This window comes from Poromitra crassiceps (assembly GCF_964638095.1).
Source record: "Poromitra crassiceps genome assembly, chromosome: 12".
In the NCBI taxonomy this organism is placed as follows: Eukaryota; Metazoa; Chordata; class Actinopteri; order Beryciformes; family Melamphaidae; genus Poromitra; species Poromitra crassiceps.
In genome coordinates, this window is record NC_139632.1 from 30986588 (window position 1) to 31058676 (window position 72089).

The following is a 72089-nucleotide window of genomic DNA, read 5'->3' on the forward strand; positions in this document are numbered from 1 at the left end:
GAGAAGATAGGTTGTTTTGAGCAAATACAGGCGTTTCAAATTAGAAGCTGAGTTATTCCGCCTTTTGTGAAATGAAGCATTTCAAGCACATTCACTGAGTCTGAAGCTAATATTTTCTGATGTAGTGACGTGGTGTAGTTGTGTGGTGCCCTGCGTGCCCCACCCCCCTCTCCCCCCCTCAGCTGCAAACTCCTCCCCACACTAACACACAGCCTAACACGCACCCAGTCTATTTTCGGAGTGCTCTGTTTTTGTGCGCCGGCTCCCAGCGCGACACGGAAAAGCCAAACCGGACTGCTGAGAATGGTTTGGCCCTTCGGCGTCGGGTGCTGCTTTTCTGGCGGCTAATCGTGTGGAGAAACTATGCAGACAGACAGACAGAGGCAGAGGGGCTCAGTTGTGGGCGCGGATTGACTGCTGTTCGCAGCCAACGTCAGCTCCAGACAGAGCAATCTATATGGCTCTGGCTGCAGCATGAGCGGTTTCTCTTTCATCACGGGCTTTTTCCTGCTGTTTTCCGGACCTTTCTCTAATCTGGAGAGCACTGTCGCCACCTAATGAGTCCGTAAAATAGGTTATACACCTTCAATAGCTACAATATTTGTACAGGAGATGCCTGAGGCTTTGATCCACGTCCCACCGTCAAAAAACGCAATTGACGAACATACTCGTCCTTGGCACTCTATGTTAGTATCTGAATTGACGAACATACTCGTCCTTGGCACTCAAAATTAGAAGTAATTTTAAGACATTTTAAAGTAAAATATTTTTTAAGCAGTGCAGCCCGCTTCTATTACATTGTGTGTGTATTCGTCCGTTTCCACCGAGAGTTGAGCAGCACATCGAGAGGTGAGCAGCACATCGAGAGGTGAGCACATTTAACCTAGGCCCCTCCCCCCCACCTAGGCCCCTCCCCCCGCCTCTATGAGGAACCACAGTGGAGACAGAAAGTGCCACAGCTCAGGGAAACACTCACGACGTACACACATACGCGTGCGCGAGCACACATTGTGCCGGTGAGAGGGGCAAGCCTGCACCACTTACTTCAACACCTGGGTGTGATGTTTTTAAAGGACAGAATCATTTAGGTTTTTCAAATGTTGCTTGAATTTCAGATGGATTTGTCCAAAATGGATATGCTGTATATAATGTTGGAATCAAACCCCTATCATTCTTGCTTGGTTGACAGAGTAACAAACTGGAGAAAATCCCAGCAGGGGCATTTGACAACTTGTCAAACCTCAGAGAGCTGTATCTCCAGAACAACCTTCTCAGCAACGAGGGCATGGACAACGAGACCTTCAGGTGGACAGAAACCTTCATGCACAAAAACACTCAGCTGATGGACACATCTGTATCTGGCAATGTGGGATGTAAAATAAATAAATGCTTACCTGTATCATTATTAAATTATAAGTTCACCCAAAAATGAAAATTCAGTAGTGATCTACTCACCCCCATGTCGATGGAAGGATGGGTGACGTTTTTTAGTCCACAAAACATGTGGAGTTTTCCCGGGAAACAGTTAGAGCATTCCCCTGAAGTGAATGGTGACCAACTTTCAAATGTGAGGAGAAGCCCCGAGATGCCAAGTTTTTTTTTTTTTTTTTTTTTTTTTTCATATTTTAAATTTTTATAGAACACAAACAAGACAAAACAGACAAACAGGCTCAGACACAGAGGAAAGAAAGAAAAAACAAAACAAAACAATATAATCAACATTACAAAGTGGTGCCGCCAGCTACCTAAGGTGCTTATGTTCTTGTAAACGGTATACTCGGGATTCCACCCAAGGGGTCCATGGGAAGCCAGCCGGGCGAGTCACCCGTCACCCCTAGCCTCGTTAAGGTAGACCAAAAACGGGTCCCAGATAGTCACAAACTTTCTAATTGTATTGGTTCTCAGGAACCTAAGTCTCTCCATGCGTATAACAGAGGTAATGTCCGTCAACCACAATTGGAAAGAGGGTGGAGACGGAGATTTCCATTCCTTCAGAATTTGTTTTTTGGCAACAGTTGTCCCCAGTGTCAGAGATTGTTGCACAGCTGTAGGAAAATTCAGAGAGGACTCTGAGCAGCCGAAGATGGCGAGTTCTGCCTCCGGCTGAAGGGCCACCCCGTAGGCCTTAGAGCAGAGGTTCTCAAATGTTTTTCAGCCAAGGACCCCTTACAAGATAGAAAATATACCGGGGACCCCCTCATTCTGATTTGTGATTTTGGGCTAAGCTTAATTGTTTCCACGGTAACGTGCTTGACTTTTAATTTGATAGGTTTGTTATTAGAATGTAATCCATGAACCATTTTAGATTTAAAGCATAAACTATTTTCGTTGAACTATGAAGATTTTGCAAAAAAAAATATATACCGTATATTTTTTTTTATTACTTTACATTTACATTACGCATTTAGCAGACGCTTTTGTTTTGTCCAAAGCGACTTACAATATCACAATTTGTCAACAGTCCAGAAAACCACTATGCAACACAATCAGTGACAGCCAAGATATTTTGATAGACTAGCACCATGTAGGAAGTAGTTTGAGAAGGAATAAGTAACATGTAGCATTTTCTTTTTAATTAAAAAAAAAAAAAAAAAAAAAAGTTTTTTTTTTTTTTTTTTTTTTTTTACTTGAAAACTTTTCGCGGACCCCCTGGCAAAGTGCCACGGACCCCTGGGGGTCCGCGGACCCCCATTTGAGAACCACTGCCTTAGAGTACCAGTCAAATATTCTGGCCCAGAATCCCGTCAGTGAAGGGCAGAACCAGAAGGCATGAGACAGTGTGCCCTCCGACACTTGACACCTTTCACACAGTGGTGAGATAGTAGGATAAATCTTGTGTAATTTCTGCTTAGAGTAGTGGAGACGGTGAGCAACTTTAAATTGAATCAGCTGATGTCTGCTATTAACTGAGCAGAGTTGTACAACCGACAGGCTCTTTTCCCATATAATGGCAGATAATTCAGTACCAAGTTCTTCCTGCCATGCCTCTCTAATCCTCTCATTAGAGGCCATGGTACAATCATCAAATAGACACACAAATCTAGAGATGAGGTGCTTGGAGTGAGGAGGGCTCAGCAAAACATCAAAAAGAGCATGTTCATTTGGGAGCGCTTCAAAGGCCTGAATCTTGGATCGAACATAGTTTCTGATTTGTAGGAATCTGAGCCAGTCCGTGCCTGGCAACTCAAACGCGAGATGCCAAGTTGACTTGAAAAGTATGTAAATGTAATTTTCACAGAAATTGTTCTTCTTGTTCTTCCTTCTTTCTTCATACGGCTAAGGTGAAGATTTCAGCTAAAAACAGGGTGTAAATGACATATTTTCAAGTCAACTTGGCATCTCGGGGCTTTTGAAGACTTGGATTATGCCAGTCGAGCAGTATGGGCCCTTTTTCCCCCTTCTATTGTTGTTTTTTTCTGTTTGAAAGTTGGCCACTATCCAATTCGATTATTTAGGAGAATGCTGCAAAAGTGTTTTGCTGTGAAACTCCACAAATGTTGTGTGGACTAAAACACTTGGATGGGGGTGAGCAGATAATGACTGAATTTTCATGGATGTTTGTTTTTAAGTGCACACCAAGAAGAGCATCTACTGACAAAAGACTGTTTGACAAGGCTAGACTATTCATTTTGAGGCAGTAACGTAGAGAGTACAGCGCACGCGCAGTAAAAGGACGGTCAGCTGATTGATTGACTTATGCTTTCTCCTGGCAGCCAACTGAGCAGTCTGGAGTGTCTGGACCTGTCAAACAACAACCTGAGCGTTGTCCCCACGGGTCTGCCTCGCAGTCTCGTGCTCCTGCACCTGGAGAAGAACTCCATTCGCAGCATCCCCGGAGACGCCCTCATTTCCGTCCGAAACCTGGAGTACCTGCTCCTCCACAACAACAAGCTCCGCTCACGTTCCATCCACCCCACTGCCTTCCAGGTACGTAACGCTCCTTCAGCCTTTTCACATCATCCCAGCTCTCCCTCGGAAAAGAGATTGTGAATTTCAATGGGACTACAAAAGGCAACAACCAAAAGGGAGATATATACGTATATATATACTAGGCATCTCACGTGCTACGTACGCTCGATTCCTGGAACTAACACTTGGGAGTTGGACTTGTACAGTACTTCTTCCCCTGCATCTGATGCATTTTGAAGTTTTCATAATCTATTGCGCACAGTAAAAATAGTCTTTTACACTCATAAATCGGCATTTCCAATTCCACTAGGGCTTGAAGAAGCTGCACACGCTCCACATGTACAACAACCTGCTGGAGCGTGTTCCCAGGGGCCTGCCTCGCCGTGCCAAGACCCTTATGCTGCTCCACAACACCATCACCGACATCGGCCGCAACGACCTGGTGACGCTGTACACCCTGACGGAGCTCAACCTCAGCTACAACCGCCTGACCAGCCCCAAGCTGCACCGCGAGGCCTTCAGGAAGCTGCGCCTGCTGGAAACCCTGGACCTGTCGGGGAACGCTCTGCACTCGCTGCCGCTGGGACTTCCCCGCAGCCTGCAGGTGCTCCGGATCAAGGACAACCAGCTGAGCTCCATACCGGACGGCTCGCTGACGGGCATGCTGAAGCTGCGTGAGGTCTACCTGAGCAACAACCAGCTGAAGCTCAACTCCATCTACCAGGGAGCCTGGCTGGAGCTTGGTGCGCTAACAGTGAGTGGCTGAAACTGATTCCCACTTTTCTGCCAGATAATCACATGATCATAACCAGATAAAACAGCGGGAAAGAGACGCCTGTTTTTCAGGAAGTATCTTGTTTCTTTTAGACACTAGACCTGTCTGGCAACCAGCTGTCGCACATACCGTCTGACCTGCCCGAGTCTCTGGAGTATCTTTACCTGCAAAGTAACCGCATCACTAGTGTCCCCGTGTCGGCATTTGACGGCACACCAAACATCAGAGGCATCTTCCTCCGGTAAGTAAGAGCCGCCGACACTCTTAACACTCTCTGTGTGTGTTGCAATACTGAGCCAATGATCATTTTCACAAGTAGCACAAAAACCCACTGGAATTAAAGTAGCAATCTCAGCTCAAGAGCAATTCTGCATGCCCTTTCACTCACACACACACACACACACACACACACACACACACACACACACACACACACACACACACACACTCTCTCTCTCTCTCTCTCTCTCTCTCTCTCTCTCTCTCTCTCTCTGTGTCTCCCTCTCCCCACTGTGCAATTATTGTTGGCTCTGTAAGATTCCAAATGAGGAGTTAATGGCTTTTTTTTACTCCCACCGACACTCCATTCATCCTCCATGACAGTTTTCACGGTAGCTGCATGACAACGTGCACAATAGGGGATATGTCCTCGCCTCACACTGAGTGTTCCCCGTCCTCGGGGGGCTTTCATGGAAATTTGATGTGTGGTTCCTTTACATAAATGTCCTTTCCATTTGGACTGATGTTGGCCAGGAGATAATTATACAAGTGCCACAGAGGAATGACTGTCTGTGAGGAAATTGGTGGTTTTGTTTAGACTGCTCTGCAAGTCTGCAAGAGACATGCTGCAGTCTGCTCTGTAAGTCTGCAAGAGACATGCTGCAGTCTGCTCTGCAAGTCTGCAAGAGACATGCTGCAGTCTGCTCTGTAAGTCTGCAAGAGACATGCTGCAGTCTGCTCTGTAAGTCTGCACGAGACATGCTGCAGTCTGCTCTGCAAGTCTGCACGAGACATGCTGCAGTCTGCTCTGGAGGTCTGCACGAGACATGCTGCAGTCTGCTCTGTAAGTCTGCAAGAGACATGCTGCAGTCTGCTCTGCAAGTCTGCAAGGGGCAGCTGCAGTCTGCTCTGTAAGTCTGCAAGAGGCAGCTGCAGTCTGCTCTGTAAGTCTGCAAGAGACATGCTGCAGTCTGCTCTGTAAGTCTGCACGAGACATGCTGCAGTCTGCTCTGCAAGTCTGCACGAGACATGCTGCAGTCTGCTCTGGAGGTCTGCACGAGACATGCTGCAGTCTGCTCTGTAAGTCTGCAAGAGACATGCTGCAGTCTGCTCTGCAAGTCTGCAAGGGGCAGCTGCAGTCTGCTCTGTAAGTCTGCAAGAGGCAGCTGCAGTCTGCTCTGTAAGTCTGCAAGAGGCAGCTGCAGTCGGGTTGTCGCACACCCGTCTTCTCTCCCTTTTCAAAATATATATTTTATAATTAAAAAATGCAGATCATTTTGGGACAAGTGCTTTTTTTTTGGACAAGTGGTTTTGTGTCTGTTTGGTTTTCAGGCTAAACCCGTTGTGTTTATGGGCCCTGACCCCATCCAGGCTGCTGTGCTCCTCATGCTCCTCAGAGCAGCTGCTGCCACATGAGTTTGAAAATGTTTTTCCACCAAATCCCCCCACAGCTGGAGAGCCTGTGGCCCGCGCCAATTCAGAGCTTCTGGAATGCCTGCATCAGTGGGGGTAGGGGAAGGGGGATTTGTGTGTGTGTGTGTGTAGGGGAAGGGGGATATGCGTGTGTGTGTGTGTGTGTGTGTGTCTGTGTGTGTGCGTGCGTGCGTGCATGCCGCGTTTGTTTGTTGCTAATTCCGTTAGTGTTCATGTGTATTATATGTCAGTCGTTCGAGTTCATGGGCAGCATATGCAAGCATTTTCACTGATTAACGAAAACAAAATGGAGTAGATGCAGTTTACGCAAAGCGTTTTGGAAAAACCCAAAGAAGGGCTTTGATGTGAAGTGAATGCCTCCTGATAATAACAGTGGAGTGGCTGCAGCTCAGCGCGACACACAAGTGATGCTCAACAGATGGGCCCTGAAGGCAGCACTGATCCCTGCCTATCAAATGATCCCAGTGACAGATGTGATTTGTAAATGCCACCTGTTGTCTATGGATCCTCTTCACTGCAAGTTGGGATTTTTGGATCCAGCCTGTGAAATCTCTATCATCAAAACACACAATATTTTTGCTGAATGTCTCCCGTTTTCCCCACCAGGTCGAACCGCCTGTCTGTGGACTCGGTGGCCGAGAGCTCGTTCGCCCATCTGGCCCACTTGCAAACTCTGGATCTCGGCTCAGGCAGCGCAGACCTCTCCTTTAATAGAGAGGAGATGGTGGAAGACGACTAGATGAAGCAGGAGAGAGGAGATGGTGGAAGACAACTAGATGAAGCAGGAGCAGCAGAAGACATCAATGAACGATGCTCGTCGTAATTGTCATGGGACTGCATTGTTGTGCATGGCTGTGGCACTCATTTCCCTGGTGCGTTATTGTCTTGAATGGCAGATTCACGTTTTTCTGGTGCAGGATACCGGATGAAGTTTCCTTTGTTTTTATTTTATTTTGTTTGTTTTTATTTTTGCTGGTTAGAAAATTGCCTCTGCATGTCTTTATATCTGAGCTTTTGTTCTTGACAGTTGTTCCGTAACATCTCATCATCTAAGGAGTATTTGTGTGCTTTTCTCTCCAATACGTTAACATAATCAATGTGAAATGTTTCAGAATCAAGACCCAAAATTCAAACATTTGAACAGAGTGAAAACAGGAAAGACTTATGTTGATCACACTGTGTGTGTGTGTGTGTGTGTGTGTGTGTGTGTGTGTGTGTGTGTGTGTGTGTGTGTGTGTGTGTGTGTGTGTGTGTGTGTGTGTGTGTGTGTGTGTGTGTGTGTGTGCGCGTGCGCGTGCGTGTGCTTCTGTGCTTTGCTCTGTCACCTTGTTAATGCCTTCTCACCCCGTGTGTGTGTGTGCTTCTGTGCTTTGCTCTGTCACCTTGTTAATGCCTTCTCACCCCGTCTTAAAAATAGATTTAGACAGGAAATATTGTGAAACAATTTGTTTTTAAGCTATTCTAACAACTGAGGTGGCAAAGTAACTATCTGTCTGTCACCAGTAGGGTTGCAAGATTCTGGGAATATTCAAAGTTGGGAACTTTCCATGGCAATTAATGGGAATAAACTAGAAATGTTATTTTAAATGTATACTAACTGGATTTACCTGTAATCAAATGTATTTGTGAGTAGAACTTGAATGGATTCTTTCATTGAACAACAACAACAGAACAGGTCCATTTCCTGCCTCACATGATGCACAGATCATTCCCAGCATCCTGCACACTACTAGCTGGCTATTTAGGTCCCGCCCTCTGCATGCACTGAGCATAGAGAAGTATTCAGAGGAAAAACACAAACCAGAGGCTTGAGAAGCTTGACTATATGCTTCCATTTTACATTTAGAATGGAGAGGAGGGGAGCGTCATAGGGAATACATTTATTTGAATCAAAATTCATGTTTTTTATTATTCACTGAAAGTAGCCATTAAAGTTCTACTCACAAATAAAGTAAAATGTCATTTTTGCATAATAATAATAATGCATGCCTGCTTATGACGAAACAAAATGTTTCTATTTATGTCTGCATATGATGAGGTAAATACAGTTAGTATAAATTATGCAAAAAAAATCCACTTTATTCCCGTTAATTCCAACATATTCCCATTCATTTCCATGGAAAGTTTCCAACTTTGAATATTGGGAACACGCAAAAAAAGAATTGTCAACATTCTCAAACTTCCCATAATATCCAGAAAGTTTCCGGAAATGTACAGAAGATGTTCCGCCCCTTTGCAATCCACTCATCAACAAAGGCACAGTAACTCTCAACATGTTGAATGTAACATCTGTGTAAGAAATACAGTACGATCTTCAATCAAAGGTCATTTACCCAAGGTTGCAAATGTGTCAGTGAATATGAATGAAGGGTCCCAGTGGGTGGCAGTCATCTTGGAATAGCAATGATTTGTCTATGTGGAGGATTGTGGATATTGTTATGATAATCCTTTATCATGTGCTTGTAATATTACAAGCATCAACGCAATTTCAACCTACATGTATCTGGAGCTCTGATCCATGCTGCTAGTGTCCCTTTTTCAAATAAAGATATCGACTATTTTTGTATGACATCTGAAATCTCGTGCTATCACACTCACTATATTGCTATGAATGTAGAGCATTATTGTACCGTCACATTTACAGTCATCAAGCACAGCAATAAATTATTTTAAAATATGAAAGAAAACCGTGTGTGTTTCCTGACATTCGCTGGAACATCCGATGCTTTAGTACACCACAGAAAATGGAAGCAAGTCTCACTGAGCAACCACAACATTGACCAGAAAACTCATTTGAAATAGTTTAACTTGTGGAAAACCTATGCTGTGAGCATGCTGTGGAAAATCAATTCAACTCTGTCAGGCCATGAACAATCAATTCACAACAACTTTCACTGAATATTTTTTCCCCATTGAATCCAGTTACTTGTTTAAAAGTGTCACATCTATGCCATAAATATACTGCTATTCCTCTTCCTATCTTACATGAAAACTGTTGTGTACAGAACTCAAGTCTCTCTCTGTCTGGCTCTCTCTTTGTCGGCCCACAGGGCAATATACTTATGTTCGTTGAATATACTATATTAACATGAAGTCCATAATAATTAGGCATGACAGAGATCAGCAAATGTGCTGCACCTCATTATGTACTTGCTAGACTCTCCATTAAGTCAGACATGTTCCATGCCTCAATATGTCAGTAGGTTCCTTCACATGGGGCAACATCATTGCTCAAGTGAGGTTATGTATCTCTCATATAAAGATATATGCAGTTTGTCCAGATATTCTGTCTCATATGAAAAACCAGGACGGGTTATCTTAGAAAGACCAGCACAACTCAGATGACCTGCTATAGTCCCTTTTCACGGGGGGCATTTTGTGTCGACACAAAATGGCCCCCGTGAAAAGGGTCAATCGCCTTGCCACGAGAAAGATGTTTGTGCAGTTGACAAAAACAGGCGATGAGATTATATGAAAAATATAGTATATTTGACAGAGCAATTTGGACTTGCACTCAAATGTAAAATGTGACATTGTACTGACAGACCTTATCTGCAAATCTTCAGAATGTTCTCGATGCAGACCTTGGACGGATATTATATATGGATTGCATATCAACTGATAGCAATTCACAAGCTCCAAAATAAGTTGATGTAGATACAGGGCCGATTTTACACTTCATGGGCCCTGGGGCTATTCATCTCTGCAGGGCCCCCCCCCTCAAGCGGAAGGGAGTGTTGGCGGCACCCAACGGCCGCCGCCGAAAAAAATTTGAGTGTTTTTTTTTAACCTTTTTTAGCCGTATTTAAAGGAATATCTCATTTTAAATCAACATTAGGATTATACTGTTGTGATGTCATTATTCAGTATCTTCTCCTTTTCTCACTAACTTTCATGTCACCACCTGCTCTCCTGTCAGCATTCTAACTTACAAACACAAACTGTAGGTTTAGCCATCATGTTCTTTCATAAACAGCCTGATTGGAAAGAAAACATTGCCACTGAGATGTCACAACAAGCACTTTTATTATTATTATTTAGTATTTATTATTGCTGTTATGCTGTAAAAAAAAAAAAAAAAAATGGCCCCTTGATGTCCCGGGCCCCGGGGCTTCAGCCCCGGTAAGCCCGTTGGTAAAATCGGCCCTGTGTAGATATAGAGATAGTCATATTTGGGGAAAATGGTTGCTGAATATCTTCCAAATGCAAACAAACAAACAAACAATCATCAAACAAGGACCACTTGGTTCATGTGAAATCACAAGTCGTGTTTGCACAGGAAAGTTTAATTAAATCAATGCTCTTGAGGTTGTTCAAATATTTGAAGCCATTTAAATATATTTGTGCTCCGATATGAATGGTGTAAAATGGCCATGAGGGAAGGATGTTTCTGACCAATCTTTTTCAGTACCCTCTGTCATTGGCTGCGTTTCCCAAAAGCTTCTTAAGGAGTTAAGAAGCTTCTTAACTCCTTAAGAAGGGTCAAAGAAGCTCCCGATTGCTTCTTAGCCTAAGTTGATCTTTCGTTAAGAAGGCATGCGTTTCCCAAAAGCTTCTTAAGAAGCTAAGAAGCTTCTTTGACCCTTCTTAAGGCTCCCGTAAGAAGCCAACGAAGCCAACGCATTTCCCGATTGCTTCTTAGCCTAAGATGATCTTTCGTTAAGAAGGTTTTGTAAGAAGGGTCTGGAGCATTCTTAACACCTTCTTAACGACGAAACACTCGCAGATTCAGCCGTTGTGTTTTTCCCTTTTTCCTTTCTTTCATGCACCTTTTAGTGTTTAAACTTGGGGAACACTTGAAAATCTCTCCTCTATGTAATATGGTTACTTGTGTCTTAAATGTTTTACCGTAGGCTATATTCCTCTAATCAGAATGGATTCCTTTTATAATAAGAATGTTGTGGATTTATATAGCACCTTTCACAGAACCCTTCTTACCAGCCTCTAAGAAGGCTGTTAAGAAGGCGTTTGGGAAACACTTCTTTGGACTTCTTAACTCCTTAAGAAGCTTCTTTGTTGGGAAACTCAGCCATTGTCATCTGCCTACTAGCACCACCAGCATATTTTTAAGGCAAAATTAAAATTAAAACACTTACTTTTCCCCCCTCAGGATACTCGCCTCCCCATGCTCCCCAATCCACCTTATTTTTGAATGCCTATGAATAAAAAAGAAAATTGTGGGTACAAGGTCCGGTTTAACGTGACTTATTGTTGCAGCTTGCCATTTCCTTTGTTATACTCGGCTGCAGACCTGAATTATAAACCGGAAACTGGAGGACGTTATAAAAGTTATAAATATAATCACGTTATAAACAACTAACCAACGCTGGGGGTCCGTATGGAAACAGTGTTACTCGAAATGGTTAAAAGTTAAATCAATTTGGTCATTCAGTGGCGTTTTACTGCCATATAAAGTAACTATTACGGTACCCGCTAGCATTAGCCACAGTAGCCGACTACCCACAATGCATTACGTTATCCCAGCGCCCAAACTGATATTTCTTTTCGGATGATGGCGAAGGCTGGAGGCACCCTCTCTGCCTGTGATTGGCCTAGCGTCAAACGTTCATCCAATCACATTCGCTTGGCTATCCTGCATCTCTTTCTACAGTCTGTGGTCAGACAGACCATGCGCGTAGCCACGGGTGCGCTAGGGTGTGCAAATGCCACCCAGACAGGCCACTGGCGCACCCAAAAAAATGGGGTAAAAAAAGTGTTTTGTTTTGTCTGCAAAACACATGTCAACGCTGTCATGCACTGTGTCCAACTGTCCGCTGCCCTATGTGCCCCGGAGCATCATGGGAAACTAGTTAAGCTGTCGTCCACGTAAAGTAAACAAATGCACGCACAGCAGCAGCAGCAGCAGCGCCAAATCAGGAAGACATGAAACAAAGCTCGCTTTTAAGCTTTTTCGGCAAAGGCAAGAAACGACGAGGAAGAAGATGACTCGTCGTCACCCTCCCCCTCAACAAGTGCGGATTGTAAGTGCACCCGTTCCCGCACCTGTATTGGTGGTGTACAGTGGAGAACAGACAGGCGATGATGAAGAAGATGATGCAGCCGAAACAATGACGTTAACAGCGGGGAACGCAGCCAACAACACACCGGAGGTTTGTGGCCAGAGGACACTGACGCTACAGATCTCTCTGCAGTAGACGAACATGCCAACCAAATTTGCGTTCTTTCCCGACTAGAACACTCATTGGAAAAAGTAGGTGAGACTTTTTTGAGATACTAAACAAAGTGGTTTTACATGTTGCCAAAAAATACAATTTAATTGACTGCTTCTACCTGCTAATAATGAGTGCGAAAAGGAGCAAACAACACACAAATATTCCTCTAAATCTGGTTTGAAAAGACCCCAAAAAAATTTGCCGGCGGCCTCGCGGCCGCCACCACATGGTCCGCCCCCTGGCACACCCTGGCTTTCTGTGGCACACCCAATGAGCCGAGTCTGGCTACGCTACTGAGACAGACGGCAGTAAACTATGAGGAAAAATGTTAGTCGACTACCTATTTTCACTGGTGAAAACTAGACTAAAAATGTTAGGGAGGGACGAATTGGGAAAGATCCAATCAGAAGACAAGAAGAAGTTAAACATCTGTGTCTGTATTGCACATTCCAGAATAACAGATTAATATATCTTTACAATAAGTTTGGAAATTCTAATGAATAGTTACGGTTTTCTTTGACTAAGATGAGATGAAAATACTTAGACACTTAGTCGAGGAAAACTTGACTAAATAAAATCAGGATGAGGTTGACTAATGATAAGAGCTTAAGAGAAAGTTGATTATAGCTCACTCAGATAAACATGTGAATGTTGTGTGATATGCAAAGGTTGTTGGTTCAATCCCAGCCTCAGGCAATTTCTTAAAAGTACTCACATTATAAGCTGCAGCAGTGATCCTTCTTTATCATCACCAGTAGTTTGAACACTGATAGAAATTAGCTCTGTGTTATTGTCTGTGAATACAGTGTGTATAAATCAGAAGCTTAACTCCCAACAACTCATAGCTCAGTTGGCTGAGCGGCTGTGTCACAGTCTCTGTCTGACAGGTAGACTGTTGGTTCAATTCCCTATGGAGGAGACATATTACAGCACTGCCCTGTCTTTAACATCACCAGCGTAGCGCCTCCTACAGGCAGATACACAGAGCGACACAGCGCCTCCTACAGATCCACAGAAATGGACACTGTGGACAGACTGCAAAGAGATCCAGACATGTCATATACCGAGTCTAGAGCAGTTTTTCAAAAAGTTGTTTTTACGCCAAGCGGCAGCTAAGGGACACATCCAAAACGTACTATCGTACCGATGTCAGTAAAATTTCAGCTCTCTGTGGTTTTCTGTCTCATAACCCTCAGCTCATGTCTCTGCAGAGGTCAGGGGGGGGAGAAAAAACTGACTGAGGCTCGAACCCACGACCGCAAAAGTGGCTGAGGTCTCAATATTGCCGGGCAGCAAGCCTACTCTCTGTGCCACCAAGTCAGACTGATTGAATTAGGTTTTCTCAGGGCTTTAAATGACTCTTTCCTCTGGCTGTCGACATTCAAAACTGACTGAGGATCGAACCCACAACCTCAGAAGTCACTGAGGCTCAAACCCACAAGCGCCAAACTGCTAGACAGCAATCCAACTCTCTGAGCTAGTGGGTCATAGTGATTGAGATTAGAAGATTAAAGTATAGTCTTTATGCATCTTAAAATATGTTTTGAAGGGACCTTTTAAGTTGAATAGTATTTGAATTATATTAATGAGTGAGAGAGACGTGAGTTTCTATTCGCCTTGCACAGAAAATCTTTTACTTTTATACTTGAGTACATTTCAGAGCCTGTACTTTTTTCCTTTTACTTGAGTAATTAAGTTGAATCAGTACTTCTGCTTTACCAGTCTTTTTTTTACACAAATAACTGTACTTCTACTTAATCAGAGCAACAATGTGATTAAATTTGGAATGACAAGAAAAAATTACATGTCTGTGCAATAGGCTAAGTAGGCCGAAATAACTCAGATATAGGGTTTGCAATACACTACTTGCACAACTCCACTACTTCCTGAAATGAGTAGGGCATAGTGGTTTCCTGTCCTACACTATTGGATGAACTGATTAATGTCAGGTGTGCCTGACTGCTGCAGTCACAACAACAGTGATCAGGCACACCTGACATTAATCAGTTCATCCAATAGTGTAGGACAGGAAACCAAGATGCCCTACTCATTTCAGGAAGTAGTGGAGTTGTGCAAGTAGTCTATTGTAACGTTCCATATAATGAAGTATCTCATGCTTGTTGATTTAATGATTGTTTTGCACCTGCTGCTCGAGTACAGTCAGCCAATCAGAGGCAGAGAGGGGCGGGTCATGCCTTCGCCATCATGGGAAAAAAGATATCGCGCACCCGAACGACACGGCTGTAGAGCAGAATGGCTCTCCTGTAAAATCCTCATAGACGTTTTTTTTGTCAAGTTAAAACAGTCTATTACACCGGAAGCAGAAGAAGCACCCATCAGGCATCATGGCAGCTAGAAATAAGGTGGATAGGCCCTTTTCACAGCAACCATTTTGAGGTGGTGAAGCAGGATGTAAATCAGGTATAACCAATAAGATTAATGAGGACCCTGGCACTGGGACATCGAAATGGAATGGAACCATCACTAATGGCGTTGGTTACATCTGCTTTACTTCCTGCTTTACCTGCTCAAAACGGTTGCTGTCAAATGGTAATGGCTATTGTACTTGGCCAATTCCCTGCCAAGGGTGTCCTGGTCGTGGCTCCACCCCCTCTGCCGATCTGGGGGAGAGTTGTAGACTAGCACCATGCTTCCTCCGATACATGTGCTAGTCATCAGCCGCTTCTTTTCACCTGACAGTGAGGAGTTTCACCGGCAGGAGGTAGCGCGTGGGAGGATGGCGCAATTTCCCCCAGTTCCCCTCCCCCCCAAACAGGCGCCCCGACCAACCAGAGGAGGCACTAGTGCAGCGACCACGACACATACCTTTAATCTGGCTACTCATCCACAGATACGGCAAATTGTGCCTGTATGGACCCCCGACCAAGCCAGAGGTAACATGGGGACTCGAACCTGCGACCCTTATTGTTGGTAGGCAGGGAATCTACCACTGTAGCCTACTACCCGGACACCCCGACACTTGCTATTCTAAGTGGCTGCTTGCAGTATAGTAAAAAAACAACACTTGCCTTATTAACCCATTGATACCTGATGCAGCATTTGTGTGTGTATCCCTTTAAGAGATGTCTTAAAGGGATACGCACACAAATGAGGGATATACACGCAAATGCTGCATCAGGTATCAATGGGTTAACAAGTAGCATGTTACACACTGAGACAAATAAAAGATGCAATTAAGAAATCATATAAAAGGTAGGTATCAAATAGAAATCAAATGCAATTCAAATGTTCACACCTATAATGTACATAATTTGATATTACTGAACATGTACTTTCCCTCACACCCATAACAGAATAATGGCTGCCTCTCAGTGTAGGTCCCTGTAGGTCCAGACCCAGTGTGTTTTTACAGACCAAACACACAGGTACAGATCCTTTTTCGTCTCAGAAAAATCCATTGTCATCGCATTTTTTGTCCCGTCTCACAACGGGTTGATATCAAGTATCCTGTCACTGACACTGAGCAAACCACTGCTACCATGAAGATCCACCATAGAGCTTCTCACTTATGATTTCTTCTTAGTTCATTATTTACGCTCACAAAGGAGGACATCTTGTCACTGACTTTATATTTCCCCCCAAATAAGCTGACACATACAGGTGAGCTTGGTACTCGAGGGTGATAGTGGTTTTTCACTCATATCCCATCCCACAACCACAAAAATACTCCTGTCCCAATCCATCACAAAAAAGAAAAGAAAAAATACGTCCAAATCCGTGCAAATCCATCCAAATCCAAAATCGTGGAATGACTCCTGTCCCATCACGCTCCCCCCCCCCTTTTTTTTTTCTTTACACACGTCATGCATGCACGGTCAGGTGTCTGCCTGCAACCAACCAGCCACCAGAGCAGCCTGGGAAGATTAACATAAATAATAGCGTTTCTTCATATTGGAACTGCATGTGCATAGTTACAATAAAAACTGGTCTATTGTTCTCATCATTCCCACTCCTGCCCGCTCCCGTTGACTTTTCTCCTGTCCTGTCCCAATCACGTGATGAATAGTGAAAACGACTCCCATCCTGCAGGAATCTCACAGGAATCCCGTGACCCACGGGACTCCCGGAAAAATGTCAGCCTCTAACTTGGTACGTTGTCCTTTCATCTCTAATGGGGTCCTTTGCTCCGAGGGTTCTCATCAATGCAGGCGTTCGAGGCTACACGTTGGTCTCAATGCCATTCATGTCAATGGTAAAGTGTTCTTTGTCCTTCTTCAGGTGCCTCGGGGGGATGGGAGGCTTTTTCCTCCTGGGCGGTCGTGGTGGCCGGATGCCCTCCTCCAGCTGCATGAGCCGGGCCACATCAGGAGGGATGAGCTCAGGCTTGACACCCAGGGATGGGTGCTGGTAGTTGACCCCCAGGGAAGGGTGCTGGTAGTTGACCCCCAGGGATGGGTGCTGGTAGTTGACCCCCAGGGAAGGGTGCTGGTAGTTGACCCCCAGGGAAGGGTGCTGGTAGTTGGCGTGGTTGTTCCAGCAGTTCATCAGCGGCGGGGTGTTCATGATGGGTTTGGTCTCACAGATCAAAGGCACCTGGGGACCAGCAGGGTCACAGGAAGGAGAAACAGGCAGGTGTAACGGGACAGGTGAGAGTTCAAATGGAGAGGAAGAAAAGGAAAACAGAGAGGCATAACGCCACTTTTAAAGAGATGCAATAACAGTTGAAGAGAGATGGACAGAGATTTTGAGAAAATACCAACCGCCAGAAGTTGACCACCAACCCCTCTTGCCCAATTAAGGGTGAGTGTACAATCGATTTTATATCATTCGAACTAAATGACTAGAAATAATAACCGCCACGCAGTTGTATGTCTCCGCTAACAAGTCAAGTTACAGTTGACATCAATGTCTGTCTATGTATAGTGAAGACTTTGAAGGAATTTAATCAAAGATATTAAGTGTATTTTTGGTGAAATGGAAGTTATCACTATATTGACATGATTCCAGTGAATCATTTCCATAGAGAAACATGCTGTCTTCACTCAGAGACTATTCTTTGCTTTGTAAGTCGCTCTGTCGGGTCGGTCAGTTCACAAAAAGTTCACCACCCTTTAGCGGGCACAGTTCTCGCCCTAGGAGGCAGGACTTTGGCATGGAGGTCAAGTGTGTGTGTGAGTGTGTGTGTGTGTGTGTGTGTGTGTGTGTGTGTGTGTGTGTGTGTGTGTGTGTGTGTGTGTGTGTGTGTGTGTGTGTGTGCGGGTGTGCGTGCGTGTGCGCTGTCATCCAGGAAGAGAAGAGGGTGGACTCATACAAGTATCTTGGGGTCCAAATCAATATAATTAATGTGATTATTGTTGTGTCAACTTCAAGGATTTTGAAGTTGGATTTAGAACTTCAAATAATGAAGTACAATTCTTGAGTTATAGTCAAAAACATCTTTTGTGAGGTCAAAGTGACCCTGACCTTTGACAACCAAATTGTTCATCCTTGAGTCGTTTGTGCCAAATTTGAAGAAATTCCCTCAAGGCGTTCCGGAGATATCGGATTCACGAGAATGGGAAGGACGTGAGCTCCCGGCAGAATCTGAATCAGTTCATCGGTTAATCAAAATGGACGTTTGTGCCTAATTTGAGGAAATTCCCTCAAGGCGTTATGGCGTTAAGGAGAATGGGATGGGGCGGATGGACGGACAACCTGAAAACATAATCCCTTCAGCAATGGCTGTCGCCAGCGGAGGCATAAAAAGACAAACACTTGCAAGGCTGCTATTTATAAATGCTGAGAGCAATTAGCTTAGCTTTGACATTTGCAGAAACTGGGTTTTTCTCTTGACTCTTTCTATAAGGAAGCTGCATTGAGAGGAATTTAGCACACCGGGGGCCCGGTAATAAAATTACAATGAAAAATTATTTGTATGTCATAATTTGTATGTCATAATTTTAACTTACTTAGTTTTGCTAAGACAGAATTTTAACTTACTTAATTTTGCTATGTAAGTTGCTGATGCTGTTATAGCACAGAAAAGGTGAATTTTAATACAGTCGTTTGAACAGACTTGAACTGCTCATGCCACAGACTCACCCCATCTCCCTCTTTGATGAAGTCTTTCCTACAGATGTGTGCCATGATGCCCGTGGCCAAGGCATCGCCCATGACGTTCACCATGGTGCGGAATCTGTCTCTGTGGAGGAAGAACACATCGCTGTAAAGGGGGAATTCCTATGAGCTGAATTTAAATCTGAAGCATTTCCTTTTTAGAACATTGTGTGGACCTTCTAGGCCAGGACCAATGAGACCACAGCTCCAGATGTTTTTGCTCTGGGGTTGATTAGATTTGTTCAGAGAAATCAATATGTCATGCAAGCCTAAGCATTATACAAAAGTGATGGGAGTGAACCCACCACACAGCACTTACAAGGCCCAGTCGACTGCAATGATGAGCGAGATGTCGTCGGTTGGCAACCCGACTGATGTTAGCACTATCACCATGGTGACCAGTCCGGCTTGTGGGATCCCTGCCGCACCAATACTGGCTGCAGTGGCTGTGATGCTGGAGGAGATATGGCAGGTCAGCATTATTCAAACAAACTGGCATAAGCCAGCAGCGAGCACACTCACCGGTGTTTTTAAAGTTTCGGTGCACGGCACAGGAGATACTTAATAGGAGAAAGAGAGCCAGCACAGCATTATTACCATGGGGTATTCTGTTGATTTTCAAAATGCCTAGTGGTGCTGAGTTAGTGTATAGTGCTGATTTACTGCTTATTTGTCCAAAGATGCAGATATATTTTGTTTTAACCATACATTTGTCTGATACATATAATGCCACTAATGCTTACTACAACAACAACAACAACAACAATAACTACAATAATAATAATAATAATAATAATAATAATAATAATAATTTATTTAATCTCTAGAGCACTTTACATGGAACACACAGACAGCAATTGGATAAAAAGAATAAAATATTAAATATGTAAATCAAAATGGACAAAGTCATGATAATAAATAAATTACCATAATACAAATAAATGATGGTTTGAAGAGGTGGGTTTTGAGTTCATCTATAAATCCATAATTAACCATAAAATGCATTGTCCGTATCCCTCTCTCTGCTTGCAGACCTTTCACATCGTTTGCACTATCATTCTGTGCAGAATCATTTTTGCAATGTACCGTAACATGACAATCTACAACCACCAAATGCATGCGTCCATGACTCCCAGCTGTGTAGGAAATTACTGGTGTTTCACAGATGTGGGGAAAAAACTGTTATCAATTAATGTCAGCCATGACATTAAAGCTTGGAGGAGCAAAGGAAACTGCTTTCAGAATCATCCATCATTTCATAATAGTGTCTCTGATGTCTACTGGCGACTGTTGGGAAGTTGATGACCACTAACATCCATTTTTCATACTCAATAAATTTGCACTGCAGACACTTGAATGTCAGTGACAAAGGTAAGTGTACAGTACAGTATAGCTAAAATAGACACAGCTTATCTAAGGATAAAGTTTGTAACCACAACAATTAATGTAGGAATAACATACTATTGCAATGAATATTAATTGGTCAAGAATTATAGGTATATACAGTATGAAGGATTCTATTTCAAAATTCTATATTGTATCTTTTATTTTGAAGGGAGGGGGGATACTAGTTCCTACATTTCATTAGTCAATATTTAAAAAAATAACAGATTCATCTATCCTCAAAAATACGTAAGTAAAGGATTTTTGACTTTAATACTGTAGTCGCCCATAACGGACTTAACTACCGTTAAGTAGATATGTTTTCAAATGGTGGATATATATATATATATATTTTTATAATGAAACTCTTTATGTATCTCTCCATATCAACGGACAAATCAATGTTGAATCCATCAGGCCTGAGGGCATAACCATTAGGATTGTGTGGAGCGTGAACTTGTGTGCCATGCGGTGTATCTGGTGGAGATGGAGAGCCAGAGGCTGAGACCACACCGCTGGATCATGATGGTGAGAGAGTGTGGGGGGTTGGGCTCAGAAGCCCAGCAGTGGCATGACTGGGAGATGGTGGTTTATCGAGGTCACACATGGCTCTTTGAAGAGAGAGATTAGCGGGCAGTTTCAATCGACAGTTGCTTTATTATGGAATTATATAGAAAACCTACAGCAGCAAGTAGGCCTACTGTATAGCTTGACAGCTGTTGAACGAAACACACTCTATTTTCCTTTATTTTGGGGCAAAATGTTGGTGTCGATGATAAACTTCAGTGGAGCTGATGATGATGATGATAACATCAAGAGAAATTCGTAGATTACACAACTTTAACATGGAAGAACCTCAGATGCTCTGTCCACTTTTCAAAAACACAAAACTGTCATTTGGAGCAGTGACTTTAGAGTGGAACAGTCCCTCCTCACTCACTCTGATTATGAGTGAAGAAATCAGAAGAAGAAAGAAGAAAGAAGAAGAAGAAGAAGAAGAAGAAGAAGAAGAAGAGAAGAAGAAGAAGAAGAAGAAGAAGAAGTTGTTTTAACACTCAAAACATCACTCAATCACTGAGTAACACCCCAAACACCTGAGCTGTCTGTAGAATTTTCAAGACGGGAGACACCAGATATGTGACAAGCTACCACCAATATTTTTGTGACAGTTAACCCCACACCCGCGCACAGAACCCACAATTACAGCTCTGTCTTTCTATTCAATATAAAGGTTTTATTGTAGTTTACATCACTGCCATAATGGAAGAAAAAAAACATTTGAAATAAATAAATAAATAAATAAATAAATAAATAAATAAATAAATAAATAAATAAATAAATAAATAAATTAAATCAAATAAATAAAATACTTTCAGTGGAGAAAATGCATAAAAGGCAGAATGCCAAGGTATTTTGTTCATCCAAGCATCTGAAACACTGCTCATCAGTATTATGCAGTGAGGTTTGACTGCCCCATGTGGAAGTGAAAAGCATAAAGCTTCATCATATCTTTAGCATGTTAATAAGCTTAGAAGCACAGATGGCCTGGTGGTGCGGTCGCACGGCCCAGTCATCTGCTTACTACTAACCTGATGGTGATGATCTGGCCAAAGTCCAGTTCGTAATTATTGACCTGGGCGATGAATATGGCCGCCACGGCCTCGTAGAGGGCGGTGCCGTCCATATTGATGGTGGCGCCCACGGGAAGCACGAAACGGATGATGCGGCGGTCAATGTGGTTGTTCTCTAACAGGCACTTGAAGGTGATAGGCAGCGTGGCAGAGCTGAGGGAAACAGAGGACAACACAGAGCACTTCAAACAGTCAAAGGTCAGAGGTCAACTCTGGTGAAAACAACTGTATGGGGAGAGGAAATGACTGACAATTTCACAGTAGCGGTATGTTATGCACAAGTAAGGGCAATTATGCAGTAATTATGCAGTAATCTCTCACATTCAGCATACAGTAGCTGCCATCTAAATACAGAGGGACGCGGAGAGGAGAGGCGTTCTCACTGACTGTACTGAAAGTAGGCTTGAATGCCAATAACACACCCATACACACATGCATGTATGCTGCTCATATGGTCACTGGCAGGCAGTCAGAGTCTGGCCTTGGCTCAAACTGCAAACTCTCCGCACAACACCAGCACAAGTTGAATAAGCGCTGCCTTATTCAGTCTGACAAATGAGCCAATACTAATGGAAAAATATGAGTATTTAAGCTCACGAATCAGTTTACATTAAGGGGCCATATTACACAGAATCAACCAATCCACACATGCATGATCATGCATGTGAACACACGCACGCGCGCACGCACGCGCGCACGCACGCACGCACGCACGCGCGCACGCACGCACGCACGCACGCACGCACGCACACACACACACACACACACACACACACACACACACGCACACGCACACGCACACGCACACACACACACACACACACACACACACACACGGATAGGGGCCAGCTCAAATGCATGGTATTTTCCTCTATGTTCCCAGCACTTCCCACACACACACCAGATGTTTTCTGATCTCCTCACCTCCTTTGAGTCTTTACAGCAATGTTCCAGTGCAAGGGGAATAAGGTGTTCCAGTGCAAGGAGAAGAAGGTGTTCCAGTGCAAGTGGAAGAAGGTGTTACTACAGAAATGTTCCAGTGCAAGGGGAAGAAGGTCTTACTACAGCAATGTTCCAGTGCAAGGGGAAGAAGGTGTTACTACAGCAATGTTCCAGTGCAAGGGGAAGAAGGTCTTACTACAGCAATGTTCCAGTGCAAGGGGAAGAAGGTGTTACTACAGCAATGTTCCAGTGCAAGGGGAAGAAGGTCTTACTACAGCAATGTTCCAGTGCAAGGGGAAGAAGGTGTTACTACATCAATGTTCCAGTGCAAGGGGAAGAAGGTGTTACTACATCAATGTTCCAGTGCAAGGGGAAGAAGGTGTTACTACAGCAATGTTCCAGTGCAAGGGGAAGAAGGTGTTACTACAGCAATGTTCCAGTGCAAGGGGAAGGTGTTACTACAGCAATGTTCCAGTGCAAGGGGAAGAAGGTGTTACTACAGCAATGTTCCAGTGCAAGGGGAAGAAGGTGTTCCAGTGCAAGGGGAAGGTGTGTAGCATTATAACTCTGGTGTATTCTATGATGTATTCTTTTCAAACCAGAATCTTCTCAAATTGGTATTCATGAGGAAATAAAAAGGCATGTTTTAGTCAAAGGAGCACTTGTCATTACATAATCCAATAAACTATGCTGCGCCTTTTTAAAAATGAATATTTCCCTCTTTCTCCTCGTGCCTCAACATGCTGGTTTTCTTACTGGCACTTGCTCTTCCATGTCATTCGTAAGGCACTATACAAATGAAAGCTAATTGAGTGCATCAATTAACTGTGTTTGTTTGTCATTGTCGTGTACCTGGAGGAGGTTGCCAGGGCGATGAGCAGGGCCTGCAGGATTCCTCGTATGTAAACGATGGGGCTCTTCTTGGTGATGAAGAAGTACATGGCCGGGAGGATGAAGAGGCCGTGCAACACCAGACCAAACACCACAGTGACCGCATAGAAGCCCAGCTTCTTCCCCATGTCTGACGGATCGCTCATCTCCAGGATCTTACCAGCCACCAGGAACACGATGCCAAACGGGAAGTACCTAGCAGGACAAGCACAGCAGGTCAAAGGTCACCGTTAAAGGTGGGTGTGAAGTTTTATGAATGAAATTCCTTTCAGCTAATAGGTCAACAAATGCAAACATCCAAAATGAAGCAGTATAGGATGTGTAAAATCAATCTTTACCAGATAACGATGGCGACAATTTTAAGGACCGCCTCGTTCAAGCTCTGGCAGAAGTTCACCAAGGCACTGCCATTCGGTCCCATCCGTCCCAGCATGATGCCTGCAGGAAACACAAAGCACGTCTGTAATGAAGGATGGAGGTTTCATCTGCCATGATGCCACCTTCTGAAACCAACAGCAGAAGATAGACACGGTGATGGTCTGGTGACGAACAAGAGAAGAACAGAGGGGCCCTTTACCCATGGTGGCTGAGAAGATGACAATTCCAAGGACGTTCATCCCATCGCTTGTTCCCGGCCGCGTGCTGATGAGCACCTCCGGCGGCGGTGTCAGGTCCAGGGCAAAGTTCTGGATGTCGGTTCCGTTCTCGTCCTGGATGCCGTAGATGAGCGCTCGCCGCGTGGCCGACTCTGATTGGCTCTGACCCACAGTAGGCTTGGGCTTCAGTTTGCACTCACTACTTGTTCGATACTGTTGCCAGGGAATAGAACAGAACAGTGAACATGTTGCACTGAGTTTTGAGAACGATCATCACACATCACAAGTGTTATTATGCCAGATAAATCATGTCAAAGCACTGGGATGTAATTAAAGGCCTCACCTGTTGAAATGTGGCCTGAACCAGATTGGATGGAAACATGTTGCTGTAAAGCAGAGGAAAAGACAAATTAATTTATACTTTTATTGTGAAGTCATCTAGGAAGTGCAGTGCAATAAGCATTAAAGCAATGACCCGCGGCGCTTCTCACCAAAGATTGCCAAAATCATTAAAAACAGATGATAATTCTTTTCAGAAAATCTCTCCATTTTGTTGGTAGATGTAATGATGACTATAATAACATTGAACGTTCATGTCAAATTGGCAAACATTTCACAGAACCCTTCCCATCCATTTCTATTGGGATACTGGCTTGTAGGAAGGTATGTTGACTTTCATCAATTCTGCTATACATACTGTATTCAATCACCGTCAGAAGCTTCGGATATTCGCCCTCGATTACTGCTGAATATCCGGAGCCCAAGAAATAGCATTTGGTAACAGCCCTAAATATATGATCCCACTTCTTCTCAGATCCTGGAACTCAGAAGTCCTAGAGGACCTAGCTGCTTGCTTGTAAATGAAATGGCTGCGAGTCATCGTCAGCAGGATCCAAGGATAACATCCAAGCGGAGCTCTTCCCAAGACCAAAAAACCACCCAGTCAGACTCTCACTCTGTGACTTCTTTGGAGGAGTACTTGTGGTGGACATGCTCCTTCATATTTATATAGAAAACATCATGAGAAAACAATGATGATCCAATGACATTCCCCACTGTCTTCACAAATCATATTGAAATATAACACAAACTTGCTTGACCTGGAGTTGCTGGAGTTGTGTACCTGTACCTGGACGCTGACCAGTACAACCACCAGTTAAAAACTGAGAGCAACAGCATAGTTATATTCTGTGCTCTGCAGCAGTCTCTCATGTGGGTCACGTCTTACAAGTTTGGTTGAGGATGGTTTCTGTGCATGAACATAATGTATACAGTAGTATACTGTATGTATGACTAGGGCTGGGTATTGGTTCAAATTTCAAGAATTGATTCAATTCCGATTCACAAGGTTCTGAATCGATTAATCCCGATTCGATTCGATTCGATTCGATTCCGATTCGATTAATTTCAATATCGATTTGGTTTGTGATACTAAAACATGTTTTTTGAGCTGTAACCTGAATTACATGACTGTCCAGTTATGTAACACAGGGGTTCCCAACCTTTTTTTGCGCCTTTTCATCTGTCAATAAAGACACTTTCACAATTATGCACAGTGATTTGATTTCAGCCTATATCATTTCTAAAAGTAGATATTAATGATCAAACATTTCCATTTATGTAGCCTACAGTATTTATGTTTTTGTTTCAACTACAAACATAAATAAACGTCAACTTGAAACCATGTTTCAACTACCACACACAGCCTATAATATTATAGCCTACCGGTATGTTTATAAAAAAATAAAATAATAATAATAATCTCTGGACATATGAATCGATATCAAAGGATTCAAATAAAAATCGATTCAAAATCGGAGAATCTATTTTTTTAACCCAGCCCTATGTATGACTATATGTCTATACAGTATGTAACACAATGTATAACTTCTAACAAGCCTTAACATGTTGGATACCCATGTGGAAGACAGGATCTAATGATGGACTCTAGAGGATCTCTCTCCTCACAGCTCATCCTCTCTCCTGCTGTCCTTCATTCTCCTCAGTACTCAGCTCTCATACATGACCTCCCCCCCCCCCCCCCCCCGATTTTTTATCCCATTTTTTATCCCCCATTAGTGCTAACTTAATTTATTTATCCTGGTTGCTACTCCACCCTCTGCCGATCTGGGGAGAGCCGAAACTGGCTCCATGCTTCCTCCGAGACATGGGCAGTTAGCCAGCCGCTTCTTTTCACCTGACAGATGAAGCTTCACCGGTAGGACATAGCACGTGGGAGGTTCACGCTATTCCAACCAGTTCCCCTCCCTCTGAACAGATCATACATGACCTTTCAACCCTGAAACTACGATTCCTCTATGAACACAACCTGCTCCAGATCATGTGAAGCTTGACGGGTGCCATTTTCTCTAAGGACATCCTCTCAAGTTTAATTTGTTCTCTGCTAACGATCTACTCCCTGATGTGAGGAAGGAGAACAGCACTTCTCTTGAAGGCATCGACTGATATCATTAAAACACTTGTCATATTCTGATACTGGATGTGGTTGTGAATAAATACTATTCAAGACTTGACTTGGACGAGATACCAATTGCTACCAAAGGAAAGGAGAATGTTCATAAATATTAGAATTATTTATCAGACAGACAGACAGACAGACAGACAGACAGACAGACAGATAGATAGATAGATAGATAGATAGATAGATAGATAGATAGATAGATAGATAGATAGATGGATGGATGGTCTTACCGGATGAGGTCTAGCAGAGCATCAGCAGAACTCATGATGGGCTTGCCGCTGTCCTCAGAGTCCTCCTTCTGGGCTGCTCCGCCCGGGTGGATGATGGAGACCATGATGATGCCGACCACCACAGCCACGAAGGTGGTCCACAGGTAATACGACACTGTGATCAGACCCAGCCGACTGGAGCACTTGGCATCTAGGGCAGCCAGTCCTGACATCAAACTGGAAGAGAGATGTCCATGTTATAGACAAACTGTTGTCCGCGGACCCGCCTGGTGGTCCGCCAGAGCTTTTTTGTTTATATAGACAGCAGTTTTTACATACACATTCATCTCTCCAGACAGACTTTCTTTTTAAGGATATGAGCTGCTGCGCACGTCAGAAAATAAGCTAATTTACAGGACGTAAATACACGCAGTACACATGCCCCATATTCCTTGTTTCCATTCCCGTTTCCACCCGTCAATGGAACCTTATTGTGTTTTCTATTGTGTATGTAACGGCCACTCTTTAATCCCCCACTGTTCTCATTCAGGAAGAGAGTGGCAACACACACACACACACACGCACACACACACACACACACACACACACGCATGCATGTGCACACACACACGCATGCACACATGCATGCAAGCACACACGCAGTCACGCACGCAGTTAAGCACGCACAAACATGCATGTATGTACAGTATATGCACAAATGAAACAGGAACAGAATAGGTGGGGTTGAGAGAGAGAGAGAGAGAGAGAGAGAGGAACAGATACTGAAACCAGATGTTCTCTTCATTCAAAAGCTTATAGTCTGAGCGGCCTGACTGGACATTGGCTTATATGAATGATTTTGTGTGTGTGCAGTCAGTCAATAGCATTCTATATTCTACAACTATTCTGCTTCTTCAGAATAGTGACAAAGATATGCTGCGAATGAATGGTCAAATGAGACAAATGTGTCATCCATCTGAGACAAATTTCAAATTGATGTAGCCTAGCATGGGTTGCTAGGCTCTAGCCTGAACCTATTTAATATTAACACACACACACGCACTTGAAGCCACTTTGACTTTACTGGTCAATACTGGGTCATTTTGATCTGCGCCATGTCTGCGATTTGGAGCCAGAAGTGATTAGCGAGGGGTGGGTGTGACGGGTCTGACTCACTGGACCTGACCTGACCGCTGCCTCTGCTTCCAGCCTGCTAACCAAGTTAGCCTCCATAATTCAAGATAAACCTTATAGCTGTAGTGTAAAGTCATCTTAGTAGCTAGATAGTCCCGGCCAGTCTGCTCACCGACCCATGTTGTTTTCCTTCATTACATTACATTACATTACATTATATTACGTCATTTGGCAGACGCTTTTATCCAAAGCGACTTACAATAACACATTTTTGTCAGCAATAGAGCAATCAACTATGCAACACAGTCTGTGACAACTACAACTTCTGAAGGAACAAGTTTAGTTCAGGTTAGTATTTTTTTATTTTTTTTTAAGAGAGAAAGAAGTTAGTTCAACACAGTCGCCACACAGTCACGACATGTGGTCAAATAATATTCGAATGACGAGGTTTATATTCATAATATTGTTTTTGGAATTGTATGTAACGTTACCGTTACTGATCCACTGGCCTGCATGGTCAGTATGAAAGACAAGACAGACAGGGACACCAAGGGGTCGGCTTAGGCTCCACTGTAAAGATTTCAGGACTTAGTGGGTAGAAACATGAACATGAAATCAGCTGTTAGGCGGAGGTTTATTTGACCTGCAGCATTCTAGCTTGAGACTGAAAATCAAGTGTGATGAAATAGGTGGTTAGCCAACAGGTGAAAGGGCACAAGCTGTTCATATAGTGGATGAGACTGGTGGTGACTGGTACCTGGAAACAACGAGGGGCAGAATCAGCATCTTCAACATCCTCATCAGCAGCTCTCCGGGGAACTGGAAATACTTCACTTCCTGTAATAGGGAGGAAAAGAAATGACTGATGATCACTCTTTTTTTAACACGTTCACTGCCAATGACGTATTAATACGTCAAAAATAATCCAACGGTTGACTGCCAATGACGTATTAATACGTCAAAAAAAAGAAAAAGAAAATTTTGACCGTGGGATGTGCATCTAACCCTTTTACATCTCTTATATAATTATTGGAGCCACCGAACGTTTACAACCCATTCCACCGAGCCACTAAGTGGCGACAGTGCTCTCCTGACTAGAGGAAGGCAAGCAAAAAGCAGCCATTCTCATGAAAATGGATGGGGGAAAACACTTTCGTTTTCGCGCTGATTGCTGGCGATGCGGGATTGCAAATTTGCATAATAGATTACAGGTGGAACACACTTTGAAACACGCAGCATAAATATGACCAGAATCGCAAAAGCTTCTCTCAACCAAAACTCCAAGAAGCGAGCGAGTCCATCCAGACTTCCTCAAACAGCGGCCGCGCAGACAGGCAGCAGCAGCAGCAAAGCAGTGAGACTGGTGACAAGCTTGTGACGACCGCTGCAGCCAAGAAGAACGCCCACGGAGGGAGGAGTTGGAAGCAGAGGGGGGTTTCCTGCTGTTATGGAGGAAATTACTGTTCAAAACTATTGTTTAGATGTCTGACGTCTTACTGATGCCAAAAATGAATGGTTAAAGTGACTGTTCTATCGAATTTCACAAAAAGCCGTTTATCTCTGAATAATTTTTCTGACGCTGAAACCATGCTGTATTCAACTGCTAATGCTTACATAACTACTAACTCTACAAATTAACTCTTTTAGACAGAGAAAGCACACATTCTATTAGTTCTTTTGAGATATTGTGTGTTCACAAAATCTTAGCAGAAAAGAATCCTCGGGTCTTGAAAGATGAGCCAGAATCCTCAAAAAACCCCTCTGGCAGAAGCTAACTACAGTAAAAAAAAAACGTCTGGCAGTGAATGTGTTAATATACGTAGGCTGATGAATATCCTTTACAATCCCACTCCATCCGATACTCCTGAGATACTTTTATCGCTCGATGCCGAGAAAGCGTTTGATCGGGTGGAGTGGGATTATCTGTTCTATACTAGGGGTGTCACGATACACTCAGTTCACGATACGATACGTATCACGATACTGGGTTCACGATAACGATACGATACGATACGATTTTAACAATATTTTTTTAAACTTGAATAATGACAATATATGACTGGAAAAGTAGTATTTTATTTGAAATGCACAACTACAAAACATGCTGTTGTGGGAAATTGTTATTACAATAACAACTAGAAAAAACATGAGATTGGAGATAAGGCTTATCTTGAAATAGAATGAGTTACACCGTCACTTAGATTTACTTTGAACTAAAAGGTTTCTCAGCAGTATAAATTCTCATTATGCATCTTCAGTTTTTCTTCAAACTCAAACAACAAGACTTTTCTTAGTCTATTTTTTATGCTTCAGTTTTTCCTGTCAAGTAAACAGTTTTGCCAGAAACTCAATTGAATGGTTTCTCTCCTGTATAACTTCTCATGTGTCTCTTCAGAGACTTGTTCAACTGAACTACTTTCCACACATTGAACTTCAACAAACAAAGACGTTTCTTAGTCTATTTTTGAAAAAAAAAAAAAAAAAAATTTTTTTTTTTTTTTTTTGCGATATGAGATTTCATCTCAACGATACATATCGTGACGTTTTACTATCGCGAAATTTCGTGGGACGATATATTGTGACACCCCTATTCTATACCCTAAAAAAATTTGGATTTGGTGAAAAATTTACATCATGGATTCAGGTCCTCTACTCCCTCCCGGTGGCAGCAGTTCGCACGAACACAAAACTGTCCTCCTTCTTCTCATTGGGTCGTGGGACCAGACAAGGATGTCCCTTGTCTCCTCTTCTATTTGCGTTGGCTATTGAGCCATTAGCAATTGCGCTACGTGGTGACATTTTAATTCCAGGCATAAGGAGGAAAAACTCTGAACATAAGGTCTCCCTCTACGCGGATGATATGCTCTTGTACTTGTCCGAACCGTTAAACAGCCTGCCACAAACACTCAAACTACTAACTACATTTGGGAAGATATCGGGCTATAAAATTAACACACAAAAAAGTGAACTTATGCCTATTAACCCTGCAGCTAAGCAGATTGTATTTAGTTCATTGCCCTTTAGAATAAGTACAAATAAATTTAAATATCTTGGAATATGGATTACTCACAATTTTAAACATCTTTATAAAGCTAACTTCCCCCCACTTATAGACACTCTCAAAAAAGATCTGGAACGTTGGAATCTATTGTCATTTTCATTAGGAGGTAGAATCAACACCATTAAAATGAACGTATTGCCTAGGTTTTTATACCTGTTTCAATGTATACCAATCTTTTTGACAAAATCTTTTTTTCTGATTTTAGATAAGTTGATTTCTTTATTTATTTGGAATAAGAAGAATCCACGAATACGTAAGAGCATTTTACAGCGACATCGTGTAGATGGAGGATTATCGTTACCCAACTTTCAATATTACTATTGGGCAGCCAATATACGCGCTATGGCTTATTGGCTTAAACCATCACAGGTGAGCAGTCCCAAATGGTTGCAGCTGGAAAACATGTCATGTGGGCCCGCCTCTTTACATGCTTTACTTTGTTCCAAATTCCCATTGCCTGAACCTATATCCAGTTACTCTATGAACCCAGTAGTCAAACACTCTATGAAAGTCTGGGCACAGTTTAGACGAGCTTTTTCACTTAATAATTTATCAATAAATGCCCCTATAACAAGAAATAATATGTTTAAGCCATCTATTATAGATGGGTCCTTCAATACCTGGGCCAAGAACGGACTAGCCAAATTAAAAGATTTATATATTAATGATAATTTCGCATCATTCGAACAGTTGAGTTTAAAATTCAAAATCCCCAACTTTCAGTTCTATAAATATTTACAGCTTCGTAGTTTTGTATCTTCATGTTCGGTTCATTACCCATCATTACCGCCCAGCTCTCTCCTTGAATCTGTTTTGGAGCTTAGCTCTTACCCCAAAGGGAGTATTGGAAGGATCTATACCTCACTCAACTCTCACAATCTAGAACCCTTGATACATTTAAAAAATCAATGGGAGGAAGAATTAGATACAGATCTTTCTGAGGATGTATGGGAGTCCATATTAGAAAAAATATTCTCCTCTTCAATTTGTTTAAAACATAAAGTCATACAATTCAAGATTGTACATAGACTGCATTGGTCCAGGGCGAGATTGGCCAAATTTACACCAGACATGGATCCCAATTGTGATCGCTGTCAAACAACCCCAGCCACTTTATCACATATGTTTTGGCTTTGCCCAAAATTAGTAGATTTTTGGCATTCCATATTTAAATTCTTTTCTGATATACTGGAAATATCCATTGAACCTCTTGCCATAATTGCAATCTTTGGTGTGGTACCGCATGATCTCTCCCTCAACCAATGCAGCAAAAAGATGATAGCGTTTGGTACACTTCTGGCCAGAAGACTTGTACTCCTTAAATGGAAAGACAAGTTTCCTCCAACTTTCAATCACTGGGTCAGAGATCTTATGTATCATCTAACCCTAGAAAAAATCCGATACGCTACATGGGGTTGTGCCCTCGACTTTTATACCATCTGGCAGCCAGTCCTGGACCAGGTAGAGAAAATGGACGCTAAAAGCATTTCAAATATATAGATTTACCCCCCCCCCTTTCTCATATTTATTTTCATTAATCTGTTTTTGTTGTTGTTGTTGTGTGTTTTTTCTTTTCTTTCTTTTTCTTTTGTGTGTATTTGTGTATTGATATACTGTGATGTATGACATGATGTATGTGGTGTAATAGGCCAGGGGTTCTTGTGGGATGGGTTTTTGTTTAAAAGTGTCAAGTGTATTTAAATCTGTATTTTGTATTTTGTATAATATACAGAAAACAAATAAAAAAACTTTGAACAAAAAAAAGAAATGACATGATCACAGGTCAAACTAGAGGGCACTCGTTAGACAGGCAGACAGCAAACCTCCGCCAACCTTTCGACAAAGTTTTGTGGCGTTACATGAATCCGTTTGGCAGTTAGCTAGCTGCCTTTTTGTGATTGGCCCCTGTTGGCCAGTAGGCGTGGAAAGTTCATCAGTTCTAAGTTGGCCCATATGACTTTACCTCCCGCCAACTCCTTGGCGGAGGTAATGAAAGGGAAAGTTGGAGAGGAAGCTGGAATGAACCATTATCAACTCCACATATTCCCACCAAAAACACACGAAAAGGATACGGAAGATGATACATGTTACTTTAGCTGCTCAGAGAATATTATATTATATTATTATATTATATTATATTATTATTTTTATGGCATTGTGGCCCTCTGGACATGGAGACAAATTCAGTGTGCTATTAAAGTTCAGGGTCACCCTCTCCTGCTATTGTCCTGAACTCGGTCATATCGGGTGTGACACACTTTCCGTTTTTGTGTGTGACAATATTCAAATTCAATATATTTCAGCGAACAGCAGCTAATGTTGTGTGTTACTTTAGACATGTCTTAACAATCTACATGTCAAATTTCATATGAATACATTCTCATTTAAATATCAAAATAGTTTAGGAAAGTGACTTTGATGAGAGAAAGCCATAGGACGCGCTTGGACACTGTTCGACAATCGATTGCTTATCCCTTAACATGCATGTGCCTTTTTCACAGCAGCCATTTTGTGTCTAAAAGGCAGGGTAAACACAGGATCAATCAAAACTTTATGAGGGCCCCGGCACTGGAACACCTAAATGGATTGGAAGTTGGAAACCTTCATTAATGTTTTCGTTGCACCTGTGTTTACCCTGCCTTTTAGACAGAAAAATGGCTGCTGTGAAAAAGGTCTATTGATTTGATTGATTGATTGTTTTTATTCATTGTGTCATGCACTTTTGACAGTGCCCAGCCCACATGGGCTTACAAGACACACAAAATACAAAATATACAACATAAGCCACAACTAAATCACAAGACAATATATTCTTGAAACAACAAAACAGATAATTAAATCACTTTCTAAAGAAAATGTTCTGCCTTTGCTCCCAGGCCTGGCAGATAAGATTTCCTATGAAGAAGGTTCCTTTCTTAAAACACAACTCAAGTTTCTCATAATCATCCAACTGAAAAAGGTCTACATAAATAGAGAACATTTGACTAATTTCACATAAATCACACAGTAAACAAAGTCTAGCTTCTTCAGGGGGAGCATTAAACCTGCCAGTCTCTAGTGCTAAGGGAAGAGTTCCAGAGTGTAACTGGGCACACATCTGACACGTCTGTCCAAATGAAACTTCACATAGGGCTCTACACAGTAACTGTCTTTTATGAGACGATAGGTTCTTAGATTTGGTTTATATACCATAAGTCAACAGACCATTTATCTTTATACAAAAGAAACATATCACTCATCGCTGGGATATCACAAACTATTAAACCTGTTGTCCCAATTAATGTTCCAATTAAATATATTTTTTGTGAGTCTCTGTTCAGACATCCTCACAAGTCTATTCCAGAGTCGAGGCATATTTGACCCTTGTGTCTGATGTTTTTTCAACTGATGTGCATTTATGAACTCCTAGAAAATAACAGATAGCTCTGTGATGCACAAGGTTAAAGCTTAGATGTTCACGGAAAGCCCAAACACCAAGCATAATCCTACACAGAACAGACACATGAGTTATCCAGTTGTGAGAAAGTATGAAATCCCAGTGTTGAACTTTGTTCAGTACAGATCCCAGTGCTCTGCCCGCTGATTGAGCGAACATGCCTGCATGACGCCTGCTGACTGACTCAATATTAATGCATCACATCTCCCTACATTCACTCACTTTTCATTTACAGTATGTGAAACATTACATACATTACATATACATTTCATATTCAAGGGGTATTCATGGCATGCTGCATTTTCCTAAACCTATAAATTGTTATATACATACAATACATTATTATTTTACTATTATACACTGTTATTATTATTATTATCATCATCATCATCATCATCATCAGGGATGCAAAGCCATGGATAGTGAAAAAGGTGACAGATACCAGGGCAGACACAAAATCATTCACTTATGTGCCCTATTTTGGGATGAAAAAGGTGACTGTCACCTAAAGGTGAGAGTTTGCATCCCTGTATTATTATTATTATTATTGTTATTATTATTATTATCATCAATAATAATTATCCGCCCATAAAATCTCATCAAATGAGCAGAAACTCTGAAACGCAGATAGCATGTTGTGGACAGGGATTGTGTGTGGAAATGACATTCCTTCATCACAACCTGGATTATGTGACAGAATTGGATTATGTGATAATAGCACGTCATTTTAATCTGTTCATCATATGAGAAGTTAACTAAGGTTAGGCAAGCAAACAACTTTGACAAGGCTATAGGGAAAGTACACAAAAAGAGTAACTAATGGACAGGTAATAATTAAGTAATGATTACTATACTCATGAACTGACCATTAACTAACCATTAACTAATGATGAACTACTCTACTCAGGAACTGACCAACTAATGATTAACATTTACATTACATTTACATTTAGTCATTTGGCAGACGCTTTTATCCAAAGCGACTTACAATAACACACTTTTTGTCAGCAATAGAGCAATCAACTATGGAGCACAGTCTATGACAACTACAAATCCTGAAGGAACAGTGGTACGAGTTTAGTTTAGGATTATTATTATTTTTTTAATAGAAAGAGAGAGAAAGAAGTTAAATCAAGAAGGGCCCAGATGGAGCCTGAAAAGTTGAGTCTTTAGTCTTTTCCGAAAGATCGGCAGTGATTCAGCAGTCCTGACCGAAGGTGGCAGCTCGTTCCACCATTGGGGTGCCAGGGACGAGAAGAGTCGATTAACTAATGATTAACTACTATACTCACAAACTGAATTGAACTAATCCTTAACTAATCCTTGACTATTAAATTAAAGTCCATCAGCATGCACCACCTGTAACCAATCCTACTACTATAATTGTATGTGCTCGGTCCGTCGTCTCCAGAGTCCTTTTATCTTGATTACATTTCAGAGCCTGTACTTTTTTAATACTTGAGTAAACAAGTTGAATCAGTACTTCTACTTTAATACCAGTCTTTTTTCCCCACAATATCTGTACTACTTAAGTAAAGAATGTGTGTACTTTTCCCATCTATGCATAAGTACGTGCGTGCGTATGTGCTTGCGTACGTATGTGCGTGCGTGCGCCCACACACACACCCAGGGAGGGAGTTAACAGTTACTTCCATATATTTTTTAACTCAACTTGAGTTGCGACTCATCGTTCATACATTTTCAGGGTTAGAGTCAGGTTAAAATCGAATGGCTTTTGAACCTTGACCCTTGCAAAGATGACTGTTTTATGCATCAAGCAAGTCGGTTGTAGGTAATACAAGTGTAAAAGGTGCATATTGATGATGGAAGTGAATGATGTCAGGTGAGGAATACCAGGGGAGTTGGAAGAGAAGGCTGGATTGAGGGACAGAGCATGGCTGCTGCATAATGACAGCTAAAGAGCTTTTCTGTACGCCATTAAGCACGAGAGCTTATAAGAGCAGGATCAGCACGTGCAACATTCTACTGGCAGAGAACGCTGCACTGCGCACGTTTGTGTGTGTGTGCGTGCGTGTGTGTGTGTGTGCGTGTGAGTGTGTGCGTGTGTGTGTGTGCATACGTGTTTGCGTGTGATGTTGTGGTATGAGGGGCAGGTGCAGCTGTTTCCACAGCAGCAGTCAGCATGGCAGCCAGAGTTTGACTGCGTTTACCAGCCAAGTGTGACACGACACGACATGGAGCGCCAGAACCAGACAAAACAAAATAATGATGTCCTCAGCACACACCAGGATGTTAACACCAAGCAGGGCGTCCCTGCACTATTTTACACCAAACTGAAAATTGCCCCTACGAATAAATCTGAAAAAGGGAAACCGATTTTCAGATTTTGAATGAAACTTGTTTGTGATATTTGACATTATTGTTGAATGTACACTATCTTGTTTATTATCATCACCTGCATGGATGCTCTCAGATTTGGCCTTTAAGAAAGACATCCTGCCTCCATATGAACTAAATCTGACACCTGCAGACAAGACCCCTGTTTTGTTTCACTGGCAAGACATTCGGCTAGTTATGGCTTAAATAAAATCTTTGGGATGCTACAGTTTATGTAATCTCCACTATTCTAAATCTCTAACCGGCGCCCACAGTCAGTCTTTCTTTTGAGTTCATCAAAGCAACTTTCAATGATTACCTTTGTGTTATGGAGGTTTAGCTCTATATCCACACGCCTGACAAAGAACAAAGAAAGTTGAGCCTTCTCCACATGTCAGAAAGATACAATACATACACAATACATATGTCAGAAAGATACAATACATATACAATACATATGTCAGAAAGGAAACATCATATGTCAGAAAGGAAACATTTGTAGCAGCTAAAGCTTCAAACAATGATGCTGTGATCCATCCTGCACCTTACAATTTTACTCAAATGTTTTTCTAATATAATTCCATCAACCTTATGTTATCATGTTGCCAATAGCTTTGTATTATTGACAACAACAACATGATAATTTAGGCATATTTAACTAGAAGAAAAACAAGACAAAGTAGGAAGGTGGATTGTTGTTGATCAAATAAAGCCCCAAGTGGAAGAGATGGCTTAAACAGCAAAGTTCCAGTGCAAGCACTGTAGGCAGCTTGCAGGTGGTGGTAGCTGTTGACCATCTTATCCACATTCATTTATTTTAAACATGTCATTTAAATATTGAATTCATATTAAAATACCAGCCAAACACCCATGTTTACAAGTGTTGAATACCTTATATGGAATATATGGATGATCACTGACCTAATCTCTGTTGTGTAGCAGGTCCCTACAGCTCATCTCAAACCTCTGACTCTAGCATCAGAGTTTACAATAACTGACACCTTCAAGCCCCTACACTCAACCCTTAAACGTACTCTTGGTTATAGCAGGGCCCCTCGCTGAAGAATTGGAGTCAACAGGTAAATTGACTGCATTTACATAGCGATTTTATCCAAAGCGCTTTACAATGTGCCTCTAAATTCACCCATTCACACAAACATTCACACACTGATGGCAGCTAGCTACTGTACAGTACCATGCACGCAGGGTGCTGGCGCAGCCATCGGAAGCAATTTTGGGGTTATCTTGCCCTAGGAAGGACACTTCGACATGCGGATTGGAGGAGCCGGGGATCGAATCACCGACTTCTTTAAGCCAACACGATTAGTGGACAACCCACTCTACCTCCTGAGCCACAGCCGCCCGCATGGTGGGCAATCCTTCCCCCGAAAGACCAGGTGAAGGTTCAAGCCCCCCATGACAGCAAAGCACATGCCTGGCTCGTGTCCTTGAGCAAGACATTGAGTCCCTGCAGCTGCACAGGCGCTGTTCTGCAGCAGAGCCTGCAGTGCTCTGACCTCCCTGTGGAGGCGCTGTTCTGCAGCAGAGCCTGCAGTGCTCTGACCTCCCTGTGGAGGGGAAGCCAGAATAGGATTTCTTCTTCAGGGTTTCAGTCAATTTGTATTTCAGGTCAACAAACAATTGCCACAGGTGTAATTCATGCTAACAAGGACTATTGCTTTCGATCATGGTGAGTAGCCGATGCCTGCCTTGTCTGCCTAAATAACCACAACAACAACAACAACAACAACAACAACAACAACAACAATAATAATAATAATAATAATCTTAACACGTTCACTGCCAACAACGAGTTGAGTCGTCAAACAGAATCCAACCGTTCACTGCCAACGACGAGTTGAGTCGTCAAAAAAAATAAAAATAAAAATTTGACGGTGCTACGTGGATCAATGCCCCCCGCGTCTCCTATGGAGATATTGGAAGTATTGAATGTGTATAATCTATTTTACCGACCAGCTAGGTGGCGACGGTGCTCTCCCGACAGAGAGAAAGTCAACCAAAAGCAGCCGCCTCCCGCGGCTGCTTCCTCCATTCTCAAGGAAATGCCAGAAACGAACGAGCCTCATTCTCATACTGTAGGCGGGGACGCTTTCGCGCTGCTGCGGTGGGGGGTTCCAGAAATGGACTGGGTGGGCAGCATAAAGCCTAGAGTCGCACGGGGCTTCATCGGGGCTCTCAAACCCAAGAGACGAGTGAGCCCACACTCGCTGCCAGGGAGGGAGGCTGCTCAAACTCGCTGCCAGGGAGGGAGGCTGCTCAAACTCGCAGCAGCAGCAGCAGAGCACTCGCTTGTGACAAACGCAGGCTGAAAGCCACTAGACACGCCCACGGAGGGAGGAGTTGAAGGAGAGGGCGTTCGGAACTATATTGTTTGGATGTCTGATCTCTCACTGATGCCAAAAATAAATGGTTAAAGTGACTGTTCTGCCTGTTTGATTGAATTTCACAAAACTGCGATTATCTCAGCTTTCACTCTCAGACGCTAAAACCATGCTGTACTCAACGGCTAATATCTACATAACTACTAACTCTACAAACTAACTCTTTTAGACAGAGAAAGCACACATTCTATTAGTACTTTTGTGAACTTTGTGTTCACAAACTCCAAGCAGAAAAGAATCCTCGGCTCTTGTAAAATGAGCCAGAATCCTCAAAAAACGGCTTGGCAGAAGCTACCTACAGCAAAAAAAAAACGGCTGGCAGTCAATGTGTTAATATATTATTATATTATTATTATATCTTAATATAATTGGGCAGCCGATTCCGTAGCGCACAATTGCTGTGGGAGTGGGTGAGACCTGGAGGATAAACCAACGAGGCATTGTAGAAATGAGAGCTGCCAGTCCAGCGGGCGAGGCGGCGAGGGACGCTAGAAAGGAGCAGGCAAAGCACGCTCAATTTCGAGTAATAATAATCGCCTTGAAATGGACAAAAAGTAGAAGAAAATAAGGTTTAACCTCTTTACCCACTGGTGGGTCCTTCATCAAAAGCACATGTTGCACGACCAAGCTTTGTTCAATCCAAGAGAATTTTCTTTTAAATTCTAGTGAATTCAAACAGCTTTTCAAAAATACCAAATATACCATCATGCTAAATTACTGAAAGGGCAAAACTTCTGCACACTTAGATCCATGCGAGTTTCTTTATTACAGTAAACTAACCCAGCTTTTGGTCAAGTAGACCTTCTGGAGGGCATATTGATATTCTTGCTATTTTATTGACTACTCTGTTGAGTAGAATCTCCAAAGCATCAGTGCTCACAGCCTAGTCCAGTGGATGATGGCTTTGCTAATGCCTGCCTCTCCAGCCACTGCTTTCACAACACACATGGCACACATCAATCCAGGGTTGCTCAAGGACATGAACATCATGAAAATGATGTTGTTATGAACAGGCAACATCATGCAAGGTCTACATGAGCTTCCACAGCACCTCCACTTTTAACCCATTGATAACTGATGCAGCATTTGTGTGTGTATCCCTTTAAGACCGCGAACCACGTGACGCGGTTCGCGGTCTTAAAGGGATACACACACAAATGAGGGATATACACGCAAATGCTGCATCAGGTATCAATGGGTTAAATTCTACTCCCTTTTCTGTAGGCCTATGCCATCCACCATGTTAGAGAAGAATGGTTTACTATACATTTAGTTTAGCTCAACGTGTCTCTGCCACTTTGTTAATAAACACAATTAAAACAGACACACAAAAATAAACTATTTAACTACGTAGTTTGGTAGAAGCACAAACATCAAGGACATATGACCAAATCAGCAAGTCAAAAAACTCGGCCAGACAAAACGCTCCGCTCCTTAAATGCTCCCGGTGGGGTTTGAAGCCGTGCGTAGAGGACGGAACAAAACCGGCAAAAACACCACGAGCCGTCTCTCAGCGAGGGAGGTTGGCGTGCTGGCACGAGGGCCGAGAGGTCCAGGGAACCCGGAGATCGAATAGGAGAGCGAGGCGGCCGGAGGGAGGAGCATTGAGAGTGCAGACTACACTTGCGTCATCAACTACGCCTGGGGTGTATCCTCCCCCGTGTGTTGTCTACGTGGTTCGGTACGGTTGGCGCTCACATTGGCAAGTGTTCCGTGCCCGGGCACGCCAAAGCGCTCCCCAGACCACGTTTTCAAGTGGACCCTTTCACGGTTTGCTGTTCCATTCCCGGGCATGGAACACACTCATCAAACACTCATCAACAAACCAACCGGACCTGGGGTCAGTTTGGGGACAAATTTACACACACACGCACGCACGCACGCACACACACACACTTGGCCATCGACTGTCTTCAGCCCTGTATCATTTGTGTGAACACACGTGGGTGTGTCTACCTCCAGTGTGTTTTGAGGCACTCTTACAATAGGATCAAGCATTTGTTTGATTGGATTGTAATCCTCTAAGGGGCTATTTTTAGGCCTATTTGAGAATATGACAGAGCTTTAGTCAAAGAGGAGTGATGATGTTTATAGAGAGGCAAAGTAAACGTCACTTCCTGCTTCAGCACTGTACCAGAGATCCCCCCCCCCCCAATATTTCGCCCCGATTTATTATCCCAATTTCATCCCCCATTAGTGCTAATTTTAATTTATTTATCCTGGTTGTGCTCCACCTTCTGCTGATCTGGGGAGAGCCGAAACTGGCTCCATGCTTCCTCCAAGACATGGGCTGTTAGCCAGCTGCTTCTTTTCACCTGACAGGGGAAGCTTCACCGGTAGGACATAGAACATGGGAGGATCACGCTATTCCAACGAATTCCCCTCCCTCCGAACAAGCGCCCCAAACGACCAGAGGAGGCACCACTTCAGCGATCAGGATATTGCATGTTTTGGTGAAGGGGTTCCTATATGAAGGAAACCCCCGGGAGGCACGTGGAGAACATGCAAACTCCACACAGAAAGGCCCTTTTGACGACCCCACCCAGGCGGTGGGCACTCGAGGACATGTGGACGGGCACACACTCCTTCAGCGCCCACAGCGTCCCAGGTGGGAATCGAACCCAGGACCTTCTAGCTGTGAGGCGACAGCTCTACCACTGAGCCACAGTGCCCCCTACCAGAAATGTTCTTCCGCAATTTATTTTCCCATAGATATTTAGTAAAATGCTTATACAAATAGTTTTACTTGTTCAAACCAAACGGTTCAGCTATATTTATAATCGGGAGAGACCATAGAACATTTCACTTCACTCGGACCAAAACTTAAAAAAAACAACATCGAGAAAATATGTTCTTTAAATCCGCAATTTTTTATGTTTTGGTCTGGGCGGAAACGTTATGAGAGCTCTCCTGTTTCTAAATATATCTGAACCGTTTGGTTTGACCAAGGAAAACTATTTTATAAGCATTTTACAAAATGTCTATGGGAAAATAATTGGCAGATGAAAATCTCTGGTACAGTGCTGAAGCAGGAAGTGACGTTCCACTTTGGCTCTCTATTGTGTCCCTCGATAAAGCTGCTCAATACGACTGTATTTGGAGCATTGTGTCAAAGTTATGATCGGCATTGTACTTCAGTGTATTACAAGTTTTGTGTCAGCGTTTGACTGTGTATTTGTACATTTGTGTTTTCATGCAGGCCTATCCACCAGTATATACTGTACCAACCATAAAGCAGGAGAGATCCAATCGCATTTATCTGCAGGAAATAAAATCTCTGATCTCTACAAATCACATTTCTAAATGTATGAAACCTTGACATGACCTTGAGATAACTTCTGAACATGGGGCAAGGTTAAATTCTTATTCTAGAATGACATGCATTATCAAAGCTGGCTGTTCATACAATATGTTGTTACCGTAATCGACACAGTATTATACATCAACCTTCAGCTGCATGAAGAAAACAACCAAGGCTTTTCAGAAACGCAGCTCAAAGGAGAGTATTAGAGAATGGTGCCTTGAAAATGACATTCAAGACATTCAAGTGTTGGATTGGTTGATCATAAATGACCTTGCACCAATGTTCTCAGGAGGCATCTCCCTTAGGGATAACATGAGAAGCTCAGTCATCCATGAGGGACTCTGAGGAGATCCCATTGACATATGTAGAGCCACTGCTCCTTCACGTAGAAAGGAGCCAGTTGAGGTGATTTGGGGCATCTGGCACCTGGTCGGCTCCCTAGGGAGGTGTTCCAGGCATGCCCAGCTGGGAGGAGACCACGGAGCAGACCGAGGCCTAGGTGGAGAGATTATGAGATCTCCACGCTGGCGTGAGCTGGCTAATGTGGGCAGGGAAAGGAACGTTTGGGGTTCAGTGGGAGCCAGCACTAGCTACTCATTGTAAGTGACACATGCAATGTGTAGTGTTTATAGATCAGAGGCTTTGTTGATTATAGTCTGACATTTTTACTGATTACTTTTCAGATTATTCTTGATTGCCTGCTGGTGTTAAATCCTGATCAAATACAGGGAAGGCGCTTCTTACATTTCAAAATAGTGATCTCTACCGGTATATATGGTGATTTCGACAACGTATAACATCGATGTGACTAATAATAACAGTATATTGAGGAGTTACAGTAACAGCTTACTGCTCGACAGCAGTCCTACATCGCCCTTCTGACCTCAGTGGGTCCGAGTGAGAGCAGGGGGATGGGCACGAGGAGGAGGAGCGTGGTGAGGAAGGACAGCAACAGCTGCTGCCAGGTCCTGTGCTCCACAGCGGGGAGGGATGTGGGGAACGTTGACCTCCATCGCCGGGATTAGCTCCCCCCCCTATCCTAATCTCAACCTCTCCCAAACGGCATCTCCTGCGCATGGACAAGTGCTTCAGGGCGGCGAAGGGGGAGGAGAGAGACTCACCTGCTCTGTGAGGCGCTTTGTCCTCAGGAAGAATCCCAAAAGACACCCTATGATCACGGCCAGCACCGACAAGATGAGCAGTCCGTTCTGTTTGCACACGTTCTTCACCCTCAGCCACACCGCATCCAAAGCCACGGCCATTTTTGAGTCACCTGTACCAGCAACTCACATACAGTATTATACACAATCCAGTTTCTGTTGAAGATCCAGGTGTGAGGAGATGAAGAGAGGCAAGAAGAAATGGTAAAAAACAAAAGACACCAATGGGACTATGTGAAATATCCCTTTGTCCTCCACGTTTAAAGCACTTTTGGACCGAGCATCCCTCTTGTCCTCTCACCGCGGCAATCTGCACTGAGCTAAGAAGATTGTGGTACTTTCCAGGCATCCCCCTGATTCCCCTCCCACAATGCTCTGCCCATCAGGGCCAAAGCGGCCCTGCCCAGGCCAAACCCCTCCCACCCTGCTCCGCCCATCAGGGCCAAACCCCTCCCACCCTGCTCCGCCCATCTGGGCCAAACCCCTCCCACTCTGCTCCACCCATCAGGGCCAAACCCCTCCCACCGTGCTCCGCCCAATCAGGGCCAAACCCCTCCCCCGACCCTGCTCCGCCCATCAGCGTTGGCTCTCCCAGGGGGATAGAACAGCTGGCAGCTACATCCTGGGGGTTAACATCAGCAGCAATCCTGTTAGAGTGCTACTGTATTAAAGAGGTCTGAGGCTGGATTAGAGATCCAATGACAATTCGACAAAGGTTAGCCACTGATTCAGAAGAGAGGAGAGTAACCTTGCGTGACTCCTCTGACCCTGGCAAACTGACACACGATGCAGAAGCACCTGTGTTGTTAGAGTGGCCTACTGTATACTATGCACTCTTTTTGAAAGCAGATCACTTTGAACCTTTGACAATTAGATCTACCTCGCTGCTTTTAAGGACTCTATCGCAGAGATTTTCAACTTTAATCTTTCGGTCTTTAATCCAGCAGGATATCTCAAAAAGTTATGAAAGGATTTGCACTCAACTTGCTAGAAAAATAGGTCGTGGGCCCAAAGGAGCTTATGCGAAAGTTCAGACAGGAAGACTGTCTTGTTTTCATTCACTCCCCCCCCCTAGTAGCCTAGTTTACACCTCAGCTCAGTAGCCCCACAATGATGATCACAGGTACCCAATACATTAGATGCATGATGTTGCCCCCATTCACTTCATAATAAACTCTGGTTGACTAATGAAGAAGTTAATTTACAAAATATAACTTAACTCATTGAGTGCCAGCCACTTTTGGAGAACGGACGCTCCCAGTGCCAGAGTTTCAGAGCGTTTTCAGTGATGTCTCGAGGCCCACAGAATATTGTGTGATATTACTATGTAAACACCGAACACGCACAAAGAACGATGAGACTCTCTTCTATCATCTGCAAAAAAAAGTTTATTGATACCATTTTCCGTTCTTTAGTTATGAGCCGGAGAAGATAGGTTGTTTTGAGCAAAAAGACACGTTTCAAATTAGAAGCTGAGTTATTCCGCCTTTTGTGAAATGAAGCATTTCAAGCACATTCACTGAGTCTGAAGCTAATATTTTCTGATGTAGTGACGTGGTGTAGTTGTGTGGTGCCCTGCGTGCCCCACCCCCCTCTCCCCCCCTCAGCTGCAAACTCCTCCCCACACTAACACACAGCCTAACACGCACCCAGTCTATTTTCGGAGCGCTCCGTTTTTGTGCGCCGGCTCCCAGCGCGACACGGAAATGCCAAACCGGACTGCAGGGAAAGGTTTGGCCCTTCGGCGTCGGGTGCTGCCTTTCTGGCGGCTAATCGTGTGGAGAAACTATGCAGACAGACAGACAGAGGCAGAGAGGCTCAGTTGTGGGCGCGGATTGACTGCTGTTCGCAGCCAACGTCAGCTGCAGACAGAGCAATCTATATGGCTCTGGCTGCAGCATGAGCGGTTTCTCTTTCATCACGGGGCTTTTTCCTGCTGTTTTCCGGACCTTTCTCTAATCTGGAGAGCACTGTCGCCACCTAATGAGTCCGTAAAATAGGTTATACACCTTCAATAGCTACAATATTTGTACAGGAGATGCAGGAGGCTTTGATCCACGTCCCACCGTCAAAAAACGCATTTGACGTCGATCGACGTCTTTGGCACTCTACGTCACTATTTACTTTGACGTCGATCGACGTCCTTGGCACTCAATGAGTTAAAATAAAGACTTTGTTTTTCAACCAACTCAATGATCATGGTGTTTAACACCTTACTCACTATAGAAAAGAGACATTGGCCCAATTCCAATCCGCCCCCTAAACACTCAAGCCCTGAACCCTCAGTCCCTCTAATGGCCGCCATCTGAAAGTGGTTGAGTCATCAAGTGTGGAAGGGATCCACATTGGATAAATAAGAGGATTGGGACAGCAGAGCCCTTTGCACTTGACAAGATGATGTTGACTCTGGCACGTTTGGGGTTCGCTATATATTGTTTATTGTCAAGACGCTTTGAGGGATATAATCCCTGATGAGTCTGTTCTCATCCAGGCTCGCTCCGAGTGGACAACAGGTCATTTAAAAATAAATGTAGCCTACTGCAAAATCTGCAATCTGCAACATGTGTAATTATAATTAAAATAAGCATAATAATGACATGTCACCCAACATTATACACAATGTCAATACTGTACAATAGCCTACAGATTCGGTAAAACTATTTCTCATTCATCAAAAAAGTTGCAATTGTAATAGAAATGATCGATGATTATTCTAGGATTGTGTAAAATAACTACTTGCATTCCTCTGATATAATCTTTTTGTCTAATCTGAAATCCCTATTAATGTAATGTTTCATTGTCAATTAAGGCATTCCAGCGCACTCGCAAACACCGCGTTCGTTTCGCGCGTGTGTTCTTTTATTTTTTTGACAGATATTTGCAGCCTTCCCCGTTTTATACGTCACAACGCTATGCATTGTGGGCAATTCCCTTTCCCTAAGTGGCCATAGCTGCTCCCTTACGGTAAGGGGGCAGAAAGGGCTCACTGCGAGCCCTCAATCACTTTGTGATTTCACTGTGGGACATCCTTAAACCCTCACTCCCTTCACGTGAACGCGCCTCTAAGGGCTTGAGGCAGTAAGGGGGCGAATTGGAATTGGGCCTTAATCTACATTGGCTTGCTGGTGGTCTCTGTTGTCAGTCTGAGGCTCTCAAGGAGAAATAGAACACTTCCTTATTTCCTGGGTGATCAATTTTCCAGGAGTGTAGATAAGTAACTTCCTCTAGACCTAACCATATTTTCAAAATAAAGGTTGTATGTTGCATACACCAATCACCAATACCATTATTATTATTATTTGTATGGCTTTAAAGCATGAATGAGAGATGAATAGAGGAGGGCCAGCTATTCTTTTTTTTGTAAAAAAAAAAAAAAAAAAAAGATTTACCCTCTATCTTCCAGGGTGGGCTGAGACTATCTCTCGCTGGGCTTCAGCCCACCCAAAAAGGGTCTAAAACCGCCCCTGCCTGGGTCCACACATCATAATGGCGGTGAACGGCACAAACTGACATGCTGAAGACAAAAACAGACAAAGAAGACAAAAATGGTTCGTTCGTGTTGTGTTGTTGTTTAATATCATTCATAACAACACTTTCACTAACGTTAGTGGAGACCAGACTAGCTAATTTACCTGTTGGACCAGACCAGACCAGAGTAGACTTGAAGCTAAATTAAATTAACGTGGCGTCAGTAGCTCTGTCGTTAACGAGTCTGCAAAAAAACAGCGAGTTTGACAGTTGCAAACAAACATTATTAGCTAGCTAACACTACATAAAACAAACACAGAAGAATGGCTAGATACGTCGGACAAGCATGTTTTCCAACCGTTTGAACATTTAAATTGAAAGTAGTCGGCCGAAAACAACGAGAGGGTTTGACAGCATTTATTTGACAACACGCACATTTAAACCTGCCGCCTTCCCAAAGTGGTACGCGGAAGTAATGTTGTTTACATGGTGACGTCACAGTGATTTGGTCTATAGCAAATGTACCAGATGCCGTATCTGTAATAGGAGAGAATACAGGGAAATATCCGGAAAACATGAGAATGACTGATTGCGTCCATTGAAGATCCACATTGAGAAGGTCACGTTCCCCTGCTGTGATGACAGGAAAGTGGCGTGCATCAGGGCTTTACAGTCACAACCATTCGGTAATGTTAATGTAGCTTAAATGCCTTTGGAGACTAATGAGAGGCCGGGGATTAGCAGAGATGCATTTGACTGGACTCAGTTGTCAGTATACCGGAGTCATAGGTTGTCACATGACATTTGCTCAATGTCTCTTCACACATTGATGTAACTGTCTTCTGGTTTTGGGTGTTGGTCTGCAGCATAATACAGTGTCCTTGGTTTTACATAATCCTGTAACATTTAAGGACAGGATGATTTCCTGCAGGAATAAGTGCAAAAGGAACGCTTTTCAGGCGCTTTACAGTCTAGTTTCTGGGTTGAAACATGTGCCTGTCTGGCAGAGTTGATGTCTGCCAGTGCAAATAGTTCAAAGATACACAACATGGCATGCTGTGTGTATCTGAACAGGTCAAGCTCTGAACTTGTTGTGTCTGCTGCTGCTGCTGCTGCACAGTTTTAATCTTTGGTTTAACCAAAGCTTGAGTGATTCATGTCGTGTTGTCCTTACAGTCTGTCCTCAAGAGACACCGTCTCATGTCCTCATGAGACTGTGTGACAGTCAGGTCAGCACAGATTCACACTGTACAGTAGTTTCCTTAGATGTGCTTTGAGTGTCTGTCTGTCTGTCTGTCTATCTATCAGAATCAGAATCAGAATCAGAAAGACTTTAATCTTATCTATCATTCATTTTATCTATCTATCATTCTTATTCACCCGTAGAAAAGGGTAAAGAAAGAATATTTTATATACCTCATGACGCATGTCACAGTGTATATACCACAGTGTAGGGCAGTGGTACTCAACCTTGCCTACTCAGGAGCCACATTGACACTATTTATTTAAAGTAGGACTTAAAAGAGCCACAACTACCCATAACGGAGCCGCATGTGGCTCTAGAGCCGGGGGTTGAGTATCACTGGTGTAGGAAGAATAATCCTAGCATGCAGCTATAATATAGAAAGTGGCTTTACTGCAACGATCTAATGTTCGACCGCTCACAACCCTCGACAACAAATGGCCTACATCCCTTCCCTGATCTTTTCTATTCCAACGGGGAAAATCATGAATGAACTAAAGTGCTCTGGCGTGTTCTCTGTCTGTCTGTAAGTGTCTATGTGATCGTGCTGAGTTCGTGTGTTTCACCATGCAGACTCCATGGTCACTTAATCCCTGTTTTTTGCCAATATTTCCACTCCATCTGGTTTCATCAGGCAGGGATTACTCTGGATTAGACAAGCTTCCACAAGCTCACATGCATTCATTCATTAAAAATCTAAATTCTCACCTTCAGCCACTGAAAACGGATCAATTAGGCCTCAAACCAAACATATAAACCATCTTTTACAATAGCTTGTGTAAGATTCCTCTTCAATTCATTTGACTGTAATGAAGGATAGCTGTTTGCCAAGACTGTTGTCTTGTGTGTGGTGTGATTATGTCATATGGTGCCGTGACAGAAGAATGGGCCCTGATGTGATCAGGGTGGGAATGGTTTGGTGGTTGTAGTTTAGGTAAGGTAAGGTAATGGTTTGGTGGTTATAGTATAGGTAAGGTAAGGTAATGGTTTGGTGGTTATAGTATAGGTAAGGTAAGGTAATGGTTTGGTGGTTATAGTATAGGTAAGGTAATGTAATGGTTTGGTGGTTATAGTATAGGTAAGGTAAGGTAATGGTTTGGTGGTTATAGTATAGGTAAGGTAAGGTAATGGTTTGGTGGTTATAGTATAGGTAAGGTAATGTAATGGTTTGGTGGTTATAGTTTAGGTAAGGTAAGGTAATGGTTTGGTGGTTATAGTATAGGTAAGGTAAGGTAATGGTTTGGTGGTTATAGTTTAGGTAAGGTAAGGTAATGGTTTGGTGGTTATAGTTTAGGTAAGGTAATGGTTTGGTGGTTATAGTATAGTAAGGTAAGGTAAGGTAATGGTTTGGTGGTTATAGTTTAGGTAAGGTAAGGTAATGGTTTGGTGGTTATAGTTTAGGTAAGGTAAGGTAAGGGTTTGGCGGTTGTAGTTTAGGCAAGGTAAGGTAATGGTTTGGTGGTTGTAGTTTAGGTAAGGTAAGGTAATGCTTTGGTGGTTATAGTTTAGGTAAGGTAAGGTAATGGTTTGGTGGTTGTAGTTTAGGTAAGGTAAGGTAATGGTTTGGTGGTTATAGTATAGTAAGGTAAGGTAAGGCAATGGTTTGGTGGTTATAGTTTAGGTAAGGTAAGGTAAGGGTTTGGTGGTTATAGTTTAGGTAAGGTAAGGTAAGGGTTTGGTGGTTGTAGTTTAGGCAAGGTAAGGTAATGGTTTGGTGGTTGCAGTTTAGGTAAGGTAAGGTAATGGTTTGGTGGTTATAGTTTAGGTAAGGGTTTGGTGGTTGTAGTTTAGGTAAGGTAAGGGTTTGGTGGTTGTAGTTTAGGTAAGGCAATGGTTTGGTAGTTATAGTTTAGGTAAGGTAAGGGTTTGGTGGTTGTAGTTTAGGTAGGGTAAGGGTTTGGTAGTTATAGTTTAGGTAAGGTAATGGTTTGGTGGTTGTAGTTTAGGTAAGGTAATGGTTTTGTGGTTGTAATTTAGGTAAGGTAATGGTTTGGTAGTTATAGTTTAGGTAAGGTAAGGGTTTGGTGGTTGTAGTTTAGGTAAGGTAAGGGTTTGGTGAGTGTAGTGTAGGTAAGATAAGGGTTTGGTGGTTGTAGTTTAGGTAAGGTAAGGGTTTGGTGGTTGTAGTGTAGGTAAGGTAAGGGTTTGGTGGTTGTAGTTTAGGTAAGTTAATGGTTTGGTGGTTGTAGTATAGGTAAGGTAAGGTAATGGTTTGGTGGTTATAGTTTAGGTAAGGTAAGGTAATGGTTTGGTGGTTATAGTATAGGTAAGGTAAGGTAATGGTTTGGTGGTTATAGTTTAGGTAAGGTAAGGTAATGGTTTGGTGGTTATAGTTTAGGTAAGGTAATGGTTTGGTGGTTATAGTATAGTAAGGTAAGGTAAGGTAATGGTTTGGTGGTTATAGTTTAGGTAAGGTAAGGTAATGGTTTGGTGGTTATAGTTTAGGTAAGGTAAGGTAAGGGTTTGGCGGTTGTAGTTTAGGCAAGGTAAGGTAATGGTTTGGTGGTTGTAGTTTAGGTAAGGTAAGGTAATGCTTTGGTGGTTATAGTTTAGGTAAGGTAAGGTAATGGTTTGGTGGTTGTAGTTTAGGTAAGGTAAGGTAATGGTTTGGTGGTTATAGTATAGTAAGGTAAGGTAAGGCAATGGTTTGGTGGTTATAGTTTAGGTAAGGTAAGGTAAGGGTTTGGTGGTTATAGTTTAGGTAAGGTAAGGTAAGGGTTTGGTGGTTGTAGTTTAGGCAAGGTAAGGTAATGGTTTGGTGGTTGCAGTTTAGGTAAGGTAAGGTAATGGTTTGGTGGTTATAGTTTAGGTAAGGGTTTGGTGGTTGTAGTTTAGGTAAGGTAAGGGTTTGGTGGTTGTAGTTTAGGTAAGGCAATGGTTTGGTAGTTATAGTTTAGGTAAGGTAAGGGTTTGGTGGTTGTAGTTTAGGTAGGGTAAGGGTTTGGTAGTTATAGTTTAGGTAAGGTAATGGTTTGGTGGTTGTAGTTTAGGTAAGGTAATGGTTTTGTGGTTGTAATTTAGGTAAGGTAATGGTTTGGTAGTTATAGTTTAGGTAAGGTAAGGGTTTGGTGGTTGTAGTTTAGGTAAGGTAAGGGTTTGGTGAGTGTAGTGTAGGTAAGATAAGGGTTTGGTGGTTGTAGTTTAGGTAAGGTAAGGGTTTGGTGGTTGTAGTGTAGGTAAGGTAAGGGTTTGGTGGTTGTAGTTTAGGTAAGTTAATGGTTTGGTGGTTGTAGTTTAGGTAAGGTAATGGTTTGGTGGTTGTAGTTTAGGTAAGGTAAGGGTTTGGTGGTTGTAGTTTAGGCAAGGTAAGGGTTTGGTGGTTGTAGTTTAGGTAAGGTAAGGGTTTGGTGGTTGTAGTTTAGGTAAGGTAATGGTTTGGTGGTTGTAGTTTAGGTAAGGTAAGGGTTTGGTGGTTGTAGTCTAGGTAAGTTAATGGTTTGGTGGTTGTAGTTTAGGTAAGGTAAGGGTTTGGTGGTTGTAGTTTAGGCAAGGTAATGGTTTGGTGGTTGTAGTTTAGGTAAGGTAAGGGTTTGGTGGTTGTAGTTTAGGTAAGGTAATGGTTTGGTGGTTGTAGTTTAGGTAAGGTAATGGTTTGGTGGTTGTAGTTTAGGTAAGGTAAGGGTTTGGTGGTTGTAGTTTAGGTAAGTTAATGGTTTGGTGGTTGTAGTTTAGGTACGGTAAGGGTTCGGTGGTTGTAGTTTAGGTAAGGTAATGGTTTGGTGGTTGTAGTTTAGGTAAGGGTTTGGTGGTTGTAGTTTAGGTAAGGTAAGGGTTTGGTGGTTGTAGTTTAGGTAAGGTAATGGTTTGGTGGTTGTAGTTTAGGTAAGGTAAGGGTTTGGTGGTTGTAGTCTAGGTAAGTTAATGGTTTGGTGGTTGTAGTTTAGGTAAGGTAAGGGTTTGGTGGTTGTAGTTTAGGTAAGGTAAGGGTTTGGTGAGTGTAGTGTAGGTAAGATAAGGGTTTGGTGGTTGTAGTTTAGGTAAGGTAAGGGTTTGGTGGTTGTAGTGTAGGTAAGGTAAGGGTTTGGTGGTTGTAGTTTAGGTAAGTTAATGGTTTGGTGGTTGTAGTTTAGGTAAGGTAATGGTTTGGTGGTTGTAGTTTAGGTAAGGTAAGGGTTTGGTGGTTGTAGTTTAGGTAAGGTAAGGGTTTGGTGGTTGTAGTTTAGGTAAGGTAAGGGTTTGGTGGTTGTAGTTTAGGTAAGTTAATGGTTTGGTGGTTGTAGTTTAGGTACGGTAAGGGTTCGGTGGTTGTAGTTTAGGTAAGGTAATGGTTTGGTGGTTGTAGTTTAGGTAAGGTAAGGGTTTGGTGGTTGTAGTTTAGGTAAGGTAAGGGTTTGGTGGTTGTAGTTTAGGTAAGGTAATGGTTTGGTGGTTGTAGTTTAGGTAAGGTAAGGGTTTGGTGGTTGTAGTCTAGGTAAGTTAATGGTTTGGTGGTTGTAGTTTAGGTAAGGTAAGGGTTTGGTGGTTGTAGTTTAGGCAAGGTAATGGTTTGGTGGTTGTAGTTTAGGTAAGGTAAGGGTTTGGTGGTTGTAGTTTAGGTAAGGTAATGGTTTGGTGGTTGTAGTTTAGGTAAGGTAATGGTTTGGTGGTTGTAGTTTAGGTAAGGTAATGGTTTGGTCGTTGTAGTTTAGGTAAGGTAAGGGTTTGGTGGTTGTAGTTTAGATAAGGTAAGGTAATGGTTTGGTGGTTGTAGTTTAGGTAAGGTTATCTTTATATTATGATCCCTGAGGGACAATTTGTTGCACAGCCAGCATAAATCAACACACAAACAACACAAAAAGACAGAATTACATAAAAAGGCCAAATAACAGGGACAAATTAGTTTTTTAATTACATTACATTACATTACATCATTTAGCAGACGCTTTTATCCAAAGCGACATACTAAATCTACTGGTCATCATCTTGGCAGATTATATCTGCGACCAGATCGAAACAACCTGAACTCACTGAACAGGGGGTGACGGGTCAGTGAGAACTGGCTGGACCTTCCTTGTGGCTCTGCCTTTGTACAGTTTTATTATATTATATTATATTATATTAGACATTATTGCCTCCCTTAGGAGAAATTTGTCTTTGGCCTTTTGCTCTGAGGACTTGCCCAGCACTACTGCATTAATTTGCCTTTGGTTTCTCAGCAGCAACACTGGAGCAGTTGGGGGTTCAGTGCCTGGCTCAAGGGCACTGCCATAGTCTTAGTTTAGTGAGGGGGGTGTTATGCATTCATGTTGCCCACACAGATTTTCTCAGTGGGTCACAAGCCCAATGTTTAATTTCGATGCTGAACCATCGACACTGATCAGACACATCTGTCAGAAGTACACCACAAAGTCCAACAGAGGGCAGTGGCACATCATATTTTGTCCACTTTTGTACATGGAGGTAGCTGACACACTTTTCTGAAAATCAGAGATTACTTTCTATTGAGAAGAGAGGAAGAAGCAGCTACTTTGCTGAGCTCTCCTGCAGGACAGACTGAAGCACTTACAGAGGAACACACACTACTGGGAGAGCAGGTCTGTGAGGTATTGGTGTAGTGAGAGGTCATTTTGTTGATCATATTAGTCATATCTGTGGGTGGGCACAAGTGTGTGACTCATGCAGTCAGAGTTGTTGCAGTTCTTCGGCAGCGATTACAAACACGGCGTCCTCTGTGACGCTTTTCCTCTCCGTGGGAGTTTTTCCTTGTTCTCGTTGAGGGTCTAAGGTTGTCCCATTTATTGTTTTCATAATCTGGTTGTTGCTCTTTGAGACTGTAACTCGGCTATTCACAGAAACTTGACTCGACTCCAAGGTAAGAGGAAAGTAATCTAGTCGATATTATGTATTTTCTTATTTTCTATTTTCTCTCATATTTATCGAAGAGGTCTTCAAACAGTATTAAAGCCAAGCAGATTTGTATCACATAAAAAGTCTGAACTAGAAAAAAGATTTAGGGAACTTTTTTTTTTTTTTTTAACATCGTTCTTGAAACCACTTAGTTTTTAAGGGAAAGGAAGTCATGTTTCATGTTTTCATTAATGCATCTGCTCTTCATAAGCACGTCATACACAAATGATGACACCAGTCACAACACCAGTGACTCCTGCATTACATTACTCGAAGCTAAGCAGGTCTGGCTGTGGGATGGGAGACTGGTGCTGGAAGGGGTGTTAGAGGATCAGTAGGAGGTGCTCTTCCCTTTGGTCTCATGAATATCCCCATTCCCAATGCCCCGAGGCAGAGACAGGGACTCTGTCCTTTGAGGGAGCACCGTGCTTCAGATGAGACGTTAAACTGAGGTCCCGACTCTCTGTGGTCATTAAAGATCCCATCGGCACCCTTCGCAAGAGTAGGGGTGTAACCCCGATGCCCTGGGGGGTGTAACCCCGGTGCCCTGGCTAAAGCCCCAGAGAGGCCTTTCTTCAATCATGGCCACCTAATCATCCCTCCTTACTTAATTGGTACATTCAGTCCTCAACTCTCCACCGTAGCTGATGTGTGGTGAACATTCTGATGCAAACTGGCTGGTGGTGGTTGAGTTGAGTCCCCCCCCTTATATAAGCGCTTTGAGTATCTAGAAAGGCGCTATATAAATGCAATAAATTATACTGCTGCATATTCCAAGGAAAACACAGGCCCTATGGATACTTAAAGGAGAATAATTTTTTCTCCCCAACCTGGACTCTATTTTATTAAAAAATATATATATTATGTATAACTAGTTGTAGCAACAACCAGGGTAGTGCGGTAGGGGCATGTAGGAAAAGCGGCTGCCAACCGAAGCGATCTTGGTCAATACTGCACCAATTTCAAAGATTTCTGTTCACATTTTAATTATACTGTACACAAAAAAAAGAAAATGTGAAAATAGGGTCCAGGTTGAAAAACACCAGAATTCTCCTTTAACGTGTGGGGTTCAGCAGTAGGCTAATTGCACATTTATTTCCAGATGTGGACCCTACACATATTCTGTGGCATTTTGATCAGCCTTCACCTCATCACAAAGGTCAAAGGTTGGAGCGGTGGAAGACAGATAGAGTCTGAAGCGTCTTGTGGATCAATGAAGCCTGAACATCAAAATAGTACTCCTGAGGTCAGCGTGTCACCATTTGATGTCAGCTACACACGTGGCCACGAGGGGCAGCCGTTTACAGGTAGAGACTGTTTTCCCCTTTTCCAGAGGTTTGTTTCTCAATATGGATCATTTGTTGCAACTTGACATTACTAAGGGCATTGTGGTTGTTGTGGTTGTTGTGCCCCCCCCCCCCACCTCTCTCTCTCCCTCTGACCTGGTGAAACTGCAAACATTTTTCCAGTCCATCTCTCAGGCGCCCATTTGGGAGGCTTTAGGGGCTTTATGTTGCAGGCTCGGGAGTCAGACACAGGCCCTGCTGTTGGAACTTTTATTTTGCTTGATGAGTATTCTGGAGTGACTGAGCTCCTCACATGCAGAGGTTTCCAAAAGGTAAGTGACTTTAGTTACCACCCCCTGTTCAGTGTTGTGGGTAGCTCATTACAAAAAAGTAACATATTACATGTAATAATACTTTTAGCAGTAACTCAGTAATATAACTTATTACCAATAGGATTTCAGTAATATTATACCAGTTACTTTGTCAAGTAACACAAGTTACAAATTGAGTTTTTTTTTTTTTTTTTTAATCAAAGCGCATTTTTAAATAAAGATACAATCATTTCCTAATCAAATTGTGTGTGCTTTTATGTAAATAACCACTAGAGATGGCAACAACAGGAAAAGGATACCATTTAGAATTTTGGACGGTTTACACTGACTTCAAGAGGGTTGAAATCATTTTTTGGCATGTTTGGGTCAGCGATGACATTCTGCTACTGCTGTTATTTTGGTGAAAGTAATGCAAAAGTAGTGTAATAAATATAGCCGCAAGCGGCGATGGGCGGGGTTCAAGCCTTGCGCAGATGACAAAGCTTCTGATTCTGACTAGGACATCCTCCTTGATATATCTGACAAGTTTCGAGATCAATGGACAAACAGGTGTGGAGTTACAGCCTTTTTTATTGTAAGCCACGCCGATTTCCGGCGTTTATGGCGCCCCCTTTTGGTCGAATTGCACAAAATTTGACACACATGGTCGAGGATGGTCTCCGAAGACCTCCTGCAAGTTTCGTGAAGATTCCTTAATCGGTCATGAAGTTATGACAATTTAGCTGTGAGGCCACGCCCTCTCACAACTTTAACGATCAATATCTCCGAAACTAAAGTAGATTTCAAAAATCCACCAATCACGATTGTAGAGCTTGCTCCATAGATGCTTCCTGGTGATTCTGGTGGAAATCGGTCCAACGGTCTAGGAGGAGATGCAAAAAATGTGTTTTCCAAACTTTTCCAGGCGGACATTGAGGGTCCTTATGGCAAATTTGTAGAGCAGGTCCACCTGAACATCTGGAAAAAAAAAGTTTGAAAATCGGAAGTTATGGCCTTTAACGTAAAACCGTCGATTATAGCGCCACCTTCAGGCCGATTCGAAAAATCTTTTTTGAGCACCTACCAGCCAACAATATCTGTCATTGGGCCAAATTTCAGGTCTCTACCATTTACCAACTCACGGGAATTTGCGTCGGGGCAGATGAAAAACAACAAGAATAATAATAAACCGGCACAAAAACAATAGGGTTTCAGCCCCTTCAGGGCTTGAACCCCTAATAAGTAACGGGTTACTCTACACAGACAGTAATATTGTAAAGTAACTAGTAATATTACATTTTGCAACTTGTCCAACACTGCCCCTGTTATAGAATGAGTAGTGGTAGTGTTGGATGTCCTGACTTCACCTCCTCCTCTCCACATCCATTTGACTTAACGTCTTAATAAGCTTTCCTTCTGGATGGACCCAGGCTTTGCTCCTCACTCTCTCTCTCTCTCTCTCCTCAGGACTCGACTGTTAGTCACACAAACAACCAGCTAAAGGTTTCAATTAAAGTGAACTGGACAGCTCCTACCTACGAACCTGCGGACAGCTCCGACCTACAAACACCACCAGACGCCACACTCTTTTTCAGGTCACTGTTCAAGTATTGTTGCAATGTACAGTACATAACTTAAAGGAGGCATCTTGCTCTGTATGACTGTTTGTTTGCACATGCTTCATGAAGATGAATCGATTCGGTACACAACAAGACCCTCCACCATTCAAGAACAAATCCCAACCTGCTCCAGCTTTGATCTAATACATTGGTTGGCAAACTGGGGCTCCGCCTGGTGGTCCGCCAGAGAATTGCATTTTCTTTTTTTTTTACAGAAAACAGTTTTTACATACACAATAACCCTGAGGAGTAGCCGGATTGGGCCAATTTTCAGAAATATCGCGATATTTGGGAAATATCACAATTTTGAACATTTACTTTCGGGGGCTGCAGGAGGCTCAGTTTTAAAGCCGGAGTGAAGTTTCTGGTATCATATGAAACTAGAAGACCTAAGGAATGGATTTGTACCAACCATGTCATGCTAGTTTGTCAGGAAGGTAGGTAAATAACACCAAATTTTGGCTAAAATTTGGCAAGGGGATTTCCCCCCCAAAATGGGTCCTCTTTTTCACAGCCTAATGTTGGCAGGTGTGTGTGTGTGTGTGTGTGTGTCCATTTTGAACCAGCTAGTAGCCTTATATTGTCATTTAGCATTTCTGCTGCTATTGCATGGTTAAATCAGCAAATCTTATTGTATTGGGGTGAAGGTTGGTATACACAGTGGAAGTGGTCGCTGGGAAATTTGGTTTGGTACGTAGTGGTACTTGGAGGGAAAAGTTTGGGAACCCCTGATCTAATAGAACAATAGTGTGGCACTAATAGGTTTGCATTACACTCTGTGTATGTTGGATCTGTTTCAGAGCCACAATTGTTCAGGATTTTAGGAAATTCTGGGAAAAAGTGGATGTCAACATACAAGCTTCTACAACAACTCCAAGTCCAACTACAAGTACTACACAAGCGTCTACAACAACTCCAAGTCCAACTACAAGTACTACACAAGCGTCTACAACAACTCCTAGTCCAAGTACTACACAAGCTTCTACAACAACTCCTAGTCCAACTACAAGTACTACACAAGCGTCTACAACAACTCCTAGTCCAAGTACTACACAAGCTCCTACAACAACTCCTAGTCCAAGTACTACACAAGCTTCTACAACAACTCCTAGTCCAAGTACTACACAAGCTTCTACAACAACTAGTACAACTACAAGTAGGCTTACTACAACTAGGCCTACAACAACCTCAGACACAACCACCAGTGAACCTCCCCCTCCCCCTCCATCTTCACTTCTCATCAAGGTTTGTTTTTACATTTTGCAGAAAGCCATGCATATGAACTCCAACTGTGCACAAGTGCTCTCTCTCTCTCTCTCTCTCTCTAATGATCGTGGTTTCTCTCCCTGGCTGCAGCTAGGTGTGATGTGCATAACTTTCACAGTAATTTCCTACACAGCAATTTGGGTAAGCTTAAAAAAGTTGTGGTGAGGCACTTTATTGCTTAAAAAAGTTGTGGTGAGGCACTTTATTGCTTAAAAAAGTTGTGGTGAGGCACTTTATTGCTTAAAAAAAGTTGTGGTGAGGCACTTTATTGCTTAAAAGAAGTTGTGGCGAGGCACTTTATTGCTTAAAAGAAGTTGTGGCGAGGCACTTTATTGCTTAAAAAAGTTGTGGTGAGGCACTTTATTGCTTAAAAAAGTTGTGGTGAGGCACTTTATTGCTTAAAAAAGTTGTGGTGAGGCACTTTATTGCTTAAAAAAGTTGTGGTGAGGCACTTTATTGCTTAAAAAAGTTGTGGTGAGGCACTTTATTGCTTAAAAAGTTGTGGTGAGGCACTTTATTGCTTAAAAAAGTTGTGGTGAGGCACTTTATTGCTTAAAAGAAGTTGTGGCGAGGCACTTTATTGCTTAAAAAAGTTGTGGTGAGGCACTTTATTGCTTAAAAAAGTTGTGGTGAGGCACTTTATTGCTTAAAAAAAGTTGTGGTGAGGCACTTTATTGCTTAAAAGAAGTTGTGGCGAGGCACTTTATTGCTTAAAAAAAGTTGTGGTGAGGCACTTTATTGCTTAAAAGAAGTTGTGGCGAGGCACTTTATTGCTTAAAAAAAGTTGTGGTGAGGCACTTTATTGCTTAGAAAAAGTTGTGGTGAGGCACTTTATTGCTTAGAAAAAGTTGTGGCGAGGCACTTTATTGCTTAAAAGAAGTTGTGGCGAGGCACTTTATTGCTTAAAAAAGGTTGTTGCGAGGCACTGTATAGCCTACAGACGCACAACTTTATTGCTTAAAAGAAGTTGTGGCGAGGCACTTTATTGCTTAAAAAAGTTGTGGTGAGGCACTTTATTGCTTAAAAAAAGTTGTGGTGAGGCACTTTATTGCTTAGAAAAAGTTGTGGTGAGGCACTTTATTGCTTAAAAAAGTTGTGGTGAGGCACCTTATTGCTTAAAAGAAGTTGTGGTGAGGCACTTTATTGCTTAAAAAAAGTTGTGGTGAGGCACTTTATTGCTTAAAAGAAGTTGTGGTGAGGCACTTTATTGCTTAAAAGAAGTTGTGGTGAGGCACTTTATTGCTTAAAAGAAGTTGTGGCGAGGCACTTTATTGCTTAGAAAAAGCACTTTATTGCTTAGAAAAAGTTGTGGTGAGGCACTTTATTGCTTAAAAAAAAAGTTGTGGTGAGGCACTTTATTGCTTAAAAAAAGTTGTGGTGAGGTACTTTATTTCATATCTAAACAAGTTCTGTAAGAGAAATCCAGACCTCTCTCTCCCTCCCCCTCTCTCTCTCTCTCCAGTCATATAAGGACTTCATGATCCGTAGGTCTCCTCGCCATCGTCAAAGTTGTGTAAGTCATAAGGTCATAAGGTCACTGGTCCTGTATGATATAACATACTCCCTTGTTAATTAATGAAGAGCAAGACGTTGCATTCCTTAATATGAACGGTGATTTTTGTCTGTATTTCTTTATGAAAATCTCTGGTACAGTGCTGAAGCAGGAAGTAGGCGGTCACTTTGCCTCTCTATATAACATGTCTAGATCTCGTTTGCTGCACCCCACTTGGGTTTATTAAAATGAATGAATCATTCTGTTCAAACGAAATAGAGCTTTATCGGCACAAAATGGAATAGAAATTAGTTTTGCCAAAGCGTTTTGTGATATCATATCAAACATAAATAAATGCAATGTTTAAACATCTACAATGTTTCAGTACACTGAAAAGACTGACTTTGTGCTGTAGTAAAATATATTAACTGACATAATTTCTACATTCAGTGAGAACTAGAATTCAGAAGTATTTTTATACACATTTTATAATACACTGTGTGGGAAGGGTCCGTTTTAATATGGATTTATCTGTTTAAATGTTTCATGTCACTGCACATAATCCTAAAAATACTACGTACATTTTAGTCAAAGTATAGCTTGTTTGAATCTGCGCATGCGCCTTTATGAGAACAGTAGTTACAGAAATTCATTGAATACGTAGATTACTTAGATTAGATTAGATACAATTTGATTCAATTCAATTAGTTCATTCAGTTAGATTAGATAGCATTAGATCTGTTCAGTAAATACAAGCCATTAATTCATCAGTAAAGATCTATTATGTTATCAATAGTGTAGTAGTTAAATATTGTTTCTGAGATGAATTCAGTAGCAAGTAGCAATGTTTGCTCTTCGTGGGAGTTTTGAGGATTTGGTGAATTTTGGTGCATTTGGAACTGACCTTTACATTTTTGTGTTGTATATTTCCCTATTTTATAGTTAGTATTTTTTGTTCATTTGCTTTGAAATATGTATTTGATATTTTTGCAGGTGTTCAAGACATTGTTGAGGCTGCTTACTCTGATAGCTGAGACTGTCGCCTTGATCCTGTTTCTTATTTGCTATTCCAGTGTGAGTGATAATCATCGGTGTATCAAATTTCTCTATCAGATTTTTTCTTTTTCTTTTTCTATTTTGACAAATCTCTGAATGGTGCAAACGGGTAATTTTGTACATCCCCCCCCCTGTGTGTGTGTGTGTGTGTGTGTGTGTATGTGTGTGTGTACGTGCGCGTGTTTAGGTCACTGTCACTCTCATTGCTCTTGTATGCGTGTTGATGGCCCTTAGTCTTCTAGAGCTGTTTCTTGTCCTTCTACCGATTGAGATCAGTCACGAACTGTAAGTCTCTCACAAGCTCTGCTTCAGTCTGAACATTTGATTCCAGCCTTGCATCAGTAACTGATGTGCACACACGTTTTAACTTTTTCTTATATGTTCAAGAAAGGACATCTGTGATTGCACTGTCAAAGTGGCCTCTGTCATCCATGAGATATTGACAAGTAAGGAAATTCACCTCATTTTAATAGCTAACTATCGCTCAGACTGATTATTTGTCTTCCAATTGAGATTGCACCAACATTTCACATTTCACACAACAGTGTTGTGCACGGTGGGGCAGTGGTTATAGCGCTGTCGCCTAACAGCAAGAAGGTCCTGGTTTCGATTCCCACCTGGGATGCTGTGGGCGCTGAGGGTGTGTCCCATGTCTTCAGTGGCTATACTGCCCAGGTGGGCTATCTCGTCAAAAGGGCCTTTCTGTTTGGAGTTTGCATGTTCTCCCCGTGCTCCCCTGGGGTTTCCTCCAGATTAGAACCCCCAGTTAAAAACATGCAAAAAAACAAAAAACAGACAAAAAACATTTCACAGCTACCACTATTTCTTCAGCGCAGAGGTGGTGACTCGAATCACACTTAGGCTGGAGTCAGTCCCATTTTGAATGAGTTGAGACTTGACTTGATAGCTATATGCCTACAAGAGAAGACTTGAAACTTGACTTGATAGCTATATGCCTACATGACACCTCTGCTTCAGCACCATGTCATTATCTCCTGTCTCTAATCAATGTTATTTCACACCTCTGCTGCAGCACCATGCCATTATCTCCTGTCTCCAATATTATTTGACACCTCTGCTTCAGCACCATGTCATTATCTCCTGTCTCTAATCAATGTTATTTCACACCTCTGCTTCAGCACCATGTCATTATCTCCTGTCTCCAATATTATTTCACACCTCTGCTTCAGCACCATGTCATTATCTCCTGTCTCCAATATTATTTCACACCTCTGCTTCAGCACCATGTCATTATCTCCTGTCTCTAATCAATGTTATTTCACACCTCTGCTTCAGCACCATGTCATTATCTCCTGTCTCTAATGTTATTTCACACCTCTGCTTCAGCACCATGTCATTATCTCCTGTCTGTTATTTCACACCTCTGCTTCAGCACCATGTCATTATCTCCTGTCTCTAATGTTATTTCACACCTCTGCTTCAGCACCATGTCATTATCTCCTGTCTGTTATTTCACACCTCTGCTTCAGCACCATGTCATTATCTCCTGTCTCTAATGTTATTTCACACCTCTGCTTCAGCACCATGTCATTATCTCCTGTCTCTAAAGTTATTTCACACCTCTGATTCAGCACCATGTCATTATCTCCTGTCTGTTATTTCACACCTCTGCTTCAGCACCATGTCATTATCTCCTGTCTCTAATGTTATTTCACACCTCTGCTTCAGCACCATGTCATTATCTCCTGTCTGTTATTTCACACCTCTGCTTCAGCACCATGTCATTATCTCCTGTCTCTAAAGTTATTTCACACCTCTGCTTCAGCACCATGTCATTATCTCCTGTCTCTAGTTATTTCACACCTCTGCTTCAGCACCATGTCATTATCTCCTGTCTCTAAAGTTATTTCACACCTCTGCTTCAGCACCATGTCATTATCTCCTGTCTCTAATGTTATTTCACACCTCTGCTTCAGCACCATGTCATTATCTCCTGTCTCTAATATTATTTCACACCTCTTGTTTCACACTCAGTTGCCACCATCTTCACGGGACTTCTAAAGCTTCAGAAGAGTACATGGGAGAGCTGGGAAGTCTCTTGGTGTGTGAAAGCGGTGGCCGGTTATACAGCCTGGAGATTCGTGTTTTACCTCTACATCTTTACCAGCCATATTTGCAGAGGAAAAACACTGTTTGGAGGCAAGATAGGTGAATTACAGTGTTATTTTTCGTGTCGAGCCTATCTCTCCCTACTACATTTCCAATGTACCTTGATTAGCGGCAGCTGACATGAATGACTCTTTAAGACACTTCACCTGTCCTGGGAGAAGGGGTAAGCATAGGGCAAGGCCAGGGGTTCTGGCTGTGGAGGTCCGCACTCTCTTGGTGAAGAAGACCATCAGGGAGGTGCAGCACAGCGATCGTCAGGCAGGGTTTTATCTCAGTACTTCCACATTCCCAGAGAAGATGGCCGACCTATTGTGGCAAAAATGTTTCCCTTAACTTCTGGAAGACAAGCTGACCTTAGGCTTTGAGGACATTAGCTACGTCTTTAATTCAATGTCACTATGACTACACCTGCATATCCTGGTAAAGTGGTATAATGAGGGTCATCCTTAACCTCAGCCCAAGAACGCACATTAGCCCAAACCATTTTAAACAGTTGAATTGGCTCCCTGTTGAAGGTGGAGTTCAACGGTTAAAACTGATCATGGTCTATAAAATTATTGCATGACCTTTGTCCAAATTACTTTACTAAGTACTTTCAGTTTGTTCGGGACATTCATAGCCTGAACACAAGGGCTAGTGTAGCGAACTTGAAACTACCCAACCTAAAAAGCAAAGTTGGGAGAAGTACATTCCTCTATACGGGGGAGGAGTGGACCCAAGATCCCTAACAAAATTAAGTCTGCAAATTCTCTGAATGGTTTTAAAAACCTTCTGAAAGAATTCTTGCTGAGTAAGCTAGAGTACCGTAATGTGTTGAGCCGTTTGTTTAAATGGTTTTTGAACTTGTGTCGGTTTATATCTCTTGTTCTTTTTATTCTTGATTGTTCTCTATAAGGTTTATATGATGTTATGTGTTAACCGAGGGGGCCGTACCTGCGTGGCCAGAGTCGTAGTGGAGGGTAAAAATGCAAGTAAATGCAGTTTACCCACCTCTTTGTAATGAGGCAGAGTTTGTTTACTCACCTATTTTCAGATCACCTATATAAATCAATGAGGGGAAACAAGGTGGGTAGGGTATACTAGTCACCTTGGATAGTTTACCCACCTGTGTATTTACCACGACACACCTGTGTGTGGCGCTGATGTAGCCTCCGACCAATCAGGGTGCGCCCCCAGCCAGGTGAAGTGTTTTAAAGGGTCATTCACATCAGCTGCCACTAAATCAGGGTAAATCTCATGTACGTTGGAAATGTAGTAGTGAGAGACAGAGGCCATTTACACCTGGCGTTAACATGTGGTTTCTGCCATCAGATTGCAATCAGATTGCAGAAATGGTTGTCCTCTCAATCCGCATAAAGTTGGTGTATCCAGATTGAGAGGACACATTGCATTTACACTAGGGGTGTCACAATATATCGTCCCACGAAATTTCGCGATAGTAAAACGTCACGATATGTATCGTTGAGATGAAATCTCATATCGCAAAAAAAAAAATTTTTTTTTTTTTTAAATAGACTAAGAAACGTCTTTGTTTGTTGAAGTTCAATGTGTGGAAAGTAGTTGAGTTGAACAAGTCTCTGAAGAGACACATGAGAAGTTATACAGGAGAGAAACCATTCAATTGAGTTTCTGGCAAAACTGTTTACTTGACAGGAAAAACTGAAGATGCATAAAAAATAGATTAAGAAAAGTCTTGTTGTTTGAGTTTGAAGAAAAACTGAAGATGCATAATGAGAATTTATACTGCTGAGAAACCTTTTAGTTCAAAGTAAATCTAAGTGACGGTGTAACTCATTCTATTTCAAGATAAGCCTTATCTCCAATCTCATGTTTTTTCTAGTTGTTATTGTAATAACAATTTCCCACAACAGCATGTTTTGTATTTGTGCATTTCAAATAAAATACTACTTTTCCAGTCATATATTGTCATTATTCAAGTTTAAAAAAATATTGTTAAAATCGTATCGTATCGTATCGTTATCGTGAACCCAGTATCGTGATACGTATCGTATCGTGAACTGAGTGTATCGTGACACCCCTAATTTACACTTGTGTTCAATGTGTACACAATGCATCCCTGACCACCTCCGGAGGTGGTTTGGCCGATCAGATTGCAATCCTTCTTCAATGCGTTTTGGGGGTGTTTACACCTGGCATTTCAAGTGATTAAACACAATCTGATTGCAATCTGATCACAGAAAATGCATATTAGCGCCAGGTGTAAATGGCCCCTAGACTCTCCACTCAGCCTTGTTGCAACATAAACCAACTGTTAATTCTTTAATTATTTCAGTGAATAATCAAAAGGAACACAATAACTTGTCACTTTTGTCTGTTGCAGGGAGTTGGGAAACTGATATCAGGTCTAAGAATAAATGGGAAATGGTGAGTGTGTGTACTTTCATATTTAGGTGATAATGTGTTTGTATAATCATCATAATCATCATCATCATAACAACTAGCATAACAAATCAAGCATTACTATCAAAATATGAATTCATGTCTGTTTTTTCATTACTGCAACTCTGACTTTCAGACGAAGCGCGGCGCAGGTGCCAAGATTGATTTAGCTGTCGCCGTTATCTTCTACTTTGGAAATGCAGCTTTTGCCGTAGCTGTGATTGTTGGAATCTTTTCCTGACAGGAAACTGATGTTCTAGTTGGCTTGTAGCCTACTCACGTACTGCATGAAGATGTGCAGGCAGGCAGTTTGCTGTGAATCACAGGTCTTCGTCACCACTGGATTTATTTCTGTAACAATTTCATATTTTGTCATGAATTGGAAAGTTAGGAATTCAAAATAAAGTGCATTACTCAGTTAGCTTTTTGTGAAAGATACAGAGTATACAGTACACTGTGAATGTCCGTGTGCATCTCTCTGGGTTGATGGTTCATGTCAAATACTTGTTGATTTCAATCAAAAAATAAACAAAGTAAATAATTTAATCCATATCAGTAGTGTCACCGAACAGAATTTGAGAGGGCACTAAATTATTAGATTATGAGTGAGTCATTTTACAGGGAAGTTGAACCCATTGATAGGATAGGTCACAAAGAATTGAACAGTCATGCCTGCACAGCTCTTGACTTCCTCCTCAGACGTGTCTGAAGTTGTAAATATTTTTGCTTCAACTAGAGTAGGCTACTACAGTAGCTCTGTGTCTTATTGTGCCTATTGACTAGAGTAGGCTACTAGCTGTGTGTCTTATTGTGCCAGGCACCACAGAGGGAGTGTGTGGGCAGCATGTAGGCTATGCACTGCATGATATACTGTGTGAAGGAATGTAATTACAAGTCATGCTTCATATAATAAAGCGCTGGAGATTGCACGGTCATGGGCCTTTTTCACAGCAGCCATTTTGTTTCTAAAAGGTGAGGTAAACACAGGTGCAACCAAAACATTGAGGGCCCCAGCACTGGAACACCTAGATGGATTGGAAGTTGGAAACCCTCATTGTTTTGGTTGCACTGCACCTGTTTACCCTGCCGTTTAGACACAAAACGGCCGCTGTGAAAGAGGTCAATTGTCTCTAGAGGCTTGTCTGATTGAAAGATAATAATGCAATGTTTGATACTTTTGAGTTGAGTACATACAGCTATGATGTCCCAGTGCAGGTATGTCACCCACCCAGGCAACAAAGATATGAAGGCACAAACCTTCACCACTTTGTCAATGATTAAACTCCTGCTCTTTGTGTGCAACTTCCTTGTTTAGCCAAAGGCTAAATGTCAGCTTTAATTATGTAATTAATGTCTCCATCTAGTGGTAGAAAAGCATTTTACCTTTTTATTTGTGCTTGTTTTATTTGACTGTAAAGAGCTCCAGACCCTGGGTTATAAATAATAATAATAATAATAATAAAAGCTACTGTTCTATCAAAATAGTCTTTATTGAAATTAATAAGAAACAGGTATTCATATAGCAAAGTTCTCTCAATATGACAACACAAGGGGTATGTAAGGAATGAGAAGCATCAGAATGGAGGAAAGTATTGAACTTATTTTAAATGTGAATAAATCTGAATTATGATCCATCGGCTGAGCAGGAATTGATAGTGAGAGTATACCAATGATTATCAGGTCAAATGACTTCACCTTTGCAACAATGAGTGCTTTGGTACATTTCAAATAGACTAATCTTCTCCATATGAGTGTAAGGCACAATTCGTGACTTGCTGACTAATATTTAGTCAAAATATGTTTTCAAAATCATATTCACTTCTGAGAACAAATGTATGTCTTAATATTGACATATTAAAAAGAAACTTTCAGTATCAAAAGCCAAATTTTAAATAAATGTAAGTGGTTTCTTGAAAACAGGTGCAAAGAATAAAAGCTTTCTATTCAATATATACAGCTGTGATCGGAAACATATCAAATATACAGATACAAACCAAAACCATGAAAGCCAGGTAAGCCAGTTCACTAAAGATCACAACATTTTAGTGCAAAAACAATACAACTGTGTACACACGAGAAGGAATGACTTTAACATCTTAGATATCTCCATAGGGACATTTAAACAGAAATCTAAAATGAGTGTGATCTAGGAGAGTTGATACAGAAATAGAAGAAATATGGACTTTCAGCTAAAAGCAGTTGACAGAAAATGTAAGATTTTTCCTAGATCCGGGAGCGTCTGCGTGGTGTAGATGTAAAGGCACTCACCTACTACCATGGAGACCCGGGTTCAATTCCTGGCAGCGGTACTTCCGGCTTGGTCAGACACAATTGGCCGTGTCTGCGGGTGGGAAGCCGGTGGGGTATGAGTCCTGGTCGCTGCAGTAGCTCCTCCTCTGGTCGGTCAGGGTGCCTGGGAGGGGAACTGGGGGGATAAGCATGATCCTCCCATGTGCTACATTCTGCCGGTGAAACCACTCACTGTCAAGTGAAAAGAAGTGTCTGGTGACTGCACATATATCAGAGGAAGCATGTACCGTACTAGTCTACGGCTCTCCCCAGCTTCAGCTGAGGGGCTGGAGCAACGACCGAGACAGCAGGGTGAATTGGCCAAGTACAATTGGGGAGAAAATGGGAGAAAGATGTGAAAAAACTTTTTTTCCTAGATCCAAAAGCATTGAATCTATTCAACTCAATGTATTTGCTATAGATCATCCAAAACTCTTCAGATGTGAAGTGCGGTCCGTTACAAAGCAGCTGCACAAAGTGCAATCAATTTCTGATTCAGTACAATACAGTGGATAAAACTCAATAATCAAACATGTTCAATATATGTATAAAAAAAATGAAATCTAGCGATGTACAGCTTTAAAGAAACGTTGGTTATGAAATAAAACAAACCATTGTGGAATTTCTTCTGACGGTCCAGGTTTTGCTGATGTGATAAGTGAAGACAACTGTGCAGTAGAAGAGAATCTTAACATTGGACTGCAGCCATGAGTATATTATCATCTCTGAGAGAAGCACACAAACACAACCTGACTTCCTCTGGGTTGCCAGTTCAGTTCATCAGCATCCCTTCTGCTCGACCTCTTCCTCAGATGCCACAGGCAAGATAAGATGGGAGATGCGGCTCCATAGTCCGCTAAACTTGTCAAGGTCCATGCTGTTGTAGGCAGCCTGTCTGACGGCGCCCACAAACCTCTCCTTGATGTAGTCGTGCACCATCTCCTCCACTTCCTTTAGGCTCTTCTGCCCCTCCACCTCTTCCTGGGGCAGCAGCACAGTGAAAGCCAGGAACACCTGCTTGTAGGCAGCGTTCTCGTGGTCGCAGTAGCGATAGAAGATGAGGGTGGAGCCGGGCGGCAGCTCCTCCAAGCGGTGGATGACGGCCACGGGCTTGTCCCCTCCGAAGGCCTCCTGCAGCTTGCTGTCGATGAACAGCTTGACCTCGTCGCTGTCCTTGCTGGCTTCCCTGGCTCCGTCGATGTGGAGGACAGAGGCGTTCAGGGCAGTAGAGAAGGCGGAGGCCAGGCCCTGGGCCAGGCAGTACAGTGTCTTCTCAGCCCGGCTGCCGGCAGTCAGGATCAGGCTGACTGGCTCTGTGGGCTGGGCTGTCTGGAGGTGCCTCTCCAGGCGGATCCTGGTCCTGTTCCACAGCTCAGAACGCTGGGAAGGGAACTGAGTCTGGAGGAGGGACAACTGAGTTGCAAACTCACCCGCATTCACATGATGCACTGCCCCAGGTGCATGCCCGTGGAGGACCACCAGGTCACTCTTGTAAACCAGGAGAGCAGCAGAGCTGGCCAACACCATGAGGAGCAACACCCCTAAGTAACACATGAACCCTGGAACAACACAAGACCTTTCAGCCTGGAGACTTCATATAAATATTCAAGTGTAGGCAGAAAAGTAGTAAGGAACACTCTGCCGATTTTCAATGCTGAGTTATTTTGCACATCATCTCACACATATCCAAAAACTGTAAACAGTTTTTCGGACATTCATTTAGTTTGACAGTTATTAGTTGATTTGAGTGAAGTTGTGGACCAGTGATGACATTTGTGCATGAATGACATCTCTGGTCCACAACTTCACTCAAGTCAACTCTCAATAACTGTCAAACTAAATGAATGTCTGCAAAACCGTTTACAGTTTTTGGATATGTGTGAGATTATGTGCAAAATAACTCATCATTGTTTGTTTGTTTTTCGGTGGAGTGTCCCTAATGAAGTATATTTGAGTCTAAACATCATGTAAATTGTAGCTTACCCCTAGAAGAAGATTCAGAATTTCCCTTGACAGCAGATTTCTTTGCCCCTGTTAAAAGAAAGTGCTGTCACCCATATATTTAAAAACAATATATTGCTCAAGGGCACATTCCTAAGGGCTGTAATAATCAGTTGCTTCTTTACCTTGTTTTTTCTCCTGAACACCTGGTTTTTGTGTAGGAATGTTAGTCACACGTTGTCGCGGTGTGCAGGACACCTCAGAGGTGGAGGACCTCAAGACATGGTGGTTAATCCCGGGAACTCCTAAAGAATGGGAAAAGCTTATTAATGTAAGATTCTGATTACTTTTTAATTCAGTCATAACTATTGATGAATTGTGGGTAGCAAAAATGAAAAAGTCACATAGGAACTGGGTTAATTTTCATTTTGAAGTGATCTGGAGTGATCCAATTAACTCATTGAGTGCCAATGACGACTATAGTCGTCAATTCAAATAGTAACGTAGAGTGCCAATGACGACTAAAGTCGTCAATTGCGTTTTTTGACGGTGGGACGTGGATCAAAGCCTGATACATCTCCTGTAAAAATATGGGAGCTATTGAAGGTGTATAACCTATTTTACAGACCCATTAGGTGGCGACAGTGCTCTCCAGATTAGAGAAAGTTGAGGAAAAACAGCAGAAAAAGCCGTGATGAAAGAGAAACCGATGCATGAGCCAGAGCGGCATAGATTGCTCTGGCTGGAGCTAACGTTAGCTGCGAACAGCAGCCAATCCACTCCCACAACTGAGCCCCTCTGTCTCTGCTGCGATAGTTTCTCCACACGATTAGCCGCCAGAAAAGAAAACCAAAGCCAAACCATTCTCATGAGAATGGTTTGGCTTTTCGGTGTCGCGCTGGGAGCCGGCGCACAAGGCGGAGCGCTCCGAAAATAGATTCTGGGTGCAGCGCACTTTGAAACGCGCAGCAGAAAGCCTAGAATCGGACGCAGCTTCATCCCAGCTCACAACCGAAACCCCAGAAACGCAGACGAACTCAGCGGGCCCCGATCCAGACTCCCCCGACGAGCGGCCGCCATCCGACCGTGGATCCGCAGGCAGCAGAGCCTGCCATAGCAGGCAGCAGAGACTCGCCTGACACACGCAGCAGAGCGAGCAGAGCCACTCCCACGGAGGAGGAGTTTGGAGTTGAGGGGGGTGGGGGTGCTGTTTTATTGAAGGAAATTACTGTTCATATGTTTCAGGTCAGAAAATATTAGCTTCAGAGTCAGTGATTTGCTTGAAATGCTTCATTTCACAAAAGGCTCATTATCTCAGCTTCTAGATGGAAACGTCTGTTTTTGGTGAAATCAACCTATCTTCTCCGGCTGATAACTAAAGAACGGAAAATGATATCAATAAACTTTTTTTTGCTGATGATAGAAGAGAGTCTCATCGTTCTTTGGGCGTGTTCGGTGTTTACATAGTAATATCACACAATATTCTGTGGGCCTCGAGAAATCACTGAAAACGCTCTGAAACTCTGGCACTGGGAGCATCCGTTTTCCAAAAGTGGCTGGCACTCAATGAGTTAAGCCCCCCTTCACTTCTTTTTTTAGATAAATTTGAACTTTATATAAAAACTATTTAAAATTGTGTTACTTTTTTTCTAATGTATAGTTGTTGTTCTCTTGCCTTGTAATTTGTTGTATATTGTGTTTCTATCTCAGTGAAGGTAATCATGACCATGGTCTATTCTGTGGGCTTCCCTGTGCCTGATGTATACGAGTGCTCCTCCTACTTCCTCCTTCATTCTGATGAAGACCTATTTGGTCGAAACTTTAACAAACTGACCTGGGCCGGCCCGGGAGATTTATTTTCAGTGTGGACTTGATTTCTTTTCTATGAATTATGAAAGTCACTTATCAGGACAGCTATTCAAAAGCAGTATGAACAACATGCAAGACAATCTGTCTGTAGTACCAGTGCTCTTGGCTTTGGTCATCATATTTTCCTTGTACTCTGCCATGCTGATGACCTTGGAGATCGGCACTTCGCGCTTGGTCTGCGGTCTGAGTTGGGTGGCAGACTGGGTGGGGGCTGCTTTCCTTGATGGTGGGACTGAAAACAAAGAAACCACGGTAAGACACGCTGTATGAAAAGCACCAGTCTTATCCTACTGTACGTCCATGCAATCATCCCCATGCTGAACGAGGCTAGAATACTGTCCTACCTCTCTTGGTTGAT

The 72089-nt window shown here is 42.6% G+C and overlaps 3 protein-coding genes across 4 annotated transcripts in view; 1 reads left to right on the forward strand and 2 right to left on the reverse strand.

The window, feature by feature from the left end:
- The window catches only part of podn (podocan), a 13800-nt gene extending 6678 nt beyond the window's left edge, over nt 1-7122 (forward strand). Inside the window, exons 8-12 of the mRNA XM_083646981.1 lie at nt 1190-1305; nt 3714-3927; nt 4220-4663; nt 4777-4925; nt 6944-7122. Of these exons, the coding sequence (XP_083503107.1) occupies nt 1190-1305; nt 3714-3927; nt 4220-4663; nt 4777-4925; nt 6944-7076 (1056 nt within the window). The 3' untranslated portion in view covers nt 7077-7122. The remainder of the gene's footprint in view (nt 1-1189; nt 1306-3713; nt 3928-4219; nt 4664-4776; nt 4926-6943) is intronic.
- A 9567-nt stretch (nt 7123-16689) lies between these two features.
- On the reverse strand, nt 16690-43637 carry LOC310786152 (excitatory amino acid transporter 5-like; the record flags this gene model as incomplete). Its single annotated transcript, XM_083647325.1, has 11 exons — nt 16690-17064; nt 18553-18652; nt 18887-19021; nt 21540-21734; nt 23376-23609; nt 23753-23852; nt 23992-24223; nt 24354-24396; nt 26723-26938; nt 28593-28672; nt 43497-43637. The coding sequence occupies 11 exons, from the start codon at nt 43635-43637 to the stop codon at nt 16690-16692; spliced, it is 1851 nt and encodes a 616-aa protein (XP_083503451.1).
- A 23494-nt stretch (nt 43638-67131) lies between these two features.
- The window catches only part of LOC310786823 (torsin-1A-interacting protein 1-like), a 7001-nt gene continuing 2043 nt past the window's right edge, over nt 67132-72089 (reverse strand). For both annotated transcript variants that reach the window (XM_083648133.1, XM_083648132.1), the window contains exons 4-8: nt 72076-72089; nt 71826-71963; nt 70048-70167; nt 69905-69952; nt 67132-69480 (exon numbers count right to left, since the gene is read on the reverse strand). The exon at nt 72076-72089 is cut by the window's right edge and continues 79 nt beyond it. In XM_083648133.1, the coding sequence (XP_083504259.1) occupies nt 68702-69480; nt 69905-69952; nt 70048-70167; nt 71826-71963; nt 72076-72089 (1099 nt within the window). In that variant the 3' untranslated portion in view covers nt 67132-68701. The remainder of the gene's footprint in view (nt 69481-69904; nt 69953-70047; nt 70168-71825; nt 71964-72075) is intronic.